At 34.5% G+C, this 72089-nt stretch overlaps 1 protein-coding gene across 3 annotated transcripts; it reads right to left on the bottom strand.

Annotated features, from left to right (window-relative positions):
- Positions 1-21901: 21901 nt before the first annotated feature.
- On the bottom strand, positions 21902-56732 carry LOC143231542 (bcl-2-related ovarian killer protein homolog B-like). 3 transcript variants are annotated; one of them, XM_076466061.1, is made up of 2 exons: positions 55510-56729; positions 21902-22264 (listed from the first exon to the last, which is right to left on the bottom strand). In XM_076466061.1, the coding sequence occupies exons 1-2, from the start codon at positions 56194-56196 to the stop codon at positions 22145-22147; spliced, it is 807 nt and encodes a 268-aa protein (XP_076322176.1). In that variant the 5' UTR covers positions 56197-56729; the 3' UTR covers positions 21902-22144. The 3 variants fall into 3 exon arrangements, with proteins under 3 accessions (XP_076322176.1, XP_076322177.1, XP_076322179.1); XM_076466062.1 differs by lacking the exon at positions 21902-22264 and adding an exon at positions 22800-22949 and having other exon boundaries at positions 55510-56732; XM_076466064.1 differs by lacking the exon at positions 21902-22264 and adding an exon at positions 51342-51569 and having other exon boundaries at positions 55510-56732.
- Positions 56733-72089: the final 15357 nt, after the last annotated feature.

Genomic DNA, 72089 nt, shown 5'->3' with positions numbered 1-72089 from the left:
CAAATGAATTGCACTTGTTTCAACCAGAATCTAATTCGCTCTTCTTAAACTGTCGATATGATATTCAGTTCCAGACCAGATAGAAAACTCAGTATTATATATAAATCATTATGGGCCCGGCATGGCCAAACGTGTTAAGGCGTGCGACTTGTAATCTGAGGGTCGCGAGTTCGCATCCCCGTTGCGCCAAACATGCTCGCCCTTTCAGCCGTAAGGGCATTATAATGTGACGGGCAATCCCATTATTTGCTGGTAAAAGAGTAGCCCAAGAGTTGGCGGTGGGTGGTGATGACTAGCTGCCGTCCCTCTAGTCTTACACTACTAAATTAGGGACGGCTAACACAGATAGCCCTCGAGGAGCTTTGTGCGAAATTAAAAAAAACAACAAAAAAAACAATAAATCATTATTTGTAATAACCGTTATAAATATATACTATTATTGTTTATACATTGAAATGTACTTGTGTGCATCTAACTTCTTGGCAAATATCATAAATATCACACATATTGACATTTAATTAATTCTAATGTCAAAATTACAATTTATCTTCGTTCAGGCTGCTTGAAATCTTAATAAGTAGCACTACTGGAGGCTCGTCGGAGATCAATTACATGTAACATACCACTGTGCCATTGGGAGACAAACACTAAAAAAATGCACATAATGACAAATTATTATAGATAATCATCATTATCCACCATTATTAAAGTTAACTTATATAACATAGCTGTCTCATCTTACCTTACTAACTGTCAGTAACTCTAGTTTATATTATGTAGCCGTTTCCTTATCCATTGCCACCAATGCATTGTATGCATTCTGAAGCTATCGACTCTACACATATTTTTTTAATTTGGTTGATCTATATAGCTTGTTTAAATACAATGAAAAATTTGTACGATCTAAATTAAATTATCATAATTAAAAAATGACAATCAGATGATGTTATCTGTGGCGTCAGTTGCTAAGATTATGACGTAATGATACGTAATGTGTTGGCACTATTTTATAAAATATTAATAATATCGTTAAGACAACCGTAAATCATCTTCAGCTCATCCAGGCGTGACGTTTTCCACGAGAAAACTTCTTGAGAGAGAAGACAAATGTTATTTTTAGTCTACGACAGCCTTAGAAACACTTCAGATCTAGCACGAAAATGAGTCTGACAGTCATCGAGTTGGATTAAACTCCAGGAAACTTGAACGTGTAGAAAACCTCCTTCATACCAGGCTCAGTTAGAAAAACTTAACACCAGAGTACTTTCGTTTTAATGATACACACGAGCCCTTAAGGCTTTTAGTCCCTTGTACACTAAGACATATACCTTAACCACCAGATATAAAAACTCGCGAGGAATTCTTAAAACTGAATATTTCAGTTCTAAAGTTCGCTTTTAATGATGACAGATAATATTAAGTCAGCACATTGCTCCATTATTATTATTTTTAATGTGCTTTTACTAGATCACATGATCAAACTCAACCATCCACAACCGAAATTGCATTGAGAATTTTAGTTAATTTCACACAAGACTACTCGAGGGCTTTCTACACTAGTCCTCCTTAATTCAGAAGTGTTAGAGTGAACAGGAGACAGTTAGTTGATCAACACCACCCACCGCTACTATTAGGCTACTCTTTTACCAAAGAAAAGTGGAATTGATCATCATATTATAATCCCCCATGGCTGAAAGAGCAAGTATGCTAGAAAAAAGTATTCGGTCGAAAAAGTCGATCAGATAAACTGCGAAAAATGAAATTTGTTATACAGGTGTTTGTTTTTCTGTTTTTGAATTTCGCGCAAAGCTACTCGAGGGATATCTGCGCTAGCCGTCTCTAAAGTAGCAGTGTAAGACTAGAGGGAAGGCAGGTAGTCATCACCACCCACCGCCAACTCTTGGGCTACTCTTTTACCAACGAATAGTGGGATTGACTCTCACATTATGATGCCTCCACGAGTGAAAGGACGGGAATGTTTGGTGCGACGGATATTCGAACCCGCGACCTTCAAATTAAGAGTCGAATGCCTTACCCATGTGGCCATGCCAGGCCATAGCTTTGTAATAAAAAGGTAACAATATTGTTTATAAGTGTGGATGTCACATTAAAAACTTGGACACTTTTACTTGCATCAGGGATATTAAAGTACTACAGGACCACTTGGATCGATTGGCAAGTTGGATAAATATTTGGCAAATGACATTTAATTACAGTATATATGATTGTAAGATTATTCATTTGTATTATCATAACTTGGATCATACGTTCAGTGTTCCCAGGTGGACCAGCGGTAAGTCTTGGCCTTACATCTCTGAAAATCGTAGTTAGATAGGCCACGGTATACAGAATACCGATAACCCATTTTTGGAATCTACTAAATAGAGTAGTTGAGGAAAACCATCTTGATATTGTGATGGATAAGTTATTAGAACACTGAGACGCTGCTGTGTTACTACTAGTAAAGTTAATATAATTGTTAGGATATATTTATCAACATATCGTTTCAAAGCGAAAAAATGTAATTATCTCTCTTTACAAAATACAAATTAAGCCTTGCAAGGAATATTTTGGAAAGTTTGGTCTCCTTATCAAAATATATACTGAAAAAGTTTATATGAAAGTTACTATGGTGTTTCTAAGGATGGAAGGGTTATGTAGATTGTTGTTTTGAATTAAGCAAAAAGCTACCACCACGGGTATCGAAATCCGGATTTTAGCGTTGTAAGTCCGCAGACATACCGCTGAGCCACATCTATGTAGAAGGTATAGGTTAAGATATCTTAAGTTCTCTTGAGAAAATAATGGTAAAAAATGATATGATTAACATTCACAGGGTTAAAGCCTATAGGATCTTTGTGATATATTCTGAAGACAATATCGCCATAAAATACAAGTGTAAGACTTGGTAAAAACCCAGAGTAGACTCTATACAATGGTAGTTTTATTTTTCTAACTGCCTTATGGAATGAATTGTCGTCGCCATTAATGTGAGGTAGCACGTTATGAGAGCTTACGAGAGAAATCGATGGATTCTTGAAATATAAAAAAATGGGTTTAAGGCACTGTGGGCTTGTTGATGCATTTATTCCATTAAATATTTTGAGGAAAATGCCACTTTTCAGAATTCTGTGTGGAGTTTTATATACCTTAAAAAGAAGTTTTGAAAGGTTTAAATTTTGCTATTTTATTATCGGATTGAGTTACTGTCTACTAACTGTAGGAGTGGGTGAAAGCTGTTTATTCTCAGTGGTTGGTGTGCAAGAACAGCCTCGAATAACCAAATGGTCCCTTGTTGCTTTTATTAATAAGAAATTCTGAAAGTAAAAAAACAACAACAACAAAGTGCATAACAATTGGTCAAACACATTATATGTAGTGCCGACAAGGCCTTTCATGTAATGTCAGAACTCTGTAGGCTGGCTAGAATATGATAAACATTATATTGGTAAATATATATATGTATATATAAACAGATGGATGTTAATATTAAAAACACTACTTTGAAGGGAAAAGCAGCAAACCTTAAATAAAGGTGATTAGTTGGAAAGCTTACATAACGTCATAAACTTTATCAAGAAGGTAACTAGACAAGTATGTTCTCAGCAATATAAGCATTTCCTGGTTTATTTTAGAAGTACATGGTACATACTGTAAAAAACAATAACTGTGTAAAACATAAACTACAAACTGTCATACACTTAACTCTAAGATTAACTATAGTCTTATCCAACATCTAAGCACGCCCTCTACATTCCTACACTCAATCACACAACCGCCTTTAAACACGTGGTCAGCTATTGGTCAGTTACCTCTTTCTTTCTTATAGTCTTATCAGTTTTATAAGTATATTTTAAACTATTTACACATCAAATCGCTTGTGAGTTCAGGAGGTTTTCGGTTGCAGTATCTTTAATAATATATGAATGATTAAAAAAACGTAAAATACTGTCAACATTGTAATTAATTTCATTAGTTGATGCTGTGAGTTTCGTAGTAAATGAGTAATTTCAACCAGTTTTTGTTCCATACAAAAGTTCGTATTAACGACAATTTTCAATATGATGCATTATGTGGAACCCACTGTTAGTGAGCGATGTCAGATAATTCGAGGGTTAGAAAGGTGGCGAGCACTCTCTCTTATAAAGTTGACGTTCTTAGATTAGTAGAAATAATATAAACTAATTTACAAAAGTTATTTTAGTGACAAAAAATTGAAAAACGAAAGTGTTCTCGTGCTGTTTGTATATCAGTTTTATATATGTTTTAAACAATGTTCGATCCTCTCAGTAATTACGGCAGTGAACATGACTAGGATGTTTGATTGAATACAGATAGCATGTAATAACAACTTACTTCATGGTTATAATAACATGAAGTACAACATAATACAACTTGCTCTTTATATAATTTTTTTCTGTAGTGTGCGTAAAAACACATATTGGCCAAGCGTATCATTGTGGTTAGCTCATGCATTTGTTTGTTTGAGAATTTCGCTCAAACCTACACGAGGAATATCTGTGCTAACCTTCCCTAGCTTAGTGGTGTAAAACTAGAAGGAAGGCAGCCAGTTATTACCACTTACCGCCAACTTTTGGGCTACTGTTTTGTTTGTTTGTTTTGGAATTTCGCACTATTTTATTGCTTTGTATTGCTTTGTTTATGTACTAAGATCATTTCAAACTAATGTTCTTTGAAACAGTAGGCTGAGAAACTGTAATGAAAGGCATTACGTTTTAGATAACCACCAGGGGATTAAACTTAAATGTTTTAAAGCCATCTCACCACTGTCGGCGACTGTTAGTATATCTAATCTGAGGTAGATACTTAAATAATTTGTCTAACAGAAAGTTCAGAGTTCATATTTGTGATGTTTAACGTGAGTTGCTTAATGGCAGCTACAGCTCTTGAAGTGACAGTTGACTTTTGGAATAACTTCTGTTTTATAGATGAAAATATGAAACTTTAGGATCTGTCAACCACCAGGCTGCTGCTGCTAAGTAAATATATTTCGTCCCATTTTTATAAAAAGGTGTTGTTAAGATAAACCTAGTTAAGAACTTTTCACTCCTGTTGGGGCCTGTCTCCGATTTTATCATGTTATGTATTACGATTTCAAATTAGTGGTTTGTTTGTTTGTTTTTGAACTTCGCACAAACCTACTCGAGGGCTATCTGTGCTAGCCGTCCCTAATTTAGCAGTGTAAGACTAGAGGGAAGGTAGCTAATCATCACCACCCACCGCCAACTCTTGGGCTACTCTTTTACCAACGAATAGTGGGATTGACAGTCACGTTATAACGCCCCCACGGCTGAAAGGGCGAGCATGTTTGGCGCGACGGGGATGCGAACCCGCGACCCTCAGATTACGAGTCGCACGCCTTAACACGCTTAGCCATGCCAGGCCTCAAATTAGCGGAAATTTTAATTTTAATTTAGAAGTTAATTGAATGTCAATACGTGTCAGATTTGTGATATTTTGAAATAGATTGATATTCATAGTTTTCTTTCTCAACAAAATATATTTTAATGTACAAACAAAATAGAAGTTATAATAATAGTTATTTCAAATAGTATTTTAAATATAAAAGTTTTACAAACTTACCAACAATACTTAGTCTTCTATCTGGTCTGGAACAGAACCTTTCATCGATAGTTCACGATGAGCGAAATAACTCTATTCTGATACACAGGGGTACACTTCTCTAGACTGAAATGCTAGCTCGCTCTATTCTTGGCTGGTCTCACGCGGTTTTCGAGCTGACTTTTCAACGAGGAAGATATGTAATGTCGTCGTAGAAATACTAATTTCCGAAGTTAATTCTCTGAATTTAAACGGTTTGTAATGTTCGAAATCTATAAGTGTTCCTGATCAAATATCTGTAGTTTTCTGATTAATAAGTCTTCAACGTAATTATAGCTTCTGAGGCTTATAGTATACTGACTGAAGCAAACCAAAAAAATACATAAAACTGTCTCTCCTTGTTGCGTAGATTATATATTAAAAGCTCTAAGGCGAGGTTCTCAAAAGTTCAGTTGATAACAGTGCAAAACATAAATTGTTGATTCTCACATTCGAAAATCTTTTTCAAATTTAGAGAACAGGCGGGACTTCGCAGTACACATTTAACAATATAACTTACACGCATTTCTAAACATATATATTAAACTGAAACAAACATAAATATTAAAATACATATATAATGCTCAGTTCTTTTCCATATGTTTTCATTTCTCTGACTAATAATTTGAGATCTTATTGACTACTAGCTGGAGAACCCGTCCGTTGGTCGGATGAAATAAAAACGTGTTCGTAATAAAAGATAATAAATTGTGCTTCTATTTTTTCTTAACATTACAAACATCAATAGCACAATAAAAATACATAAACGTACTAATACTGAAGAGAAAGACGCACCGTTTTTAAGAATTTTATTAATAAGAAATTAGATGGGAGTCAGCCCCCTATGACTTTTCTCATGTCTACCTGCGTCACTGTGACAAGTTTGGTGCTGAATGATAAAAAAATGTGAAAACGTATAAGAAACAGATACACACACATACTGACGTTTGTTTACGTAGGTTACTCCAAACTAGCGGATGGATTCGTATTGTTTATTTCATAGAACTTTATCAGACAAGTTCATAAACAATGATATACGTTTTTTGTCTCTTATTATTCAACATAATTTTGTTTTATTTTGTTTGTACCATTAAAGCGAATAGTTTTTAAACTTGAAATGGGATAACAAAACAAGCATTGTATAGATAACAATCACAACAATAAAACATTTGGTTTTCTCTCCCTTTCTTGATATATATATATATATATATCATCCTGTCAGATGAAAAATCGTAAAATCTAATTATGTTTCTAAAAACGTCTATACAATCTTTTTCTTGCTACGTACGATGGGGAATATGGAATCTTGTTGTACGTTTTCAGTGTTAGTTTTAACATTTCTTCTTTCCACATGAAACTGTTCAAGGCTATAAAACATTCTATAGCAACTTTTACAAATTCCAGCGAACTTCTTCCTAATAACTGATCTTTCTTTTCTCTTGCAAAAAAACAACGTTTTGACACCAAATATATGACTGTGTAACAGTTACTGTCACATTCAAAGTGATATATAGAAACTTTTCTTTCATTCCTTTCTTCATTATTCATGTAGTAGAAACGATTTAACTCTCTCTCTCTTACTCGTGATTTGGGTAATCGTATGTACCCTGGAGGGTCAGGTGCACTTTGACCTCTTCCTTCCTTCCTTTACTTATATGGTCATGCAGTATTCGTTGGTGTGGTTACTGCTTCAGGGTCAGAGTGGGCTGAATTTCTCCGACCCTTTTCAGGGCAATGTCCATGTACTGGTTTCATACATTTATATATATTCTTTTGCCCTATCAGTAAGAAGTCTAGTTTGATGGTGGCCTTTCCCCTCTCTCTCTCTCTCTCTATATATATATATATTATTTCATTAATTTTTTTTCCATTTATTTATTTTTGTGTTTAAAATATATGTTGATCGGGGAGAGGTGTTTAGAACTATCTTTATCATGTATGAGGTACCTGTCTAGTTCGCATAATAATTCATTTTTCATCTAATTTTTATCAAAATGCGTTATTGTACAATGTAGGAGTCTATCTGGTATGTTTGAATATTTGTGTATGAATTTAGATGTTATTGTTCTGGGAACTCGGTATGCTGTTGTGAGGAGTGTGTTTTGTGTTGCTTGTAGCTTGGTTTTAATTGTTTTGTCATTTTCAGTTATCCATGCTGGAGCTACATAGTCTATTACTGGTCTAATGTATATTTTGTAAATTTTTAGTATATTGTCTGTTGATGCTTCACTGTTCTTACCAGTTAGACTCCTAGCATAGTTGGTTCTTCGCCAGACTTCACTTTTAATTCCATTTAAATGGTTAATCTATGTTAATTTTGAGTCATAGGTTAGACCTAAAAATTTTGCCGACGTGTCAGTCTGAAGTAATGTTTCATTCATATATATTTCAGGCTGTAGTTTTTTGTGTTTTGTCAGCTTCGTAAAGACGGCAAGTTGTGTTTTTGCTGTATTTCTTTTTATTTTTTACAGTATTCGTTTATTCTATTTAATTGTGATTGTATGTTTGTGGCTGCTATTGTTGTTGTTGTAGCACTTTTACAGACTGCCACATCATCAGTGCACTGTGAGGAGATTTCATGATTAGGATCCTTCAATAGCATATTGTTTACCTTCATGATGAAGAATATAGAGACGTCAGCTTCTGGAGTAAAGTACTCAGAAAAGGTTCGCTCTGCATTTACTCTACATTTTCTGTTTTCCAAAAAGTTAGGTGATCAACGAATAATTCCACGCGGTAGTCCCATTTCATTCATACGGAACCATAGACCATTGTGCCATACAGTGTCGAATGCTTTCTTAACGTTAAGAAAGCAAACGACAGTGCATTGGTTTTTTTAAAGCTATCTATTATCTCTTCAGTTAGTCTGACTTAGTGGTCAGTTGTTTGTCTAAATTTTCTGAAGCCAATTTGTTCTTCAAGCAATTTAGAAGTTATTTTCAAGTATGTGGAGAGTCTATTACTAATTATGCGTTCTAAAATTTTGCCTACACAGCTGGTCAGGCTGATTGGTCGATAGCTATTAGGTTTACTGGCTGTTTTTCCTTTCTTATAAAACATTAATATATTAACATGCTTCCAAGAAACTCGTATGTATCCTGAAGATAGTAATAAGTTGAAAGGTGCTTTTAGATGGTGAAACAATTTCGGAGTGCCCTTTTTTTAGGAGGATGGCTTGTATCTCGTCTTCACCGGGAGATTTGTTTTTTGTGTCTTTAATTGCTTCATGAAGTTCATATGTGGATATTTCTTTCGTTAGAATCGTGTCTTCGTAGTTTGTTACGTGTCTTGTATTTGTCTCAGATATACCTGTGGGAAATTGGTTCAAATTGTTCTTTATTATTTAATATATAATTTGTGACTTTGTTGTGAAAATAAGCATTCATATTTGGATCAGTTTGTGTTTTAAATGTATTTTGTACTTGGTGTTTGAAAGCTTCGGCTTTTTCTATATTTGTGTATATTATTGTATTCAAGTTTAGGATATTTCTTTGCTGCTGAATTGTCGAGGGTCAGTCGTCTTAGGTGTGTCCAGAATTTTCTCGGGTCAGTTTTATCGTTTAATTTTGAACAGAAATAACGATTTAACCAAACTTTGGATTTGGTTTGTTTGAACTTCGCACGAAGCTACACGAAGACTGTCTACGCTAACTATCCCTAGTTTAGCAGTGGGAACGCAGCTAGTCAACACCACCCACCGCCAATTCTTGGACTACTCTTTTACCAATAAACAGTGGAGTGGAATTGACCGTAATTTTATAACGTCTCCACGGCTAAAAGGGCGAGCACGTTTGATGTGACGGGGATTTGAACTCATGACCTACAGAATGTGAGTGGAGCGTACTAATCTCTTGACCCATCACCAAATGAATGAGAAGAGCACATCATTGTTCATGTTACATTCACAAAAAATTAGAATAAAATATAAATTAACAACGCAATGAAAATCACAATACAAACTACGTTTTTGGAACGTAATGCGCCATTAATATAATAAAAGACTATTCATCTATTGCTTTTGAAAACACTTAGGTCAGACGCAACATACGGACAGTGGTGAAATCTATAACGTTAATTTAAAACAAAACAACAACATACAAATAAAACACAGTCAGAATGCAGGTGTTTTTAATATTGTTGTAAGATATTAAAAATTAGGCCATCCATTCCATCAAATAGTGAAAAAAATATTGGGAAGTATATTTATATGCACATCAAATATAGAAACACAAACAATACCATTTTTCTTCACATGAGATATGTTGGTCATCATATCGATCAGAAATCAACAAACATTATGTATCACATGAATAACCATATAAAAAGGTTTGTTCGAATTTCTCGTGAAGCTACACGAGGACTATCTGTGCTAGCCGTCTCTAATTTAGCAGTGTAAGGCTAGAGGGAAGGCAGCGAGTCATCACCACCCACCACCAACTCTTGGGCTACTCTTTTACAAACGAATAGTAAGATTGACCGTAACATTATAATGTCCCCACGCCTAAAAAGGCGAGCATGTTTGGCGTGACGGGGATTCGAACCCACAAATTACAAACCAAGAGCCTTAATCACCTGGCCATGCCGGGCTATAAAATAAAAGGAATACGACCTTTATCTAACGCCTATTTAATTTCAACACCTTCAAAGGTCATCTTTAGCTAAACAATTTCCAGACGTCTTCTGTCCTTAAGATATTTCCAACTTCCAAGATGTATGTATTGTTGAGTAGTTTCTTATGTCAGAATAATAACTGAAGACCAAAGACAACACAGAAATATATCGAAACTCCTTACTGCTAACACTTTTCAGAAATTGTATTACTTACTGTATTTTTTCTTACCATTCTACTCTTCGAACCACATGACCATACTACGTAGAGTATTACGCCAATTCACATAACTTGTTGGGATCTCGACGATATAACAGCTGTCTGTTACTGCGTGTCTATACTGTAAGATTTATTTTTGCTCTAATGAATTAATATTCTTAGGTCAAATGTACCCTTGACTCTACTAGTTAGGTGTTTACGTTTCTTTCACTGATGTTTTAAATAACTGCTAAAATAGAAATCTTTAGTTATTTTAATACAAAATATAACTTACTTAGTCTATACATTGTCATAACAAGATGTTCTTCGAAACGTTATTTTCCCTGTAATCACCCACTGCGTATTGTAACATGCAGGTGGCAGATCTATTTTCGTTGCTGAATGCACCTGTCACGCAGTCGCTCAGTAGCCAGTCTGAATGAAGGCTTATAGCGTTAAAGAGAGGATTTCAATACTTCTGGTATGGTACAGCATATATAGTTCACTGTGTAACTTTATTTTGAAAAAACAAACAAATTAATATCCATACAAATGTTTGAATATTATGATTCAATGCTCTTACCTCCAGGTAATGGTATGATTAAACAATGTAATATTTTTACTTCCTTAATTGAACAATGTTAGTTTCGTCAAGTTACTATTTTATAACTTACCAAACAAATTTCACAAAAACATTTTTTGCCAAATACGGAACCATTTAAGTAAGAAACTCAACTAAATTTTTTTTCAACCGCATTTTCATAATGTGTGCAACAGAGTTAAGCGGTGTTCGTAACTTCTTCCATATTATAAAAAATCACATATTTTTTTATAATCAGTTAAACAGTGCTTTCAAAATTCTATGCAAGGTTTCGTGAAGTAAAAATAATTTATAGAATTTTCAGCTTGTGTGTCATTTTGTAATAAATGTCACCCGCTGGGACAGCGGTAATGTTTTTGGTTTTGTTTGAATTTCGCGCAAAGCTCCACGAAGCCCCTAATTCTGCCAACTCTTGGGCTACTCTTTTACCAACGAATAGTGGGATTGACCGTCACATTATAACGCCCCCACGGCTGAAAGGGCGAGCACGTTCTTTTCTTTATAGATGTTAATTTTAAAGTTTCATAGACATAACTCTCTTTCTCTCTATAGGTGTTTGGGTGTATAAATTTGGTATATCCGGGAGTGTCAGGTACACTATACCTCTTCCTCCTTCCTTTTCATTGTGAGAGTGGACTTACTAACATATTTAAAGTAAATACATGAGGGCCAGAGTGATGAGCATAACTCAGGCCCTTTTTAGGGCAATGTCAATGTATATTGTACCTTCATATTTTCTAAGTCTAGAACACAGGTGGCCTGTTTTATTTAAGCAGTAGTGTATATATATATATATATAACTTATTTATATTTATTATTATTTTTATTGCTTTATTATTATTATTTATTTATTTGCTTTTTATTGTTTTTTAATACTTAATTTTAACTTAATGATCTAATGTATAAATTAATCAGGGAGAGGTGTTCAAGACTCTCTTCATCATATATGCAATACCTGTCTAGTTTGCATAACAGCTCATTTTTTCTCCAATTTCTATCGAAATATTTTATTGTACCATGTAGAAGTCTATCTGGTATTGTTTGTGTATTAAAGCATTTGTGCATGAACTTTGAGGAAGTAGTTTTGGGTACTTTATATGCTTTTGTAATTAATGTATTCTGTAATGATTGTAGTTTGGTTTGCAGTTGTTTTTTACCTACGTTAATCCATGCAGGAGCTGCATAGTCTACTATTGGTCTTATATATGTTTTGTATATTTTAAGGATGTTTTCAGGTGTTGTTCCATAATTTTTACCAGTTAGACTCCTAGCAGAGTTTATTCTTCGCCAAATTTTAGTTTTTATGTTATTTACATGTGTTATTGAGGTAAGTTTAGAATCATATGTAACTCCTAAAAATTTGCAGATATAGCAGTCTGGAGAAGTGCTCCGTTCATGTAAATCTGGGGTTGTACATTTTGATGTTTCGTTGATTTTGAAAATATCACTAATTGTGTCTTTGCTGTGTTCATTTTAATTCTATATTTTTGGCAGTGTTTACTTATTCTGTTCAGTTGTGGTTGTAAGTTACCAGCTGCAATTTCTGGTGTTGGGGCACTTTTCGAAATTGCTACATCATCAGCGAACTGTGACGAGTATCCATGCTTTGGGTTTTTAAGTGGCATGTTATTCACATATATGATGAAGAGAATAGGACTAACCACCCCTCCTTGAGGGACGCCAGCTTCTGGAGTGAAGAACTCCGAGAAAGTTTCCTCTACGTTTACTCTGCATTTTCTATTTTACAAAAAGTTAGATAACCAGCAAATAATTCCACGCGGTAGTCCCATTTTATTCATACGGAACCAAAGACTATTGTGCTATAAATTGTCGAATGCTTTCTCGATATCGATGTTTTTTATTAAAGCTATTTATTATCGTTTATGATCTGTTGTTTGTTTAAATTTTCTAAATCCGTTTTGTTCCTCTGGTAATTTTGAAGTAATCTCCAAAAATGTGGAGAGTCTATTACTTATTATTCGTGCAAGAATTTTGCCTAGACAGCTAGTCAGGCTTATTGGTCGATAACTATTTGGCTTATGAACTGGTTTTCCTTCTTTGTGGAACATTAATATATTAGCTTGCTTCCAAGAAACTGAGATGTATCCAGAGTAGAAAGATAAATTAAAGATAGCTAACAGAGAGTCAAATAATTTTTGAGTGCCTTTTTTGAGGAGAATTGTTTGTATGCCATCATTTCCTGGTGATTTGGTTTTGAAATTCTTTATTGCTTGTTTGAGTTCAGTTAGTGTGATTTTTTTTGTGAGCAATAGAGTATTATAGTCATAAGTTTATTAGTGTTATTGTTAATAATATTGATTGGAAAGTATGATTTGTATAATTCCATGTTATTTGTTACATTATTGTTTACCTTGTTGCAGAAATAGTTGTTCATGTCTGGGTCATTATGTGTTTTGAAAGTGTTTTGTAGTTCATGTCTAAAGGCTTCTGCTTTTCCTTTATTGGTGCTCGCTAAGGTGTTGTTATGCTCTAGTTTTGGATCTTTTCTTGAAGTGACTTCATTGGTGAATCTTTTTAGGTGCGACCAAAACTTTCTAGGGTCCGTTTGTTCACTTAGTTGGCAGCACAAATTATCACATTTTTTGTTTTAACAGTTTAATTTCTGTTATGATTTTATTTCTGATACTTTTAATTTGTGTTTTTATTTCTTGTTCTCTTGTTGCCATGAAATGTCTTCTTAATTGTCTTCGTTGTTTTATCAGTGTTAATAGTTGTTTGGTTGGTTTCCATGCATTGTTTATGGTTGTCTGTTTTGTTTTGGTACAGTGTCCGTAGCTGCTTTTAGTAGGCACCCCATGATTATTTGACTATAATTATCAATTTCTCATTCGTTGTTGGCCATATGCTTAATTTTTTCAGGTAGTATGTTGTTTAATACGTTTTGAAATTCCTGCCAATTTGCTTTTTTGTAGTCAAATTTGTTTTGTCTTCAGATTTTATTTTTATGGGGGTAAGATCGAAGACACACCATATTGGAAGATGATCGCTATCAATCAACATTTTCTCTCACATTAAAATTTATTAGCTTTTGACTAACATTGAATGAGGTGAGGCAAATGTCCAAGATATCATTTGAATTTGTCGCATAGGTAGTATGCTTGGGTGTACTATCGTTGATAAGGGTTATGTTATTGTCATCGATGAATTGTAATAGGTGTTTGCCATTTGTATTAGTGGGTTTGCATCCAAAGTTCTTATGTTTACTATTCAGATCACCTATTACAATTGTATTTTGGTTGTGGGAAGAGATGTTATGGATTAGGTTTATGTCAATGCTTTTAGTTGGTGAACAATAAATGCCTGCTACTGTTCTTATTGAGTGGTTTTCTAGGAGGATATCAACCATTATATTTTCTTTATTACCGTTCATTTAGATTTCGATTACGGAAAGGTTGTTTTTGTATAGTAGCATAATACCTCTGTTGGAGACATAACATATTAAGGACATGTTCAAATGAAGCATTAATTGAAGCAAACATTGTTATTGGTCAAAATAGGGAGACGGAAATTAGTAAATGGTCTTAGACTGACGAGTTATAGTGAAAGACCATTATTCCAAATGACTTACGCAATCACTAGAACTTTACTAATATAATCGCGGAACTGTTAGGTAATTGTTATATAATTCTGTTATGTCCGTTAAGGTGTAGATGCCTCATTTTAAGCTGAGTAAACATGGCTATGATTATCTCTTCAAGTGGGTTTCTCGTCATCAAGAAGGACTATGATTAATTTTACTTACAACAGGACAACAATAAGGCCAACTGTATCTTCTGTTTGAAAAACACTAAAGAACTGAATAAAGAAAGTAATGTTAGAAATAAGAATAAATGAGTGATGCCTTAAGAGTGCTCAAACCCTAACAAAATGTATACCAGTCATTACTTAGTTGTGCCCCAACTAGTCATAAGAATTAAATTATACTATTAATGATATATCTTTTGACAAACAGCAAGATGGAAGTTAGAAAAACATCCTTAACTTAATCACTTTGAAGAAACTTTTACTTGCTTATTCTTTGACTTACTTGTAGCAAGAACAGAATGAATGATTTAGTTTTGACTTGCTTTCACAGTTTTATTGGATTATGGTAAATAAACTCATATTCACAAAACCCTTTGATTTCGCATTGCATTCCCATAAAATTATATGAAATTTCTTGGACTCTTCTGTTAACAGCTAATGTTTTCATCAGTTTTTATATAATAAAACTATCAGATCATAGCATTTGATAATTGTAATTCACAAAACATAAAATGTTGAACTTATTTCAATCTTCACATAATATTGCAAGAATCTTTTAGTCTCTTCTTATTACAGAGGGTTGAGTACTTTATATTAATACGATTTTTAATATGCAAATCAACAAGTCATTTGACAATTACGGCCAACATAAAGTTACAGTACAACGGAATGTAGCAGAACTATATTTGTACATTATATGGCTTTACGTAGGTAGTGTGATGTACTTGAAGAAAAATGTTCCTAGACTACGATCATAAAAATACGATCATATCAGAGATTTAGAATTTATAAGACTGGGATATTGCTTGTAATTAATGGCATTAGGAATCATGGAGATTTCAAGAAGTTGAACACGCCCAGTTGTGTAATGTGTTTCTGATACGTGTTAATTAATGGCATTAGGAATCATGGAGATTTCAAGAAGTTGAACACGCCCAGTTGTGTAATGTCTTTCTGATACGTGTTAATTCCACATCTTTCTTTTAAAAGAAACGTTTACAGCAGATCATGAAAGGTCAAAAGGTATAAGGAAAATGGAAGAAACCATATTTTTAGGTGAGTATTTTTGTAGAAAATATTGTGACCGCAGGGTAAGGAGGAGAAATCCATATTTCCTTCACACAGTAAGTGTTTAATTAATTAAGATAACACTATGTAACAAAATTTTTACTTTTCCTTGTTCCTGGGCAGAACATGTTATTTCTCAATTGCTTATGCCCAAAGTAAATCGAAAAGACCTATTTTTTCTCTTCAAACGTTGCTTTTGTGGCGTGGGTAATGAAATTTTCAAATTTACCTTTTTCCAGAACATTCCAGGTAGATTCAGTGTTGAGTAGTTGATAGAGAATTTTCTCGAACTCATAAAAATTTTCAAGAACTTTCTACAATGTTGTAGAACTTACGAGAATTTTCAAAAACATTTAAGAATTTTCTAGAACTTTTCATAGTAATATATATATACAGTGACTCACCATTCATTACTTCAGTTTAGTTCTAGCTGCCTAACTGAACACGTAGACCTATCTGGTATCAGAGATGGCATCAAGAAGCTGCAGGCATTTCTCAGACGCATTCTGCTACGTATGTGGCCAATTTATCAAGACACGAGCGAAAAAGTACTCTGTAACAGCATCAGCTAAAATGTGTGAAGCCTACAAGGCATATTTCGGCATGCCTGTCAGGGGATCAAGACAAACCCTGGGCACCTCATTTTATCTGCGAGCATTGCAAAAAAAAAAAAAAAACTCTGGAAGGTTTGTTTTTGAATAAAAAATAACCTTTTGCTCAGTTATAACATAGCATAATGTTTAGGGACAGCAAGGGACCTGTTGGCTATAAAATATATAAATATATTTATCAAGCATTATTTTAAACTCGCTCAAATTTACTGCCTCCACAACATCTGAAGGCAACTCATTCCACAGGCTAACCACCCTATTTTAACAATAATATTGTCTTAGCTGAAGACTGCTTTTTCCTTGCCTACCTGTATAATTGTGTTCTCTAGTTCTGTTTGTTTTAAATTTCGCACAAAGCTACTCGAGGGCTATCTGTGCTAGCTGTCCCTAATTTAGCAGTGTAAGACTAGAGGGAAGACAGCTAGTCATTTGACCGTCACATTATAACGCCCCCACGGCTGAAAGGGCGAGCATGTTTGGCACGATGGGGATGCAAACCCGCGACCCTCAGATTAAGAGTTGCACGCCTTAACACGCTTGGCCATGCCGGGTCAACTCTAGAAGGAAAGAAGGAAAATTGTTGCTTGTTTGATTAGTAAGATTTTATATTATACAAATTTTAGACCTTTAAAAATTTAAATATCTTTCGGTGCACCTAAAAAAGGAATACAACAGCGTCAAGACCTTGTTAGAAGCCTTGAATTATGGTGATATGGCTGGGAGGTTATTGGAGTCTTCAAAATTGTGGCATTCCTGATGGGTCTCCAAGGAGGCTTTACCAAGCTTCCCTGTTATCTTTGTCTTTGAAACAGCATGGGCACCACAGCACACTAAAACAGGAAGTACTAGTCACAACAGACCAAGTTCTCTATGGGGAGGCACAATGTCAAGTGTGAGCCACTAGTAAACCTCCAGAAGATGTTGTTTCTACCATTGCACATAAAATTGGGTCTTACGAAATAATTTGTCACAACTCTTGATAAGGAGTCTGCAGCCTTCAAATACCTTTGAGACTTCTTCCCTGAGCTGTCTGAGTTAAAAGTCAAAGTATTCGTTGGACCACAAATAAAAAGGATCCTGAAGTGCACAGAATTTCCCAAGAAGTTCAGTAGGAAGGAATAAAAAGCTTGGGGCAGCTTTGTCGCAGTGGTTCGGGGCTTCTTGAGTAATCAAAAGGCCGAAAATTGTATGGAACTGGATGAGGCTCCAGCGAAGAATTATGGCAAAATGGACTGCAGGATGCCTCTGAAAGTCCATATCCTTGACGCTCATTTTGATAAATTCAAGGAGAACATGAGAGCATACTCAGAGGAGCAAGGCGAGCGTTTCCACCAAGATATACTGGAGTGTATAACGAAAACATGATGGAAGACTATATTTGGGGGCTGATACGTGAAATTGATTTACGTAACAGTTTCAAATCTGGAAAAACTACTCACTTCTAAACATTTTTGAATAACTTTAGTATAAATACATGTAAATCTTGATTCATATGTTGTTTTATTCAGACTCTATGTAAATGAAAATGTGCAAATTTGCCCGTTTCTACATAGAAAATAGGTTAATTTCTAAATTTCATTATCCAGGTCACAAAAGCAAAGTTTGAAGAGAATATTGGCCATTTTCTGTACTTTTACAACATAAGCAATTAAGAAATAACACATACTATCCAAGAACAAAATTTGTGTTACATAGTGTTATTAGTATGTGAATTAAGTTGAAAGACTGGTAACTGATGGAGCGCGGAGTCTTGGAATTCAAGGAGAAATCCTCGACAGTTACTATGCGGGAGATTATATCTCGAAAGAATTTGCGGGGTTAAAATTTCTAATATGGTTAATTATTCGGTTGAGAGTTTTCTTTGTCTTTGAGATACGAGGGGCGTGCTTTTGATGATTGGCTGGGCGGGGTGGAGGGTGGGAGCTTCTAGAGACAAGAAGGTATTAAATACTTGCATGTCTCTGAGCACGTATTGTAGCTGAGGCTTTAACCAGACTCGAAGTATTTATTCTCTGTGTGGTTGTCTGTTAAATTGAAACATAGCTGTGTCTTTTTGTTTGTTTATTTTTAATTTCGTGTATTACACGAGGGCTATCTGCACTAGCTATCCCCAATTTAGCAGTGTAAGGCTAGAGGGAAGGCACCCAGTCATCACCACCCATAGCCAGTTCTTGGACTACTATTTTACCAACAAATAGTAAGATTGACCGTCACTTATAACGCATCATGGCTAAAAGAACGAGCATGTTTGGTGTAACGGGGATTTGAACCCGCAACCCTCACATTACAAGTCGAGTGCCCTAACCACATGACCATGCCGGGCCAGCTGTGTCTTCTGAAGCTGTGAGTGAGTGCAACGATGAGTCCACGATGTTTAACTATTGCAAAGAGGTCAGCTATAAGTTGAAGGGAAGATCTTCTTTAAGTTCAAGAGAAAACCTTCAGTGCTCGCATGTCTTTTTTTAATTATAGGGACACTCGAAAAATACATGTTGAGAGTGAGGCCTGTACCTGACTTTGAGTACTACAATCTGACATAGTTATCGGCCGGGATCAATGATCCATGGTTGTTCAGTACGGGTAATGTTTTAAATTTTGGATATAAACTAAGAGTGGTTAGTTCCTGTGTACAAAATGTAAACCAACACTTAAAGCGAAAATGCTATGTTATTTGCATATGCTTTAGTATATAAAGTAAAATAACTAGTAATCACAGCATAAAGTACTGGAAGGTAACAAAGTCATGCTACACGACCAGTAACTAAAGCGCTTAGAGTAAAATATGGTGCTCACGGAAGTACGAAGAGAAATCTCAAATATCGTTCACGAGTCTCAAGCAATATAAACGAGAAGGATCTTTGTCTGGAAAAGAAGGCGTGAATTGTTTTCACATCATATTTCGTTCAATCATCATATATCTCAGGAGAATGAAATAGGTATTTATGATATTCTATACAAAGATATACCGGTAAGCTATTTTTCTGCGATTGAGTGTTAAAACGGACACTGTAAACAATTGTTCTCGTACGTACAGTAGATGGATTATGGAGAGTAAAAAGGAAGTAGAGCTATGCTGTGAACATGACAGCTTTATGGCAGAGCCTTTTGTGCTGCACAACTATAATCAAAATTCAAGTCGCCAGACAGAGCGTGAACGGACGTGGCCACATGGACTGCAACCACGAAGTGAGGCCCCAAAATGGTTTTAATGAAATCTACTCAAACTCTGTATTACAAATGAAAATACAAACATTTAAATCTAATAGTATCCATTATGTAACACAAAGTATCTATTATGTAACACAACCACCATCTCTCGAAACTTTCTTTCTCCTCTTAGTATTAAGATTTCATCTCAAAGTTAACAAAAAATAACACTGGTCACGAAAAATAATGTCATATTTTCTTTTTAATTCTATATCATAAGAAAAGAACAGTTTTATATCACTGTCTTTACAGCGTGCTTAGAATGTAGCTTTAGTGATCACCGTTATTTAATATTGAGGAAATCGATAGATGTTGTGGACATTAAACGATATAGTGCTCGAAAAATCACGTGACATCACAGTTCTGAGTTCAAACAACTAAACATTTGGGCTGGTCCAGTATCTGCCAGGCTGTATGTAATAGCGTTTACTATAATTTTGAAATCTGGCAAGCTTTTAAGAAGCATTAAAAGTCTTTTGTGTACAAAAATATTAAAACTATTAATAAAGTATTTATACCAAAGATTTGTTTGTGGATTTTCGAGGCCTTTACTGATTATCGTTTGCTTGTTTCTTGAGTTTCGTGAAAAGTTACGTAAGGACTATCTGTATTAGTCGTGCCTAATTTAGTAGTGATAATAGAGAAAAGGTAGATAGTCAGCATTACCTACCGCCACTTTTGAACCCTTTAATGACTAAAATTGGAATTACATTTCAATGCCTCTACATTTTAAAGAGCGAACATTTTTGGTGAAGCGGTATTCGAATCCAGGACTCGCAGATTGATAAAGATAGCTGTTCCATCTGATACGTTTCATATTTCATGTGAGGAAAATCTAAATCATCTTAACTGAATGTCGTCAGTTTGTTTTTGGTCAGACTTTCTATTTTATCTCTTATTTTCTCTACCATAACATTAATCGTAACAAAATCATCATTGATTGTTTGTTTGTTGAAAATTAAGCACAAAACCATACAATGGACTATCCATGATTTGTACACCACGGGTATCGAACCCAGGTTTCTTGCGGTGTAAGTCCGCAGACGTGCCACTGGTGGCATAATTATCGAATAGTGATGATGAGAAATTGGAAAATATGAAATAAAACAACCAATACACTTTTTTGTCCTCTTTGAATGGTAATTCTGAAAGCTCAAAACACTAAAATCTGGGTTTCGATACCAGTGATGAGCTTAGCACAGAACAGATAGCCTTTTGTATAGCATTGTGCTTGATAACAAAACAAACAAACAAGTTAAATGGTAATTTATTATAGCAGTTAACATTAAGGTTTTTAACAGTTTTATCAGCTAACCTTTATACAAATATATATATTTTTTTAATTTTAGGGTTTATTCCTTGTACTTCTCACAAGAACGGTTTTCTTCTCTATAAAAGTAACGAATTATAGCTGGAGTCCATAAACTGTTTTATATACACGTGATCTTTGCATAAGCGTAAGGGTACTTCGTTTTTTCTCATAAATTTAGATCTCTATAAAAATATTCACGTAACTCTGAAATACGCATTTTTGGAACAAAAAGCGTATCAGTTACTAGAATAAAATATCCTGATAGTACTGCAATTTATGTGCCATTCTATCTATAAATACGTTAAAACTTCTTTTAGATATTCAAATTGGATTATGAAGTCCACACACAAAAAATACTTTGGTTTGAATTTCGCGCAAATCTACACGAGGGCTATCTGCACTAGCCGTTCTTAATTTAGCAGTGTAAGACTAGAGAGAAGGCAGCTAGTCAGCAGTACCCACCGCCAACTCTTGGGCTACTCTTTTACCAACGAATAGTGGGATTGACCGACACATATAACGCCCCCACGGCTGAACGTGAGAGCGTGTTTGGTGTGACGGAGGTTCGAACCCGGGAACATTTTACTTATTTTTACATGTTTGGAATCACTGTTGTAAGCCACAATTCTAATTCGTAAATAATTATTAAATTTAGTTATTGTACGTACCACTTACGCCTTCTCTTCGAATGTTGTAGTAGACTGAATAGCTGTCAGTACTTTGACGTAATAGCCTCGTTTTGGAGCTATAAATATGCATACGAGTGCAAACAAAACCATTTGTGTTTACCTAGATATTAATAAGATTCATTGATATTTTTCACGTGGTACAGAGTCATAAAAGGAATTTCATTTGTGATATACGTAATAAATTAACAAATATTAAATCATGTTTTAGTGACCAGTGACTTTTGAAATGACTTTACTTTATTTGAAGTATAATCGAATATTTTATTTTAATATTTACACAACACGTCTCGGATTTTTTAATATTTAACAAGAAACAAAACAAAAATCTTCAGTGCATTTAACTCTTTCTCAGTTGGTGAGGTCATGAAAACAAAATTTATCTGAGAGGCATTTTTTCATAAAATAGTTCAAGTGTAGATCTTTCTGTTTTCCTTGTACTTTTCTTCTCCACAAGTTGCAAGTTCAACAGTAAGTGATCCAGTAAATTGGGAACATCAGAAACAAAATAATGAATACTCCACTCATTATGATATGAGAAATGTTTACTTTAGTAGTGGCTCTGAATCGGGTCGGCAAAGCTCCCTGTAAAGAACAAAGAAAAAAGAATTTCAACAACACTGGACAACAGAAACTGATATTAGGACAAGGAAATCTAATTTACACATAATTATACTATTCAGATATAAAGAAGTTATTTAAAGTAAAATGCTGGAATTAACTGTATTGTAATTTTTCTTGGAATTTCTAGGGAATGCGTAAAAACCTTTGGAATTTGATCATGAAAAGAAGTGAGTTTGAAAGTAAGGGAATAAGTTATTTACCAATCTATTCTTTGTTTTTTGAATTTCGCACAACGCTACTCAACATATATTTGTGCTAGCCGTCCCTAATTTAGTAGTGTAAGACCAGAGGGAAGACAACTAGTCATCACCACCCACCGCCAACTCTTGGGCTACTCTTTTACCAACGAATAGTGGGATTGACCGTCACATTATAACGCCCTCACAGCTGAAAAGGCGGTCATGTTTGGCGCGACAGGGATGCGAACCCGCGACCCTCAGATTACGTGTCGCACTCCTTAACCCACCTGGCCATGCCGGGCCTTCTAAAAATGTCGTCATCATCCGGTATTCCCAGGTGGTCACCATCCCAAGTACTAACCGGGCCCGACGTAGCTTAGCTTCGGGGGATCGGACGAGAACCGGCGCTTTTCCATGTGGTATGAACGATAACATCCATTCTTTCTAAGGCAGTTGCGGTTAAATATCTGAGGAGACCAGTTAACAGTCAAGAATAAATAATGATTCGTTTCGAATAGTTTAATTGAAATCGAAATTATCAAGACTAGAAATTATACATGTTAGAAAGAGAAAAACAGCTTGACGTAATTCGTATACATGCAGTTACATAATACATATAAGCAACTTATGTGATTATATACGTATAATAGCCTATGTACAGGTGTGAAATACTTAAACACATACTATATCTATCTATGTCTGTGTACGTGTGTGTGTGTGTGTGTGTACATTAATCTACATGATTTACAAAACTTTGATCGACGGAGTATGAATCGTGTTACGGTAAAAACTATGTATCGAAACACGTGTTGTAACTCGTTGTATCGTTATGTGAATTAGTTTGAATTACTAAATTAAAATAATGTTATGGCCAGTTCATGTTATGATCATAAATTATTTTATTTCTTCCTTAATATTTGCTACAGATTTTCGTTATTTTTATACAGTTGGAGACCTAAATTCACAAATAACATGTTTACTTTCAACAGAAACTTACTAGCTAATGGTAAAACGACTTATTTGTATGGTTTTACAACTAAATAATCGATCAACTGAATATATACAATAATTAACACTAATCTGGACTCAACTCTTCACTGATTCTCGTATTTATAATGTATCCTTGCTTCTGGATATTTCAAAAAGTCTCCTGATCATTAACGTTGATTAATGTTCTAGATATTCTTTAACTGATTTTATAAACTTTCTAAATGTAGAATTATCACAAAGTTAGCAGCGCCATCTAACAAAAATTAAATTAAAACATTGAAAAAACAATTTAAAATACATACTTTAAACATCTAAGTGTAGCTGGAATGCTGCTATTACAATTTTCTTATCAGAAGCCAGTATTATTTAATTGAATATAAACTATTAATAAGATGTTCCTTTTTTTTTTTTTAAATTCGCACAAAGCTACTCGAGGGCTATCTGTGCTAGCCGTCCCTAATTTAGCAGTGTAAGACTAGAGGGAAGGCAGCTAGTCATCACCACCCACCGCCAACTCTTGGGCTACTCTTTTACCAACGAATAGTGGGATTGACCGTCGCCCCCACGGCTGAAAGGGCGAGCATGTTTGGCGCGAAGGTGATGCGAACCCGCGACCCTCACATTACGAGTCACACGCCTTAACACGCTTGGCCATGCCGGGCCCAAGATGTTCCTACCCATTTTAAAATCCATATATCATATGAAGTCAAATCTGATCTTAGATATTTATTTCTCTTATAAATTACATCTAGTGTAGTGTGAACTATTAAAGGCATGTGAATTTCTTCTATACGATAGATCTGGGTATGTAGGTATAACATAATAAAATAAACAGACGTTGTTTATATAAACAATTTTCAGGTTCACCTCTTGTTGTGAGTAGAAGTATGGTCCAGATGCTTATTTTATCCAATTTGATGTAATTTTTAATACACACATTCATATATTGCAGTGTTTCCAGACTAACAATGATAAAACATTGTAGCTTGTGTGATAACTACCTGTAATTTTTATACCTCCTTACTTTTGTTTGTTTCTATTCATCGTCGGCCATTCATAAAATTTAACATTTCTTCGTTGTTTCCAAGGTAACATTTTCTTATTCGTGTTTTTTGTCGTGATTGTTTATATATACAGTAATGAAAATACTTATGAAAACAGTAAATAATATTGTCATAAAACACGTGAACATAAGCTGCACCAATCATAAAGTGTGACACCATTAAAACACATACAATTAAATATAATCATAGTTTTGTCCGCTAAAGTAGTATGATTAATGCACTCATAGAAATACCAGACGATAAACCAACTTTGTCTAATGAATCTTACATGTTACGAAGCTTCATTTTTATATTAGAAGATGTATTTGAAGTTACATGAAACTAAAACTGTTGATAATAGAAGTGGTCGAATTAGAAAACCAAATTATTCAAATTTGATGTTAGATAATGTACTCCCTTTGCGACAGTCTAGCAAAGTTCTTGTTAATGATCTGGTTGTAGGTGCAAATGTCAATGTTACCTTCAAAACATTAAGATACTACATTATTTAAAGGAATGTGTAACTTCTCAAAAACAAATGTTTAGGAGACATAATTGAATCAAACATTGAAACTGGTATCAGATATCAAGCAATGGAATGAACTAAGTATATCTTTAGAGATAGTTTAAAATACAGATTGATAACAATCAATGACAGTTTGGTTGACAGCAGAGGAGAAAGGAAATCTTTGTCAAAGTACATTTACTGTAACACATGCTGGAGAACTGATACAAATGTGGAAGATGTATCAGTCATTGATATTGGAAATGATCAGGAAAATGATGTTACCCAGACTGTAAAATCAGATTGCCATTTCCATAGGGACAAGATCTGTTGGAAAACGATTTCAAGCATGTGGCAACTATGGTAAAACGATAGTCTGAGAAAAACGAGAAGTCAATGGAACATTAACAACCAAGATCGAATAAAGTTGCGATATGAATACTATTAACATCATATAGGCTAATATGGAAACTGATAAGGTTAAATGGTTCTCAAATAACTTGGCTAAATTGTGGAAAATAATACAGAACAGCTAGAACAATGCTTCGCAATCATACATTGATAAAGTTAAAGTAGAATAAAAACGGGTTGCACTTCCTCAGTTTAAGTAAATATAAAATACAGAAATTATACGTATGTGTGTATGTATGAGTCATTAAGTTACATGGTATATAACTCTTATGTCATCACGTAATGAAATACAATACTATGATGTATATAAAATGTATATATGGTTCAAATATAAAAATGACAAATTATTATAATTGGTTTCTTATTTCTGCATCCGATGTATCACGTATGTGTGTTCATAATTATCTCCAATATTGTATACAATACAAAATGACTATAGAAAAAACACACTAATACTTTTTTTTTTGTATTATATAGGCTTGTATGTGAAAAACATTTCTCAAATACAACAGTTCTTAATATACAAACTAGTTAGCCTAGAATTTATATTCAGCTGATCAGGTGTGTAGCTTTGAGGTAGTAAGTGTAAAATGCGATATTCTTATAAATGACTAGAAACACAAAAATAACCTTTAGTGTGCAGGGGTAAACAAAATGTGCCCTTCCCCCAAATATTGTTAATTTGTTATATCTTTTATTCGATAACAGAAGAATACGTAAAACTATATGTTTTTAGAACGCACTCGACGAGATCTGTTCAAATATGATCTCGAAATCCTAATTTTAACACTGAGTTTTGTAAATACTTGAACTTTTCATGATTTTACTTAGATTTTCTTATAAGATGTGTTGTGTTCCTGCTGTAGGTTCTTAGATCTTATTACAGATTTTTTGTGTCCACTCCTTGTATATCTGGTAAATGATCTGCTTCTTTTCAAAACACTTTTGTAATCAGGGAGAGATTTGTTTACCTCGTTTCAAAATCCGTTATTAGCTTGGTTAGGAATGTGTGTGTATGTTTTGTATATCAAAACCACATTCGGCTATTTGCTGAGTCCACCGAGGGGAATCGAACCCCTGATTTTGGCATTGTAAGTCTGTATACTTACCGCTCTACTAGAGGGATACGTTTAAGAATGACAACTTAAAATTACAACGAGATCTTAAACTGCGATCATTTATTATTGAATGAAGTTGTATGAAGTTATCAACAAGATAAAACTACACTCAACAAGTTATGGTTCCTCATTTCCTGAAAGATACTCGTTTAAGTCACAAGTATAAGAGCTAGATAAAATAATAAGTTTACAGTACAGCGCCTGTGGTGCTACATGAAGGTATAACTATGAAATATTAACAAATATCTAAAAGCTTTGATATAAATACCACCATCATAAGCTTAGTAAACGTTTTGTATTAAGTTAATCTGTCTCGTATAGCGATGTCACGTTCTGAACATGATTCATTGTGTTAGTGAAGGACATTCACTTCTTTCTTGACATTGTACAAAGTGTTTAAAACTTTGGATATTCCAAGCACTTAAGTACAATTACTTACTATAACTGCTTTAAAATCACTAAATGTTATACAAATTGAAGTATAATACAGTATAGAAATTGTATTATGTTAATATTGTATGTAGTATTATGTACCTTACTTCTAGGTAAAAGCTGCAAAGCGTGTACTTATTATATAAACTAGAATGATTTAAAACATCATGTAAATTCAGATGAGTTATTTACATGTTTGGTTTATAATCAGTTTAGGTAGATAACCATGTTTTAATATTCTGGCTTTATCAAAGCCACTTCATATGGTCGATAATACGTAATAGCTACACATTTATATCAGAAGGATATATTAGTGTGTACTCTAAACTTGAAGTATGAGTTTTACAAGAACCCGCCTTTTATTTTACTTTAAATCAACGTCAATTCAACAATCGTAAAGGTGACAAAAATTCTTAAAAGAATATCAGATACGTTTATCAAAATTGTGTCTATCGTTTTGCCACATTTACAAATTTAAGCAGTAGTATTTTAAAGTGATGATATATACATATATATATCTCCAATTCCAATGTTTAGTTTTACATTAGAAAACACAAAATTATAAATATATGCTACCATTCATATGAATAGTTAGCCCAACTATACGTTTCAACAGATGAAAGGTTTTTGAAACAGATTTAAACTCATCACATACTAATAGTTTTATACAAATATTGTAAACACAGAGGTGTCTATTAATAGTAATGTCGTTCATACCAGTCCTACTTATTACCAAACATTGTTAAGTGAAACCATTCAGAATATGGATTTGATTTAATATCATAGTTTTTGCAGATACACCCTACAGGCCCGGCATGGCCAGGTGGTCGCGGGTTCGAATCCCCGTCACACCAAACATGCTCGCTCTCCCAGCCATGGGGACGCTATAATGTGGCGGTCAAGCCCACTATTCCTTGGTAAAAAAGTAGCCTAAGAGCTGACAGTGATGACTAGTTACTTTCCCTCTAGTCTTACACTGCTAAATTAGGGACGGCTAGCACGGAAAGTCCTAGAGTAGCTTTGCGCAAAATTCAAAACAAACAAATACTCCATATATACACGGTAATTCAAAATATTGATTTGATTTAATATCATCGTTCTTGCAGTATTCAATATTATGATGATGATATTTTCTTTAGACTTACTTTGTAAATTAAAAGTTTGTGTAGTATTTATATCTTTAGTTACAGTTTGTTTGTTTGTTTGTTTGTTTTCCAATTTCGCGCAAAGCTACACGAGGGCTGTCTGCGCTAGCTGTCCCTAATGTATATGCATCTGAATATCCCTAATTTACTAGTGTAAGACAAGAGGGAAGGTGGCTAGCCATCACCACCCACCGTCAAGAAATAGTGGGATTAACCGTAACATTATATCGCTCCCAAGGCTGAAATGGCGAGCATCTTTCATGCGACGGGAATTCGAACCCACGACCCTCAGATTACTAGTCGAGTCGAGAGTCTTAACTACCTGGCCATGCCGGGCTTCGTTTGGTGATAAAGCCAAAATTACATAAGTATAATGATATATTTCTCCAGTATTTTTCGGGTTTGAGTTTTAAATTTAAAAAAATGTTAAATATACTGGATATTTATATAAGTTAATAAAAGCGAATTTATCTTTTATTCCATTTATCATATAATATATTCATACTAAAAAAAACTAATTTGGAGGATAGTGTATAGAGTAAATTTTAGAATATAATTATATTTTTCTGTATTGAATTTAGAATACCAGTTTTTAATGTTCTGTAATTAGCCTATATTTAGCAGCTTCTTCAGTCATTTTTTATTATATTAAAATTTTCAGTAATACTAAGTCTGTGAAAACAACCTGTCAAAGAATTAGAGTAGCAATCATATTCTATATTTATATATATTTTATGTCTGAATTATTTTTTAAAAAATTTTATAAATACATACAAGCGGTCCTATTAAAATTTCATATTTAAAACTGGTTAAAGGTTTTATATATTTGAAAGGAAAAATGTTTTGCATTACAAGATCATGCAAATATTTAGAATTTGCGTATCATTACTGATTTTATGTTTCAGATCAGTTACAGTGTGTAATGATTTTCATATTGGGACTTTTTTAAGTATTTTATTTAAATTATTTATCTTAAGCCTAAATTTTATAATATCGAAAAGTAAATGTTTAGAATAAATATTTTCATAATTAAATGCCTTTCCAGTTTTTAAAATATTTTTAACCTTGAATTGTTTAGTTTATACAAATATATATATTTAGAAATAATTACGAGTGTTCGCAAGTATATAATAAGTTATTGTATAAATCAGAACGAAAATCTATAAACTTGACAAACGTTATTCTGTTCTTACCTTTGGCTCTTGTTTTTGTTTCGTATATTTTTTTGTTAATACTCTCTAAACAAACGAGATTGTCAACACAACTGTCATTACGTAAACAGATGGCGCAGGAACCATTACAATATTTATTCAAACTATGAGGATATCAGGTTTTATATTTCGCAAAGTAAATATTCTCTCTTTTTGTAATTTATTTGTTGCTGCATTAACGAGTTATAAAAATTTTATCACTATTGAAGCAAAGGGATGAATTCTGAAGTGTTCTAATTCAACAAAATTTATCATATTTTGTTTAGAGACCTATGCACGTTTATGCGAATGCGTAGAAAATTAAAAAGTTTGTCTCCCATATTGGATATCACACATACTACATACGTTTTTAATTTTAAAAGAGGAGTAATTATACATATGTATAATCATATAAAAAGAATTAAGAAAAGGTCCGTGTGAAGTACCACTATCACATTTTATTACATTTGCATTGAGAAGAAAAACTAATAAAAACAGCTAGTTAGGCTTAATATAATTGACACATGATGGATAATTTGTGTCCATAAATTAAATAGAAATAAAGACTAGAATTAAATGGGAACGTGCGTAAACGAGTACAGTTGTTGTTAAGCATAAAGCTACACAATGGGCTTCCTGTGCCTTGTCCACTACGGGTATCGAAACTCAATTTCTAGCAGTACAAGTTCTCAGATATACCGCAGTGCCACTAGGGGAGTAATTAATACACACCGTTCATTAATACTAATTATTTAAGTAAGCTACAAATATTTTTTGAAAAATATATTAAAAGAATAGCATGAATTTTACATATGTAAGCCTTAGCAGTAATATAATTAAATCTGATTTTGTAGAGAAAAGTAAAATAAAAAAGCAAATAAACGAAGAAATATACTTCAAGAAATAAAAATGCAGTCACAAAACAAATATATTTAAAAGAAGTAAGGTTATAAGTTAATAAATCTGAGTCGAAGAGTATTAAATTGTCTTTGACTTATTTAAGAAGTCCAATTTTGAGTTACCCCCACACACAAAATTTTTTCCTGTTCTCCAATTCTTTCGGCCCGGCATGGCCATGTGGTTAAGGCCTTCGATTCGTAACCCGAGGGTCGCGGGTTCGAATCTCCATCGCACCAAACGTGTTCGCCCTTTCAGCCGTGGGGGCGTTATAATGTTACGGTCAATCCCACTATTTTCTATTGGGCTACTCTTTTACCAACGAATAATGGGCTTGACCCTCACTATATGACTCCCCCACGGCTGAAAGGTCGAGCATATTTGGTGGAATGGGGATTCGAACCCGTGCCCCTCAGATTACGAGTCGAGTGCCTTAACCACCTGGTCTTGCTTGGCCTTCGCTTTTGGAGAGACAGATTGTGGTCCTAAGGTTCTATCTAAATTTGTAATTCATAAACTTAATCTTCATTCCACTGATACAAATAATCATAATAAAAGATGTATGTCGAGGATTCCAAGTCTTGCTGCCTCCCCACTTTCTTCTTGACTAAGGATCTCTACCTTACGATTTAGTATAAATTTAAAATAATAACCACTCTGAGGTATTTTGCTCTTCATAAAAACAAAAACTACACACACGCACACGAAAAAGCCTCTCAAACCCAAGTAACCTTCTTTAGTGATATTTATTGCAACACATAAAAGTATCGACGGATATATAACTATGACTGGTGCCAGTGAAGTGACTACAGTTTAAGAACATCTCGCACATTACATGATATACGTCCAAGCATGAAAGTGAAAATTCACCGAGTTAATTCATAGTTGATGGCATCACTGTGTTAACAATGATTATTTAGGTACAGCAATAACAAGGCTACATCAGAGTTGCGTTTAGCCTCTTTAACCCAGTATAACATCGTGGTTATAGTTAGTGGAATTTTTTTGTTTGATTGTTTGTTTTCGAATTTCACACAAAGCTACTCGAGGGCTATCTGTGCTAGCCGTCCCTAATTTAGCAGTGTAAGACTAGAGGGAAGGCAGCTAGTCATCACCACCCACCGCCAACTCTTGGGCTACTCTTTTACCAACGAATAGTGGGATTGACCGTAACATTATAACGCCCCCACGGTTGAAAGGGCGAGCATGTTTGGCGCGACCGGGATGTGAACCCGCGACCCTCAGATTACGAGTCGCACGTCTTAACACACTTGGCCATGCCGAGCCTTTTTGTTTGATAAATAAGATTTTATGATTTAAATTCAGTTGTACAGAAAATGTACACCTAATAAATGTTAAGGAATGTTTCGATTATTCAACATCATGACTGGTTCGAATTGCCGTAATAAAACAATTTAAAAGTATTACAAAGGTGTACCTTTTTTTTTCAAACAGTCGGAAGTGATATGATATGACCTAGCTCACGCTTTGAAACAAACATAAAGCATTCATCTAACTTAGGTTAGATCCATCTAATGGTTAGGACGTTCGCGTCGTAATCTGTGGGTTGCGGGTTCAAACCTCAGTCACAATCAACATGCTCGCCCTTTCAGGGGTTGTAATGGTAAAATAGTAGCCTAAAAGTTGGCGATAGTTGGTGATGACTAGCTATCTTTCTTCTAGTCTTACACTCCTACAATAGAGACCGCTAGCGAAGATAGTCCTCGTGTAGCTTTGCGCGAAATTCAAAACAAGCAAAATGAATAAAACTTTGAATTAAACATGATGCCCTCTGACCCATAGCGATAGGGCCCATTAAAGTAATTTATAGAAACAAATATATTATATTACTAGCGAGCAATTAAAATATATCCCAGTAACAAATATACTTTATTACTAGCGTTCCATTAAAGTAACTCCAAGCAGCATATATACTTTATTACTTTATCAATAGTAGACTATTAAGATAGCGTCTAGTAACGTAGACATCTTATCAACCACACTTTATCAAAGTAGACCACAGCAGCAAGTTTTATTACTTATGGTAGATAACGTCCTATAGACTGGTGAAGTTAGATCTGTTAATTGGCAGTATGTGTGATGTTAGAGCCTAATAGCATTGATAATGTTTCAGTTACATAAACTATAAAAGTTGATGTCTCACAAAAGACTGATTTAAATAGCGTTTCGACTGACGATTTGCATGTTGAAGTACACGTTCTAATACTACGTTTCGTTATCATTGGCGTAAATTGGGTGGTTGATTTTTTATTTATTTTTCTTACTTGAAACATGTAAAGGTCCAGTAAAAACAACAACTATTATTAGTCTCGTTGTTATACAACATCACACAAACCATGCACTGATGAAGTTTTATTTTTATATAGCGTTTTATTTCAACGTCTCTAAGCAACAATTTTTAAAATCAATAATGAAATAAAATCATATTTTCTTTCCCAGTGGTTCAGCAGTATGTCTGTGGGCTTACAAAGTCAGAAACTGAATTTCGATTTAGACGGTGGATGAAACATGGATAGCTCTTTGTGAAGCTTTTTTGCTTTACTACAAACAAACAAACATCAAATTTTATCATTTCATCATACTAACGTATATCAGCAAGTTGTTTTTATCAGTAATACAGAGTAGCGCATAGAAGCAAGATATTGTTTATCAGCAGTATCTAATTTATGAAAGTAGCGCCTAGCAGTAAATTATATTTGTAATCAGTAATACGGTTCATAGCAACAAATAATTGTTATTACTAAGTTTGTAAATTTAATTTTTAAACTGCTTTATTTGTACTGATCTAGTTGTTCTTACTCAATCTTTAGGAGGAAAACAAAATAATTAGGAAAATTTAAAACATCATTAAGAACTGGACTATGAGATAAAAACATTTAACGTATCATATGCAACTCAATTTTAAAACTTTATATTTACTTACTGTTCTTTTATTAACATTTCATTCTCGTTACGAAGCATCTTCTGAGTGTATGAGGAATATTTTCAACTCATTACAAAGCAACTGACTCGTTATGTCGTTATATGTTTAAAATCTGCTGAGATTATTAAGCCTATAAAACCTGCAAAGTCTGTATTGATTTTCATATGCTTTAATCATCAGAAGTAGCTTAGAGTAATTAGAATCACGCTACGCTAGAGAAATCGTGTTAGAAGGTAATGTTCGATAGAACAGAGGCGAGGCGTTCTATTATGCATTGGACGTGTGTGTTTGATGTAGAACTTTCAAGCGAAATATTGATCATATTAAAATAAAATAACTACTTAGTGCTCTATCCTAGATACGTTAAACTTAGCCAATTTTAAAATGTAGCCAGGTATGACGAAGTGTTTGATGTACAACGTGCATATACAGTGTTGAAATATATAGTTACTGTTCCCCCTCTTCAAAAAGATACCGTATTTTACGCCTTGTAAGACGCACTTTTTTCTTTAAAATTACGTTGAAAAATCCCCATGCGTCTTCCAAGACAAAAATGATGGGTTAGGGCAAGAAGTTGGCTTAGGGTCTACTGAAAACGGCCTCTCATACAGATTGTGATCTCATTAGTTACCAGTTACAAATATTTTCAATAGCATAAAACATTCAGTTTAACTAATACTGTCTATATGCTGTGAAGAATATGATGTATTTGACTGCATTTACTCAGTAGGTTGAAAAAACGTCAAGGTTACATCAAGGTGTTGGTTGCTGAGTCAAAATATGATTTTCTTACAATTGTCTTTCCCAAGTTAGGGCGCGTCTTCCATGATATAGCGTCCTACAAGGCGTAAAATCCAGTACTTGTTTCTCACTTTAGAGATACTTTATTCGTAAGAAACGGTTGTCAAGACACTATACTAAGTAAACTTGCTTGTTGTTTTATCATATCTAAACACTGGTTAATTCTTTCGCAGGCCAATATGACTAATAAAAAGTTTACGTGATTTGTTAACTTAAGAAACAGTAAAATAAAACGTCGTATGTTGTAATATAGTAAAGTTTGACAGTTATTTTACACTATATAATTATCAAAACTATAAAAAAAATGGTTTAAAATTGTTGACGCTGTTCGTATCATTGGAAATGAATATTGGACGTTACAAAACAGTGTTTTCTTCTATTACTGATATTCTGGGTACAGTATCATAATGATCAATGTCCAACCTAGAAAAGCTATTGATTTTTTTTATTAATAACGTGCTATTGCTCACCCATTCTAACAGAGAGCCCAGAATAAAAAACAACAGATGAGATTTGTTTTGTTACCAAGAGGTGAACCAAATTGTATAATAATCTATGGTGCAGTTTGGATTCTTTTAGAAGATATTGCCTTATTAGGATCCGTATTATATGTTTTATTTGGACTATCTGTGGTAAAGAGTCCAAACTGGCACTATCGCTTCAACTTAAAAGTAAGACCATCCAGAGTAAAGTTTAAATGTATACGTTACATCTCTGTACAAAATAAATCAGATCAACGTATGCTGGACCAAAAATATCGTATTTTGAAACCAATCTGTGTTTGAAATTAAGTACAAAGCTACATAATGGGCTATCTGTACTTTGCCCACCACGGGTTTCTAAACTCCATTTCTAGCGTTTTAAGTTCGCAGACGTACTGCTGAGTCAGAAAGAAATGGTTGTATCTCTGCAGTTTCAATAGAAAAGCTAATTTATATACATATCGTGAGCAACTCGATTAGTGAGCCTAAACTGAAGGGAAATTTATGTAGAATTGATTAATTTATTTTGAGTATCGGAAGTCACTTCAACCTGAAGATGTAAACCAGTTCATCTTCTTTCGCTTTTAATTACGAGTAAAATTTAATAAACCAGGTAACAAGCGAGATCGAGACATGATGTAAAGTTGCAGGATTCTTCTTACCCTGAACAACTGCCATGAAAACAATAAAAATAAGAATACCAACTACGTATGACGTGTATGTATGAAGATCATCATATCACATAGTTATAAAATAACATTGTGAACGTTGGTTTAAATGGAGCTTTCTTAACTAACAACTATATACATACTGAAGAACAAGCAATAAGCTGACTGCAAGTAGCTGTTTACGTAATTAAATGAAGTAACTTTTCATCTAATAAAGGTAGAAGTAGGGCCAATTAGAGAATAGACCAGAAGGACCACTAGGCCTGTGCCTCGAGTTCAAAGGACCCTCAAATCTCGGCACTTGTTATTCTTTTGCATTTCTTAAGTTTCGTGATTTCCTTTTATGCACATAAAAATCTAGAAAAGCATTTGTTAAATGTTAAATAAAGTTAATAAAAATAAGCTAAATAAAAAAATTTCGAATCATATTTCACCTCTCTTTTAGGATAACAATTGTGTTATTTCATTTTCATGTATCATCTTTTTATATTTCTAAAGCCAGGGACCTCAAAAGATAGAAGTGGCCCAGGCCTTTCTGGACCTCTGAGAAGTCCTGAGTAAAAGTATGCTGGTCTTCGTAATTCCAGTTTTGTAAACTACTTTCTGTGACTTCTATCGATCTCCGTTCACGTTTGCAGGTATCTTCACCACTTGGGAAAAAACACTAGCATGCATGCGTTCTGGAAGTTCGGATATTGCTATCATTGTATATGCTCCTTGAATATTAGCATCTGTAGCTGGAAGTGGGCTTGAATCGTAGATCGACATGTTACAACCAAAGGTACAGCGGTTTCAGGTTTGGAGATTGCTAGTCGTAGAGAAACGTCCTGCAAGGGGCCAATCCAGCAGTTAAATAAAATACTAACCAGTGACTCGTGACTACAAACAAAAAACGTCTCTTGTCTTACTGTAAAAAAACGCGTGTCAATAATGCCATCATCTTTCAATAGTAGGAATGAAACATTTTTAACACATTCAGTGAGTCCACTCACTCAGCTACATTAGTATGCACTGGGGTTGTTTGACTCAGGTTTTAATTTTAAGTGGAAGTAACTGTGAACTTCAAGATAAGCAATTTCGATACCGACATAAACTAGACTCCCTTCTGTATAACATAGCAAAAACAAATCGTTTACTTATTTGTTTATGTTCTCAGAAATGAACATAATAGAAGAGTACGCGCGGAGTGTCAAAGTACCCCGAATTCGGGGCAAGTTAACACACTCTCTGGAGGAAGTTAACACAGACGAAATTAAATCAAAAACACAGTTTATATCAATATATTTATTGCAATTTAAATTTTGCAATGGCATAAAAACTTTAACTGTTTCTCATCACAATGCCTACAAACGCAGTTCAAAATTCAAAGTTTAGAGAAAAAAAATTCTAGAGCATAATGTTAAGGAATTTCAATAGTTTTAATTAATGTTCGTTAACTTTTCAACGATTACACATAAATTAAAATTAGTCAAAATTATTTTAATATTTTTCGTTTTAAGAGTATAAAAAGTTCCTCATTGTGGGGCTAGCTGACACATATGTCTTCCTCATTGTGGGGTTGGCTGACACACGTGTCAATGCGCCCCAAACAAAATTTACTAGAAATTATTTGTGCGTGTTGTCTTAGTCACAGTTATCAAATATGCTATATAACCGAAAGAATGCACTTTCACTACTTTAACTTATTTTATCAAGGTACATAACGTTTAGTATAACAAAATCCTTGCAGTAGAGACTATTTACTTAATTATGTGAAAATATCAGTTGCTACTCCTGTACGACAGACGCAACTGATCACGGAAAGTCTACAACAGGAAGTGACATTGTGTTTGGACGAACTGGTGGTTATTGTATTAAAACTACTAACTTCAGCTTATGAAGGTTATCGTTATGTGATAACCTACCCCTGTAACCAACCAATCTTACCTACTTATGTTATTACTGAATTGCATTGTCCTGTAGTAATGTTTGTACCTGACAAACTTATCGGATATGGACTTGCCAGACGATAACAGACATGAATTCCCAGTCCCAGATGAGAAACTGTATTTTTTACTGCACAAACAGTATATGTTTAAAAGAATTAAATCTTTCTTTAGACCATGACTGACGAGATGTTTTAGATCAAAATTTAGTGGACAGTCTGACTTTATATTTTTTCTTGTTAGATTATTATGCCTTAAAAATTGTTTTTAGAAGTTGTATCAATGGATGGTTAGTTGTGTTGTCTACGATAATACGGTAGCATGATAAACCATTCCAAAAGTACATAGACTAAATGACCAGTTACACACAAACTTATCTTGTAAGAAACTGTTAAAATGTTACACACTTCCCAATAAACTGTACAGAAGATAGATCACAAATATATTGTATAAACTACGACTGTATTATATTGCAAACATTGGTAAGAGAATGATAAGCTACAAAAAAATCCTTCAGGTTAACCAGAAGTTGACCTAAGAAATGCTGTGTTGTACCTTATTTTAATTAAAGTTTTAATACCCATACCAGCCGTCCTGAAAATACATTTTTACGTCACGAAAAGACGACACTTGTATACTGAACCGCGATAAGGATATTTATTTTATAAAGTTACAATATTGTATTAATAATACAATTTATAAATTTACAAACTATTCTTTTATAAAATTGACTATTTCCCCGATTTTATTCTTTAATTGTTTTATATGATCCCTCATTAGAATACTATGAGATATTACTATTACAAGTGACATATAAATTATGAGAGATGTCCTTTACGAAGACAATACATTGCAGGACTCATTACAGATTCCAGAGTAACTCTCATTTAAAAGCGTAATATTCTGAAATTTGTTTACAATTGCTACTTCTGACATTAAGATACAAATAAATACATTTCAAAATACAAAGTTGACATTTAAAATAATGCAATTTAGATAGGGCGTGTGTGTGTTTTCTTATAGCAAAGCCACATCGGGCTATCTGCTAAGCCCACAGAGAGTTTAGATAGGAATCCTTCATGTTACAATTACAAGAAAGTGTTTCTGTCAACCTCACCTGTTTGTTCGTCCGCTTTTTTGAAATTCGTGCAAAGCTACACAAGAGCTATCTGCGCTAGCCGTCCCTAATTTAGCAGTGTAAGATTAGAGGGAAGGCAGCTAGTCATCACCACCCACCACCAAACTTGGGTTACTCTTTTATCAAGGAATAGTGGAATTGACAGTAACATTATAATGCTCTCACGGCTGAGAGGTCGAGCATGTTTGGTGCGACCGGGATTCGAACCCGCGACCCTCTGATTACGAGTCGAACACCTTAACACACTTGGCCATGCCGGGCCGCTCTGTCGTTTTTATCTTCCTTTCTTCTTGAATTATTACTTTAATTTCATTGGTAAGATTCTGGTTACTTCATCTTTTTTTATTTTATCGTAAGAACACTAACCTTTGCAGCAAGTCTGATAAGATTTAATAGATAGATGGCCCACCTGAAAATAATTAACTTTGCTATAGAATCCAGGATGTGAAATAGTTAAATAACCTACATCGCATTTCCTTTAACATCATTTATACAAATACAATTATTATAATTCACTAAGCCCCCCACTAGCTCAGCGGTATGTCTGCGGACTTACACCGCTAAAAACTGGGTTTCGATACCCAGGGTGGGCAGAGCACAAGATAGTCCATTGAGTAGCTTTGTGCTTCATTCAAAACAACAACAATTTACTAATACAAATTTAACTGATTTATAATAATGTAGTAATATTATATGAAATGACTCAGTTAGTGTACTCAGACTGTGAATTCTTGTCACATTTCTGCAAAAACGCACTCCGCACAATAGGATTATGGAATCACTGTAACAGTGACTGTCAAATTCCGCTATCCGGTTAGATATTAGTAGTAGTCGTTTTTTTTTTTAAATTTTATGTAAAGCTACATCATGGCTATCTGCGTTAGTCATCTCTAATTTAGCAGTGTAAAACTAGAATGAAGGCAGCTAGTCATCACCACCCACCGCCAACTTTTGTACAAACGAATAGTGAGACTGAACGTACATTGTAATGCCCCCATGGCTGTAAGAGCAAATGTTTGGTGTGATGGAGATTCAAACCCGCGACCCCCAAATGTTCGTCGACCACCCTAACCACCTGGTCATGCCGGGCCATATCATATTAACGTATAATGTGGTGGTGGATAAGGTTGACTAACTGTATTTACTCTGGTCTAACCATTCAAAAGTAGAAAAAATTAGGTACAAATAGCCCTTAAGAAACTTTGTGTGAAACTGTAAAACAAAATTTAAAAATTAAAGGCAGACACGTTGTTTCTGAAAAAAAGAGAAAAAATCCCACTGTCTTACGTCCAAACGAATAATTTTCACTGTTATATAAAATAATATCTTGTCTTTATCTTTTAAATTAGGTGTATCATGTCGTTTGCAGAAGTTTATTATAATGGATATTGAGTAATCACTAAACTCAGACTACGTATAATTGTTGATAGAGGCAGGAGCTCTGACATTCCTTAGCACAGATGTAATGTTAATAAAATATAGTGAGCCAGATTGTTAACCTGATGTCCTGTTTTTCGTGTTCCACGAAAAAAATTGAAAAATTGTGTTTTGCACTTTGGTGCTCCGAGTGCGTTATAAAAGTTAAGGTCAAGTCCCACTATTTGGTCTGACAAGAGTAATCTAATAGCTCGGATGAATGATATTGGCTAGCTGTCTTCTTTGTAATCTAGCATTTCGAAGTAAGGCATATGAAAAAACCTCGTATAGCTTTGCGTGAATTTCAACCAATTATCAAGTTAATAAAACACGTTTTAGTGTAAACATCACGTGGATTAATTATAATCCTTATGTAATGTTGAATCAACGTCTTTCGTCTCATATAAGCCTAAGATTATTTATAATGACATTTTTTGTATTTTAACCGGATCGAAAAAAATATAAAGCACATATAAAGAAAAAAAAACCTGTAATTTAATCTTAATATCAGGCCATTCGTTTAAACTTGAGGTCGATCAGAAACCTTATTTAAAAAAAAAAATCATTGAATTAGCTATTGTGTTTGGTGTATCAAATGTTTGAGATACGTGTTTGTGTGAGAAATAGTAATACATTGTGAGAATTTATAGACAAACTTTACTATATGTTATTGCGAATGTTTTCCTAACGTTCCCTTGACGATTTGAAATTGTATTACAGAGTTTGGCACTATAATTTTCCGGTATATCGAAGGTTTTTTGAATTTTCGGTTTATCGAGTGTGAATATTTGACAGAAATTTGTAAAACATTTGATTTTTTTTAACCCCAGAATTTTGAAAATTTATTACCTCATAGAACCGAAATCGATAAAAAAAAACTGGTAAGCAAACTAAATCTATGTTTGTTCGTAAAACGGTTTGGAAAAAGGGGTTTGTTTTATTAATGTTTTTGTTATTCCAGTGTTTAGACCAGTGAGACGGACGACATATTGTTTTAGCATTGCCTTCTTACTCGTTCAAAATAAAAATTATTTATAGTTTACAATTCTTACATTTTATGTATGTATGTATATGTTCCTTTTTTAAACCCTAAATTAAAATCGTGAGAAACTACAAAAGAGTTTTAAAATCATGTAAATCATGTTAATGCAAGGCCTTAGTTATTCAACATCACTTTCTATCCAGTATTTCATGTTTTATTCATTAATTTTAAACTGCGCGAGAACTTGAAATGCCAAATGTGACGTAGTAATTAATGTGTCCGCAAAAACAACCTCCGTATTTTAGGGCCATAAATGCGTTATAAGAGAGATCAGACAAATATAAGAACAGCGGAAGAGATGATGGTGGGTACTGTGAACTATCTACTTTTCTCTTGGTATATCAGCTCAAAATTAGGAAAAGCTATGTATCTTTCAATAACTCATCGATCACTCTGAGGGTTCACACTGCTAAAAACAGGTTTTAAGGTGGGCTCACCACAGTTTGTCCAGTGTGTAGATTTGCGCTTAAAAATCAACAAAAAGGTCTTCGTGCAAAATTCTAAATCAAAATAAATGGATGACATTAAATATACGACTTGGAAGGTGTGAATTAAAAATTAAAGAAATGAAATGTATTTAAAGATAAAAGACTGATTCATATCTACTATAATAATTTCTAAGAAGTGCTTTTGATAAGAAGAATATACTCGGAAAAATAACCAAAAAAACACGCCTTTTTTTCATTCTCTCTCTCTACTGACCCGGCATGGCCAGGTGGTTAAGGTACTTGACTCGTAATCTTAGAGTCGCGAGTTCGAATCCTCGCCATACCAAATACGCTCGCCCTTTCAGCCGTGGGGGTGTTATAAAGTGACGGTCAATCCCATTATTCGTTGGTAAAGGAGTAGCTCAAAACTCTAGTCTTTCAATACTAAATTAGGGACGACTAGCGCAGATAGCCCTCGTGTATCTTTGCGCGAAATTCAAAACAAACCAAATTCTTTGTAATAGCTTCACAGTGGCACAGAGATATCTCTGCGGATTTATTCCGATATAAACCAGGCTTCGCTACCCGAGAAATCAGCCTTTGTTAGGCTTTGAGCTTAACAATAAACATTGACACTGTACTAAGAATTTAATACAATACTTTAGATAATAACATTCTAGCCAAAATATTTACTTCTGGTAACAGTTTAAGAAGAGATTGCGTAGCACGGTTTACAAGTTAACTGTAAAATATATCGGGTACTGAAAGGCGAAGAAGGAAGATTTAGGGATAATGCAAAAATCGAAATATGTTTGTTTGTTTATTACAGAAAGAATTTAGATTATGCTTGTTTGTTTTCTCGTACACAACCCTTTCTCTCTCGTGTCTCCTGGTGAACAAGCGATACGTTTCTTAAGTTACAATGTTGAAATCGGGGACTCGATTCCATGTAGCGGATAGAGTACAGGTGGTCCATTGTGTAGCTTTTTGTATTGAAACAACAAAATAAACTGAAATTTGTTGTTTCCAGGAACTTCAAAAGGTCGTTGATAATCTGTTTTTTTTTCGATTACATTTTTTATTTTGCTGTTACTTGTTTTATGTTTATTAAAGATAAAACAAGCTGAGAGACAACTTACTTGTGAACTAATGAGTAACCTAATAGAGCCAAAAAATACATGTGTATAAATAGCAGAACTAAAAACTAACTAAGTTTTATCAATGTGATAAAACTACTGTTATTCCGAACGTCAAATTAGCACGGTATAACTATCGTGAAAGAACAAGCGGTAACTGTAGAAGAACGAAAACTAATTGAAAATTATGTTCTTAAATACAACTTTGGCTGGTTCTTCACATTTTTAATGTTAATACCTTATTTTACTTGGATTATTACGGAAAATTAGTTATTTTTATTTTACAAATGCTGTCTTCGATACCTCATGTCCAGTCCAATGGTTAAGGTTGCTGTTAATTACAGCATTGCATTTTTCATTGTGACAAGCTTCTGTGGACGACGGCGTGGTCAGTCTTAGGTCACACTTTTTGAACTTTAAGTTTTCAAAGACACTTCACTAATGAGGGCTTGAAAGGTACGTCATTGAATAGGACTGATGTGATTTCAGTTACTTCGACCATTTTTTATATATATATATATATATATATATATATATAAACAGTCTTTGTTTTTGAGATGTTCCTGGACGTTTGTGAGTTTTTGGCGTTTAAGCCTTTCTCAGTTTTAAATCATTATTTATCATCTTGTTGTCGATGCCAGGAGGTTTGACTAATTTCATTGTAATCGTTTTTTGGGGGATCGAAGTTCTTTTTCGTAACCGCAGCTTTCATTTCACGGACTGGTTTTAGAACTGTTAATACCCCAATTACTGTGTCATGTGAGATTTTCATTTTCTACAGAGAACAATAAAGACTCATCTTGAAATTCTCGTGTTCTGTAGCTTTAAATGTTTTACCAGTCTTCTATACGAACATCTTTTATCAGAATGGCTGTGACATAGACAGGAATTAGCTTTGTACCAAATAGTTAGATACTAAGAATGTCCCCATGACGACATGGTTTGCGTACGCGACGTTAACATGCAGTTTACATCAACATATGCGAACCTCTCTTATAAAGTACAGCTAACACTGATCCATTCTTATGTAACAGTAACTGGTTTCTTTTTCAAGGTTTGATGCAGAGTTGTCTAATCACCTAAAATGCTTAAAGTGTTTGAATAACATAAATATACTGTTACAATGAATTATTTGTAATTATTCAACAGATTTCTCAATCTAAAGAATAACAAAAGAGTGGACTAGGCCTCTTCACTGAAATGAGATATTTTAGTGAGAAAAGAAAATTCATAGTTAATTAAATGTTTCTCTTCTGTAGACATTGAACCAGGTGGGTCTGTTTCGCAACCTTACAATCAAATAATTTTTGTAACAATCTTGTCACCACAGGAACATTCTATAAATGATATCTTTTTGCAAGATTCAGCATATTGTACTGGGGTTCAAGTTGTATCAGATTCATTTATTTTTTTCAAAGTCATTAAGACATTTCACATAAAACATTTTTTGTGTATGAATATGATATTTTAAAAATTATAACCGTTGTTTTCCTAGCGTAAAAAGCTGTTTGATAATGTCAAAATATTTTTATTTCGCGAAAAAATCTGTCGTTTAATGGTAAGTCCTGTAACTGAAACCTTGCTGTTTTATTATTTCAGTTTGATATGCAAATATCACAGATAAACTTGTGCCTAGCTTGGGTATCGAAGCGTTACCCGATATTTAGCGTTAAAAATCTTCACAGGTACTGTTAAGCCACCGAAGGACTTACGAAGTTTGTTTGTTTTGTATTTCGCGCAAAACTACACGAGGACTATCTGCGCTAGCTGTCCCTAATTTAATAGTGTAAAACTGGAAGGAGTGTGTATGTGTTATCTTATAGCAAAGCCACATCGGGCTATCTGCTGAGCCCACCGAGGGGAATCGAACCCCTGATTTTAGCGTTGTAAATCCGTAGACTTACCGCTGTATTAGCGGGGGTAAAACTAGAAGGAAGGCAGCTAATCATCACTACCTACCGCCAATTCTTAGGTTACAATTTTACCAATGAATATTGGGATTGGCCGTCACATTATAACAACACCACGGTAGGTTTAGTGTGATGGGGATTCGAACCTACAACCCGAAGATTGCCAGTCGAGTGTCCTAACCACCGGGCCATGCTGAACCAACTTACCACTCTATTGACAGCCTACTGAAAATTAATCCAATTCCAACAAAACAAAGTAATAATAGTAATAACAATGTGTTCTTATGTATAGACTGACATACGACCATGTTCTCAACAATAAGAAGGTAACAATATCAAGTGTTTTACAATAATATACATACGGCGAAGAAAATATTAAATTCAAAGCGAAAACAATCATTTGAGACAAGCATACATTAAATTCTAATAAACAAATATAGGCAAATCACAAATATAGTTACAAACACAAATTATTAGAAAATAAATTAAGCAGAAGGTATTATAAACGTTTATATGGACACACATATATCCACCATTCAATGTGACAACACTCTAACGCTTGTTGTTGAAGACTTTTCAGGTCTGATAAGACAGGATTTGTTTTGCTTTCTGCCCAGGAAACTGTGGCTTTTTTCTATTTTAATACTAAAAAGATGATTGAATTTAGGCAAACCATGCTCATTAAAAAACAAGTGTTGAAACTGCACTCTTATGAACCTCACACAACATAATGCTCCACAAGACGTTCTTTTGTCGGTTTCTCAAGTTCGCCAGAATATCTTTTGTTAGAAATACGAAAAAGGGATAGTGTAAACTACATCCTTTTCAACGCATTTCTTAAAAAACCCAAGAGTACATGCTATACAGATGTTTTTCTGTATCTTTAGTTAAAAATACGAAAATAGATAGTGTAAATTACATCCTTCTTAACTATTTCTTGAGAAACCCTAGAGTACATGCAATACAGATGTTTTTTTGGCTGTGACTGGGCGTGTAAACGCCAAGTGCATTAATTGAAAGAATGTTCTGGTTCTTCTTTCATGAGTATAGATAAACCAGATTATTTCATTGCGTTGTTATGATATTATTAACTCTAGCACTAATAAAAAGGTATTTAGAACACAACGTGTTCTTGAATCTTATTATCTTGCCCTGAAATGGTGAAAATCAGATTTATTCACAACATTTCTAATGATATTATTAACTTCTTGTGATAAACCATTTTATTCCACCTGCAAGCTCCGAAAATGTTGAACATCTTATAATTTCTTAAAGACAAAATACTATAAGAGGTTTTACTTATTTTTTGGGTTATAGTAAATACCAAAGCTAATCTAACTCAAAAAGAGGTCAGAACATTCCAAAGTAAATAGGGTATGGATCTGGTAGTTAAAGTTTCTGATAGAAGTAACGGATTTGTTGTTAGGGATTAAAATGATAAAACTGTGATTTATCTTAATGCTCTAGTACGTATGATCATCTTAATGTTTGTCGTACGTATGAGTACTTGGATTCTAATCCTATAACCAAATTTGTAAGTACTGGTAATATTCTCGTCAGTGATACTAACAAGGTTCCTCCGGTTCCACAGCTATTTTCTGGTCTTAAAGCTCATCTTAGAATAGAACATCTGAGTTTCATGGATTATCAAAGAGCTATGCGTCTTGGCTCATCGGAATTGTAGTTGTTAGAAAATATTCTTCAGCCTCCATTGGAATTTGTTTTGCCTCACCACTTTTAATTTTCTTAAAACATAGCTCTTCGATCAATAAAACCACCGATAACAGTAGTTTTTTTTGTTTTTGCTTTTGATATATACTCTTCAAAAAAAGAAACGCAAAAGGCAAAATTTGAGACATATTGTTAACAAGTTTATTCCAGGTAGTTCTGTGTGACATGTGTGAAACTTTGCACATTCACTGCTGAACATTCAAAGTCTGCAAAGGCGAAGTCCACGCTCACTAGTTGACGTTTAACGTCACTCAACGTCAATTACGAGTATGCTCCCCGTGAGCATCAATAACTGCTTGGCATCTCCTGCCCATGGAAGCGATGAGATGACGAATCACATCCTGTGGAATGGCTGTCCACTCAGCCTGCAAAGCTGCTGCAAGCTGAGGTAGAGTCTGCGGTTGAGATTGTCGCCGTCGCAGACATCGGTCCAACTCGTCCCAAAGATGTTCGATGGGGTTTAAATCTGGTGATCTGAAGGGCTAGGGAAGAACGTTGATGTTGTGGTGTCTCAAGAAGACAGTGGTGAGTCGGGCTGTGTGAGGACGGGCGTTGCCATGTTGAAAAACGTCGTTGACGTTCACCATGATGGGTTGCACATGGGGCCTAAGAATCTCGTCGACGGTTGCGTACGGTCTGATAGGAAATCCTACGCAGCCCTGGTATGGTTGAGGCAGTAGACGTCGCAGTGGTGGTCCTATCCCGAAGGTGACGTAACCGGATGTAGCGATCTTGTGCGGGCGTGGTCACACGAGGTCTGCTAGATAGTGGACGGTCACAAGTTGATCCATGTTGTTGGTGATGATTCCATAGCCTTGTGATGGTGCTTGGGTGGACATTCACAGCTCTGGGAAAATCTGATCGAGATTCGCCTGCTTCCAAGCGACCAATGGCGTGGTTGCGTTGTGCTTCAGTCAGTCTTGGCGTAACTGATTGTTACACTGCGTGTCGGTGGCTTAACACTGAGCTATGGAAACCGAGAACCCGTCACTTTTATAGGGATTTTGCACATGTTGCACTTGCAGAACATGCAGATTTCTCAAACAAATTTATTGGACACGAATGTGATTTGGCGAAAAATCCGATGTTTTCCTCCGTTTCCAATGTGCACAACTTTTATTGTCATTTTGGTCTGACAATCAGTGCCTTAACACGTGTAACATCACATTCTCTGAGCTTGTAACGTTATTACATATATTTTTACCTTTAAAATAACAAAAATATCCCTTTTGCGTTTCTTTTTTTGAAGAGTATATATTGGTCAATACCAAAAAGGATATTGCCTTTATTATGCACTTTATGCATAGACATAAGATTGGTATATATATATATCTCAGCGGTAGACATAAGATATCTATATACATCACCTCGGAGTTTCCCTGCCTGGTGGGGGAAATAAGTATTACGTAATAATATTTTAAGGTTCGATTGTAAAATTTACAGTCAGATTCGACAAATAACCATGTGTAATAGGATTGCTGCAGGTTCTAATAAGCTTCAGTGGCGAAACGGTGGCTGAAATGAGTTTTTGTCATAATCTGGAGAGTTAAAGTCGTTTTATTCTCTAAAGTTATTGTCAAAATTTAAATTCAGAAAGAACGGGTTTAAACGGTAACAGTATAACGGAATGCACGATAAGTCATTCGGCATACATATGTTTAATAACATTATTGAGAAAAACGTAATGAAGAAAACATTTGGTTATTATAAGTGACAGCTTTTACACTGAGGAAGAATATATCAAAAAAGGTTCAACGTTTTGATCTCAAGTACAGAAGTTTTAATAGTTGTTAACTATTACAATTCCAAATAGCCTAAAACTGAGTTATATTGTAATTTAGATTTAGAAGATAAATAAGTGTCTATATGTATTCAACTTATGATACTTGCTAATAAGACTGATACACCTATAGTTTCTTATTGATACAAATATATCTTAATATCCAAACAATAATATAATTTACAATAGCTTTTATTCCAAGTAATGATCTGCGTACGAATGTTTACAAAATTACAAACAATATCGAGTCTTTATCGTTTGAAAGTTCCTTGATGTTTTATCGAGGGCTCACGATGAGTGAGTTAATTTCGAGTTGATGTTGGTACAAATCACTTAACAGGGAGCTATCTAACTCATCTATAATCACACGTCGAGTTTTTCACAGCTGAAAATGTATAATGTCGTCGAAAAAAACGTTAAATTGTCTTTTCACCAACGATGATAATTAATACCCTAATAGAAATACTAACGTTCAATGTTAATTATCTGAAGTTAAACGGTTTGTAATGTTCGAAATCTACAAAACTTATTGGTTAAATATCTGAAGTGCCTGATTAATAAGCGTTAACCACAGTTATATTATTCATAGTTTATAGTATACTAACTGTAACAAACCAACAACTGTTCTTAATTCGTCGCGTTGATTATATTTATAGGTTGGAGGAGAGTTTCTAGAAATTTCAGCTTGCATAACAATATAAACGATGCACATATAATATTGATTCTTACTCTCGAGAATCTTCTATAATTTTAGTGAATAGGCAAGAGTTTCGTAATACAGATTTAACTTAAGCGAACATCGATATTAAAATATATATATACAGCAGTAAATTAGTCACACGGTAAGGAAAACTTTTGTATATAAATCAATATTCAACAATATAACAACGTATTTAAGTTGTTATATTATTTAAATAAAAAATTATACTTGAGAATGATCGCACCTGTGACCGTGATTGAAACGCTGAACCTTCTTAAAAAGATAATTTCTTTGTGTTTTCGTTTGTTTGTTTTGAAGTTCGCGCAAAGCTACTCGAGGTCTATCTGCGCTAGCCGTCCCTAATTTCCCAGTGTAAGACTAGAGGGAAGGTAGCTAGTCATCACTAACCACCGACAACACTTTGGCTACTCTTTTACCAACAAATAGTGGGATTGCCCGTAATTTTAAAACGCCTCCACGGCTGAAAGGACGAGCACGTTTGGTGCGAAAGGGAAATTATTTCTCACTGAAAAAAACTGTAACTTGTAATAATGCAAAATGCTTATAATCAGAAAGTAAATTTGAAACAAAATTATAAATAAAAAAGGCTTAAATATAAGTATAAACACTGCATCTTTAAAACAGTTAAATCAGTTCAAAAACTTTTATATCAAATATTTTGTTTTGTTTTTGACATTACAGTGTTTTCAATATTCATTATATAATTTTAGTTTGTTTTGAATTTTGCGCAAACCTCCTCGAGGGCTATCTGCCTTTAATTTAGCAGTGTAAGACTGAAGGGAAGGCGTAAAAAGTTGTTAAAGTGTGTGTGTTTTCTTATCGCAAAGCCACATCGGGCTATCTGCTGAGCTCACCAAGGGGAATCGAACCCCTGATTCTGGCGTTATAAATCCGTAGACTTACCACTGCAATAGCGGAGGGAGCTTGTTAAAGTAAAATTCAATATATTAGTTCTTTAACACCCAAAGCCTGCCTTAGTTATAAAATAAGATAATACAATCCAAATATTTATTGTAATCACACACGTGGTTTATAACTAATAAAATAATATAACACATTGAAGCATCTGTTTCGAAAATAAATTGATGCTGTAATAAGATAAGAAAACTAAGAAACTTTAGTTTTAAAAAATGTGCTCAAGAAAATAAAAACAAGAATAACATTTCCCAAACAAAGTTAAGGAAAACGCACGAGGAAGAAAGATAGTAAAAGCAGAGTTTGACGTTTTGGTAGACTATTTACTCAGAACACGTCTCACCTAGAGTAATGGATGACCTAAGCCGGAGTACCGACACATTTCACGAGGTTTTATGTGCTTTCACTTATGTTGCTTGGCAACGAGAAGGCCATACTGTTCTCGTGCGGTAACTGATCTGAGGAGGAAAGATCTTAACATTCTACTGCAATTTTCATTGTGCATTCGTCTCAGATCAGGCTGTAAAACTACAAAATGAAACAAAATGCTGTGAAAGTATTGTTTATGACGTAACACATAATAAGCTTGTTCTATTTCGCGTGCAAATCATGGATTATGAGTAATGAGATAACAAATTGAAAGTGACACCACAAAATAACTGCAGAACAAAAAGTTAATTTTCTCTAAACGTTTGGGATTACTTTTTGCCAAAATAAAATGAAACAATAGGCTAAAATAGTTAATAGTCTCTTTAATACGTTGTAAAACTCGTAAATCGATAAATATGTTGAATATGAACAAATTGAACTCCTAAAGTGGTCGGCCCGGCATGGCTAATGATTAAGGCACTCGGCTCGTAATCTGAGGGTCGATAGTTCCAATCCCTGTTACACCAAATACGCTCGCCCTTTTAGCCGCCAGGGCGTTATAATGTGACTATCAATCCTATTATTCGTTGGTAAAAGAATAGCCCAAGAGTTGGCGGTGGATGTTGATGATTATCTGCCTTCCTTATAGTCTTACATTACTAAATGAGGAAGACTAGAGCAGGTAGTCTTTGTATAGCTTTTAGCGAAATTCAAAAACAAACAAATATAATCAAATAGCTCAAAGAGCAAATGTACCTGATGTGGAAAAATAATTCCATTTTTTTCCAAACAACAATAAAAAATTATAATACAAAAACTACTTCTCACTAAAGCAAACAAACCTGCCATGTAACACTGATCACTCTGTAGTGTACAACAGTGTCAAAGTTGGAGAACATGGCGCAACATTAAGCTTTTGGGCTGCAAACGTCAGGTCCAAGGTTCGCGTCTCGATGCTACTGAACACATTTCACACTTTCAGCTGTGGATGTTTTGAAGGATAGACTACCAATCTCTTTGTTCGTTTCGAAGTCGAACAAGTTCCTTGTGTTGCTGGCGAATAGTTATTATTCCCCTTTGGTCAATAGTTCAAAACGGGGAATGGACATATGTCAATCATCGACATATATGACCTGGCAGCTTATTCCAAAAGTGCATAAAGTGGCATCCATGTTGAAAATACAGTAGAAAATGCAAAAGTGATTATTTTGCGTAGTCACTTGAGTGAATAATATTTCGGTACAAATGTTTAAATGCATTAAAAAGCTCCCAATAAAATATTTTCTTAAGTGTGTTTAGTCAAATTATGTTTATATTTGTTAGGGAGCGCACACTGTGATTCAGCTGTGATGAATCTGAACTTTCAAACCAGGTTTCAATATACTAATGTTTTGTTCTTCATTTTCTATGTTAAAATTATAACATTTGCTACGTTGTCGAGTTATAATTCTCCTAAGATTTATGTACTAGACCTATTATATTTTAGAAATTCCATATTTAAAAGATATAATAGGCCTAATACTAATGTTTTATGACAGTTATAATGATTTATAATCATATTTTGCTAGCTTGAAAAATGAATTCACACCATAACATTTGTTGTAAAATAACTTTTATAAATACTATTAGACCATTACCGTGTTTCTTGCGTTCCAGCCGCCCTGGTTAACTCCAGATTGAACGAAACGCTTTGCTATCAATGGGGCCCGGCATGGCCAGGCATGTTAAGGCGTGCGACTCGTACTCTGAGGGTCGCAGGTTCGCATCCCCGTCGCACCAAACATGCTCGCCCTTTCAGCCGTGGGGGCGTTATAATGTGACGGTCAATCCCACTATTCGTTGGTAAAAGAGTAGCCCAAGAGTTGGCGGTGGGTGGTGATGACTAGCTGCCTTTCCTCTAGTCTTACACTGCTAAATTAGGGACGGCTAGCACAGGTAGCTCTCGAGTAGCTTTGTGCGAAATTCAAAAAACAAACAAAAAAAACAAGCTATCAATGGATAGGACGATACTAGTGTGGTTGAAATATTATTGTTATACACTCTTGTAATTCTTGAAAATTTTTAAGAATTTGATAAAGAATACAGTATTAAGATATAATAGATCTGATACAAACGTCTTATGACAAATTATAATTGATTACAACCGTATGTTGCCAGCTTATTAAAAGTGTTCACATCATAACAATTACAGGATTTTATTTGGTGGGATAGAACTTTCACACTTATATGAAGTCGTTTGCTGGATTCCTTTCAAATTTATCTTGAGTGTGGTGTGTGAAGCACATATTTATACACGTATTTACAGTAAATATATTTAAAAGGCAGCTGATGTATTCCATGGTTAGATCTAAATCTATTTTATTTCTTTTGAAGCTAATACCAAATAACAAAGCTTGATAAACTCTTTAATAAAACCAAATTACTTAAGCTAGTACCTCTGGTATCAAGAATTATAAAACAAATTAATTTAATATACTTATTGGACTTGAAACTTTAAAATGACAGGTGACACATACTATTAGTTTCACTGTATCTCTCTATGAGTATATAGGAGTGGATCCAGGAAGTAATGCTAGTTTATTTCTCATATACTAAGTACAAGTAAATAACAGCTGAAGAATAAGCCTGATACTGATATCATATATTTATATGATAGACGTCATACAATCCATTTATAGAATTAGTAATGGAAGAGATATTGGTTTTAGCAATGGGTGTCGCATTCGCTGTGTGATTGTTTAGATTGCAAGAATGGTTGTTTGAACAACACGTGTTGTACTGTATGTATGATGTTTGAGAACTACAACAGGTGTTGGTCTGGGGTTTGTACTCGCTGCATGATTGCCACTAATGAGGAACGTTACATTATGACGTTGATGCAACTTGCATGCGCTCATGCACTTACAGTTGGAAGATATTCTTCATCATAACAATCAAAGCCTCGCATTCCTCCTGATGTCACAACTGTAACTGAGAAGCTCGGAGGGAAGGCAGTCTTCTCCTATCCTAGTCCTGACCTGATATTTCTTCTCCCATCCTACGTATAGTCCTGACCTGATATTTCTTCTCCCATCCTACGTATAGTCCTGACCTGATATTTCTTCTCCCATCCTACGTATAGTCCTGACCTGATATTTCTTCTCCCATCCTACGTATAGTCCTGACCTGATATTTCTTCTCCCATCCTACATATAGTCATGACCTGATATTTTTTCTCCCATCCTACATATAGTCATGACCTGATATTCCTTCTCCCACCCTACATATAATCCTGACCTGATATTCTGCGATCTTCATGAAGAGAAATACATTTTTCTGAGCAACACTGTTTGTCTTCAAACCGAAACACCTGTCACGCTCTGAGACTTCCTTCCTTTAAAGGACGTTCTGTATGAACAACAAATACTTCCAGACCAGCGTTTCGATACCAGGACCACTAATACACAAGTACAGCAAAAAGCCATCATGATTTACGCTTGAATTTTCTGTCAGTTTTCGTTTGTTTTTTACGAAGAATATCCCTCTTACGAACAGAGTGGTAGTGACAGGCTTGTGGTTGAGAAACGGCGTTCTAGACTGCTGACTTTCTTTAAGCAGCTTCAGTCAAACAGAATTGTAACTAATACGATATGCCACCAAACTTATGTGACGAAACTAACGAAACAATGACGAAAATGCATCAAGCTGAAAGAGGGTGTATGATGTGAAGTGAGGTTTAGTTTCACATGCCCCCCTCATCACCAATGGAGATCGTAATTGTTTAATTTTAATACCCCTAGTATAAGGTAATAACGAAGAAGATGATTATTTATATTGAGATTACAAGCGCGTAAGGTGTGCGGCTCGTATTCCGAGGGTCGCGGGTTCGCGCCCGCGTCGCGCTAAACATGCTCGCCCTCCCAGCCGTGGGGGCGTATAATGTGACGGTCAATCCCACTTTTCGTTGGTAAAAGAGTAGCCCAAGAGTTGGCGGTGGGTGGTGATGACTAGTTGCCTTCCCTCTAGTCTTACACTGCTAAATTAGGGACGGCTAGCACAGATAGCCCTCGAGTAGCTTTGTGCGAAATTCCAAACAAACAAATATATTGACATTAAAAAAATATATTTGAAAACTTTCGTGTTGGTCTTGCATATTTTTCATGGTAATTCGAAAATAGTTGTTCGATTTTTTCACAAATATTTTTTTAATATAACCTAATATATTTGAAAGTGAAACGGTTTGCTTCTTCCTGAGTTGTCGCCACAACCATTATCAATGTTTATATTTTGTTTGATATCACTGATGTTAAGTTAGCCCTCGTTGGTACAGCGGTAGTCTAAGGATTTACAACGCTAAAATCAGAGGTTCGATTCCTCTCGGTGGACTCAGCAAATAGCCCGATGTGGCTTTGCTATAAGAAAACACACACTAATGTTAAGTACTACACTTTAACGTTTTACGTAAAGTTGAGGACTTGTATACATCTACGATTAAAGAGAGTTTTATTAACATAATTACCGAAACATAAAACAGGTTTCATTTGACTCAAGTTAATGTGAAACTATTCGTACGCTTGTACTAGAGAGTAAAAGCTATTTTAATGTACAAATAAACGATGACGTGATTGTATGTGTAAAAGAAAGAACAGGTCACACGGATTATTGCACTAAATTTACAAGAGATGAAGACCTAATCTGTCAGGTTTTACTGTTAAACGATGTCTAAATGCCCACAAAAAAATTCCCAATTTACCTGGGTTTTTGAGAATTTTACACTTATAAAATACGACAGATTTTGATTAAATAGGGTTGTTGAAACGTGAGACGGATACTAAAAATTGTCTGCTTATTAACTTCTTGTGGTCTATGTGAACCCTGCTCGTTCGTTGTGACCAGCGTATTTTTTAAACCTGTTTGATACGTACTGCGTATACAGTATTAGTGTGATTATTTTAGAGATAAATGGACGTTATGAAAGAAATTAATAAATAACGATATCCACTGGTGTTCGAATGACATTGTGGTTAATCAGTATGACATGAAACCGAGGAGTATCAGACGAAAAAAATCCTCAGATTTTGAAGCTAATGATTCATCATCATGCACCCTCAGTGGCTGAGAGTTAATATTATTAGTATAAACAACATAAGAGAAGACTAAAGGAAGAATTTGTGTGAAAATTCTTCATATGCCACTTTATTTTCCACTACCATCTTCATATACGATTAATCTGATAAGAACCAATATTATTTATTTGTATTCATGATGTTAAAACTGACTTATCTGGCTTTTGAAGAAAGCTTAGTAGAATTCTATGTTAGAAATTATTTTAGTTACACATAAAACACTACCAATACATTCTGTTTATTTACAAAACAGCTTTTATATATATTACCTCCATGTACAAAATAATGGTAAGCATGGTTTCGCAACCAGTGTGTTTGTGTGTGTTTTTCTTATAGCAAAGCCACATTGGGCTATCTGCTCAGCCCACCGAGGAGAATCGAACCCCTGATTTTAGCCTTGTAAATCTGCAGACATACCGCTGTACTAGCGGGGGGCGTTTCGCAACCAAAAGAAATCTCGTGCAAAACAAAGCCCGCGCTATTAAATCCGCTTGTTTTTGTGTGAGTTGTGATGGTTTTTCAGGCTTAACTAAAATACATTCGTTTCGATTTTCGTAGAAAGCGATGAGTTCATTCATTATATATATATATATATATATATATGTAACATTTGATTTGCATATTTTATGTAAAAGGATTCATTTCTATTAGTATCAGTACGTAGTATTATACGTTGCTTGTGTTTGTTGTTGACGTTTTATGTACTTTATGAATGTTTGTAGTTTTGTATCAACACTTGATTATGCAGTATTTTTACATCTTTCTTCATAAGTCAAAAAACTTACCCATCCACCCTGATACACAATCCAGGCTGCCACATCACCCTCTATCACGGAGCCCATACCTTGCACCAGATTTAACACATACTCAGGATGTCCAAGTCGGACACAATCTAAGGCTAAACCTCCAGCTACGCAATACAAAGCAACAATCCGACCCCATGAAATGCCCTGCCGCAATATTTCGTCCGACACCGCTTGGAATAGGTTCAGCACGGATGTTTCAGAATCTAATGACTGCACCCCAACACAATCCATGACACTACGGAACAGATGCGGGTTTTGTCGCTCAAGAAAACCCGTCAGGTAGAGAAGTTGTTCACCCACGCCTGAGAGGACAAGGTCGTTGGAAATCTTGATGAGGCGCTGGAGACCAAGATTTCTATGAACTGGCCCACATGAACGAAGTTTGTATCGTAAGTAACGGCCACACAAATTTCGAGCCTGCGTTACCACGTCGTTATGCGAAACCTTCGCACGCCAGCCGATAGTCGTGGACAATTTATGAGTCACCTGGCTCAATTTTCGACGGCTCACACTTGCCAGTTGAGCCTCAAGTGAATTCTCTGTCGCTGCTGCATATCCAGAGAGCGAAGGTTTGGGAAACACCACTTGTAAACTTAGTTTTCTTGGTCGACTGATCGAGTCATTCCGTACAGAAACCCCATTAGACGACCCAGCATTAAAAACCATTGTAAGATTTACTGATCTCAGATTCAATCCCTGCTGACTCACAGATTACCAGTGTACCGCCCCTACAATCCAAAAAATCTTCTTGAACTTCTCCAGATGATTCATGACAATTATAACTATAGAAATTTTGTACACATCTCGTGAACTACCTGAATTAGTCATAGGTATACAGCCAAGAACGTGCAAGAAACGTTACCAAGTTGACAAGATCTTATTCGAACTGCTGGTTCGTTTGACGGCAACTCGTGCGATTGAACAAAGTTCTGTAGTTTGCCGCTAGGTGCCAGGCCAAATGTTATGTGGAGCGAAAGAAAGCTATAGAATCCGTTCAAACACAAGATCCTACCTCGTTAGCTTTGAGCAATACAGTTCGATGGAGCAGAAACTCGCAATGAAGCAGTTTGGCAGATATAGAAATCCAGGTTTATCAAGAAAGTTAGTTCGTTTGGTATCATTGCTAATGATGTGAGATTCCAGAAAAATATAACGATCTGACAGTTTAGTTTCACGAACAGGAAGACGACCTGCCAACAACATACAACCTACCAGTAAGAAATAATAAACAGATGTTATCCTGATTATTAATACGCTGTTGTTCTATATATCATCGCGTGCATACAAAATATTTAAACTTTACTATTCTAAACGTTAAATATTGTACAATTACACAAGTATACTACCACTGGGGTTATACCTAATAAAAAGTTCATATACATATTTTTTAAACACTTTAAAATCACTTATCTATCCTTTGTTACCCTAACTTTTACATGGATCAAAGTAAACCAATTAAAATTAGTTCCTTCTCCAAACTTGAAGCTTCCTACTGTTATTTTACAGAAAATAATACAAATCAACATCGTAACTGTGGCTTTTGTCTTTCTCTCTCTTGGCTTCTAGATCTATAATGGATGATATTTACTAGAGAGCGTGTAGTTTTTCCCGTCTACAGTAAACTGAGTTGTAGTAATAGCTAATCTCTACTGGACTGGTGTGGCATGATAAGCAGCTTATATTGTAGTTTTAAGACACTCCAACCGTCTTCTGTTGGGTGTAATTCAGAACTAAACCGAAAAGAGAGAGAGAGAAGCTATATGTACGAAATGATTAATGATAGAAACTCTGTACATTATTATCGTTGTTTTAGTGTAATAAAAGATGCCAAAAAGTTACACAGAAATTTAAAGTAATACAAACTCTTCGAATATCTTTGTGTGCGTGTGTGATGGAAAACCAAATGTAGAAAAGTCGGTTTGTATTGAAAAAAATGTTAAAGCTAAAATTCATCCTTTTGTGAACTTCATTAAGATGCAGTAATTATTTAGGCTTCATTCACTTCAATGCTTCAAATTTGGTTTTCTAGAGTCACGGTTGTGGAAGCTACCAGCTACTAAATATACGAGACTGACCACTCTCGAAAATGTACAAACCATAAGAAGCGTTAGCATCATGCATTGTAACCAAACGTGCAAGGCACAAAACATATGTGTATAATTAACTATTCGTAAAAAATGTGCCAATCATACGACAAAAGGTAGAAATCACCTTCATGAATCAGGTATAGGAAGAAAGGTTTGTTTGTTTGTGTGTCTTTTTATGGTAAGGTTACTGAGACTGTTAGCAGCCGTCCCTAGTTTTAAACTATGGAAGTTGATGGTTAATAACTAAAGGTACAGAAGAAACAACAAAGAACATTTCTTTCAATACAAGATCAAGCGATTTGTTACCATATGCAGACAGTAATGTGAATTGCTCACTAACTTACTTGGCGATGTGAAATGTTCACTAGTTTATTTGTTGATATGCATTGTTCACTTGTTTCTTCCACCACTGAAGGATACGTTTCTACCCCTGTTTGTGTCTACGTTTGTTATCAAGATTTCTCGAACATGTCTGAAAGGATTTTGGACTATAACTCAGCTTAGAAGAAATTAGTTCTTGGAGGGTCAAAGTCGCAAAAAAAATCTCTATCTCTTAACATTGAAACTGATTTTTCACGTTATTTCTATCCTCGGCTCGGAGATTCGTAGAATGACTCTGGTTTTTCTTGTTTGTTTCAGTTACAAACCTTCAGCTCGTAGCTCTCCCTCTTGACTGGTATAAGATCTAATTACTACCGCGGTTATTTATGATTCCCTTTTGTTGTTCTCTTGTTTAGGAAATAAATAATCGAACGTTGATGAAACTTGGTGGACCTATGTAGACTATTCTTTCACACTCTTCTGCCAAAAATGGTCCGATCCGTTACTAATGACGGACATAAGGACACATTTTCGTATTTTTGAGAACGAATATAATCAACGCTGCATGGCGGAGGTACGCATTCTACTGAGAGCTCTTCTACTTTACACTGTGATACATATTGTTCTGTACGTTAATTTAGACGAGATGTATATTGTTCACGTCTTTATACGGCAATGTACCTTGTTCACTAGTTTTACGAACACGTGATTTATTCAGTGTCTTTTCACTAGTTTATACATTTATTGTGTTGTTTAAATTTTTTTTTCGAAAAACTGTGCAATTGTTCATTGCTTTTATTACAAATATGTCCAACTGTTCCAGACGACAAATTATTTGATTCTTGCGAGTGTGTTCAAATAATTGTTATCAAATCAACTTAAAATCTAATCAAATAATATTAACTGTATGTGAGGAGTGACAATTATTTATTTCCTGTCGTGAATTCCTATGACGCGTTCACTTTGTCTGGAATATATTTATAAAAATATAAATGTAGACTTCATAAACGTGTCGAAACAGGTTTGAATTCGGATGTGGCTTTCATTCATGTCCCACTGTGTTACAGCGAAAGGTATATAGACTTACAACGCTAAAATTTGGGGTTCAGTTCCTCGCAGTGGACACAACAAGTAGCCGAAGTGGGTTTGCTCCATACCAGATAACCACAATAACAACCATCTTTCATTTCTCTTAGCTCATTGTGCGATTTAAAACAGGTGTGTATCATGTATTTTGACATATTTATTTCAATCTCTTGAATAAAGCTAATATATACGCGCTGTTCATTTTTGTGCTTAAATTACCAATAACTAGAAGTATACAGTACACATATAATATATCTATCTAAGCTGCAATCACCCCTCATTGGATGTAGCTTTTCATCAGACCAGTATAATATTTCTTATTTTTAGCATATCGTATCCATCTGATTTCTGCTTCCATCACTATATCGTCTCTCCCTCGTCTCTTTTGCCTTTCCATAGATCTTTTCCTATCCTAGGTTGCCATTTCATAGTTCCTAATGCCCACCGGATATCGGAATACCTTGCTACATGCCTAACCTGTTTCCATTTAGTTCTTAGTCTTAAAGTGAACCTTACTGCGTCTGTTATATTTGTTGTGTTTCTTATTCTGTCATTTCTCCATCTGTCTTGCGGTTTTATATGGGGTATTTTTTCTTTCCATAGCTCTTTGTGTGATTTCTATCTTTTTCCCTATCTATTTTGTTAGTGGCCATGTTTGGCCGTCATATGTTAAGGTTGGTAATTCGTGATCTTTTTCTTTAAGGTAATGAGGATATCTGGATCCTCTAGAACTTCTTTATACATTTCAAAACATCGCTATGTTACCTTTATTCTTACTAATTTCTTCCCTTGTTGTGTTTTCCACTTTGAGGATTTATTATAAATATTTGCACTCTAACAATTTTTCTATTTTTCATTCTCAACTTAGATGGTATTCGTATCATAATAGTTGGTCATATATTTGGTTTTCCCTTGTGTATTTTTTATTCTGCTTTCTTAATACTGGCATCCAAACTATTAAATAGGGCTTCCATTTCTTCTGTTGAATTTGTAAAGAGATCTACATCATCTACAAATATTAGATAAGGTTAGGACCCCGTACCAGGGAAACAGTGAAGTCAGTGGCAGCAGGCTGATGGTTGCTGTCTTGAGACGTTTAGGTAAGTTACGTCACTGACGGTTAGAGTCGGCATACTGGCAAGCAGAGGAATAATTCTGATGAATGGTCGGGGGTAACTATTGCAGTTAGTGAAATACTGATGGTGTGTATTAACAACAGATCCAACCAGCGCGTTAATTAAGAACCAAAATCTCGTCAGAGCATGAAAAGTGAAACAGTATATAACAGGCAACGTACGAAAATCAGAAGAAAAAATCACCACCGATAAGAGTAGAGAAATCTATTACAGTAATACTCTGGCCTGGCATGGCCAGGTGAGTTAAGGAGTTCAACTCGTAATCCGAAGGTCGCGGGCTCGAATCCCCATTACACCAAACATGCTCGACCTTTCAGCCGTGAGGGCGTTATAATGTGAGGTCAACCCCACTGTTCGTTGGTAAAATAGTAGCCCAAGAGTTGGAGGTGGGTAGTGATGACTAGCTGTCTTCCATCTAGTCTTACACTACTAAATTAGGGACGGCTAGCGCAGGTAGCCCTCGTGTAGCTTTGCGCGAAATTCCAAAAACAAACAGCAATACTCTACTGTCAGAAAACTCACAGAAATTGTAACAGAAAACCATATATAGACAAAGTACAACAGCGAACTCGAGGAATGATGAGTCCTCAACATGACAGTTTCAAATTAGTGCACTATTAGTTGCACAAATTATTTTCCAGTTAATGTGAATAATGTTTGGGCTGGCATGCTTACGTCTTCTATATTGGCGTACAAGCACTTCTGTCAGTTTTTCCTTTTTCCAACAATAGTAACAATATGTTACATTTCGCTGTTTTGAACTTTTCCAAAGTGATTGTGCTCTGAATGAATGTTAACTAGTGAAATGGTGGATATATGGATTTGTCTGTGGTTAAAGTTAGAGGGTATGAAGGAATCCAGCCCTTGCTAAGGAAACCATTAAGAAGACCCACCCTCTCCCCCTAATAGATATATGGAACAAGGTGTTCAGTTGAGCTGAAATATTATTATTATTATTATTATTATTATAAGATAGCCAAACATTTCTGGAAGAATTACAAGGGGAAGCATACTATCATTCACGAAAACTGGACTTCACCTGGCAAGGTTATAACTGTGGCTAACTACCCGCAATGAGGGAATGATGGGCGTAGCGAACTTTTTACTTTATCAAGCAAAGTCACACAAGATCGTACGATTTTGATTGTCATCAAGACTTATGACAACTTATTCTTCTCTAATTTATAGAACTAAAAATGTTTTACTGGATAGTTGTTGTTGTTGTTTTTCTGATAAGAATGGTTTAATGTAATAGGCAGTGAGCTTACCCATGTTCTGATATCCACAATAATACTTTACTTTAAATTTTTAGTCCTATAGTTAAGATTTAAAGGACCCACAATGTTAAGATTACAACGCCTATAAAAGTAGACTTAAAGCATTTTAAATTTGACGCCAAGAATCGAGTGTTTTTTGAAATAAAGAGATTCGAGACTAAACTATAAATATGAAAATCAATAAAGCATTGTGTCAGTATTTTTCTTTCAGTTAGTAGTGAACAGAGAATGAGTATTAAAATAAATTAGTCCTGAGAATATTGGCATCAGCGTTAGTTATTTCGTATTTTCAGTTGCATGATTCGATTGACAGTTAAATTGTACCTGTCAAATTCATTTTCATGTTAGTCGTAAATACAATTAGCGAGATATTTCTATTTGAACGTCATTTGTAAGTTTAAGCCTAAAAACTGTTACAGCGTACAAGCTTCTAGAAATGTTAAGGAACAAATAAACTACATTTGTTATCGTTACGCGGACTGAACTGCGAATTATTTTCACTAGATAATTTAAAATAACTCACCCGCCTGAATAACAACGTTACAACTGTATCATCATAAAATACTAAAATGCAAACACTGAAACAAATACACACTGAACGTTAACAGCAGTAGTAAACACATGACAGCGGTTCCTGGATATATAAGAATAACAATAAAACAACCATTTATAATTCTTACGCTAATATTCAGAGGCTTATTGAACAGCAACGAGTAATAAAACAAACATTCCAACATCTACTTGCTATGTTTCAGCAATTATTAACAGAAATAAACATATTCTTATATTTACCAGTTATAATTATAAAAATGAACACCAACAGTTACCAACAATAAAAGCCATATTTCGACAATTATGACTCACATACCACACATATTTAATTTGTACGATGAATTTAGATTAGAATATTATCTGATATATTCTTTAAAACATGAGAGCTAAACGACCTTTTTTATTATGTAGAAAAAACATAAACAGTCGTTACTTACTATTAGCTTTACGATATCCATTATTTAACTTTGTTTATCATACCGGTTTGTAGATGGCAGCATTATATACTCAGAAGCAGGTGATCGTACGGGAAGAAGCGTGACCGCAAATGCTAAAGTAATTTATAAACTTCGGATGCGTCAAATGGTGACTGAATGTAATAAGAGGGTTGACCAGTATGTGGTTAATGCTTTACTGATGGTCTAATAAGTAAAGGAACCGAAAGTTCCAATAAGACGTTATTAAGGTTGTATACAACGGTGTTATTTTTTTGTGACCAGTTGTGAATACTATTTGAAGAAAATGTTTAAAAATTAAGATATTTGTTAAATTAAAAGAAACAGTTCCATGGAAATCCTATAAGTATATACACAGTAACTTAATGTGTTGTTTTTCTCTATCTATTCGACTCGCAATCCGAGAGTCGCGGGTCCGAATCCCCGTTACACCAAAGATGCTTGACCTTTCAGCCGTGGGGACATTATAATGTGATGACCAAAAGTATTTCCAGAGTAAAAGGGTGGAATAGTGAACAAGTTATTTTTATTGATGTCCATTTAAAAGGACCAGCTTTAATGACATTAAACAACTATCGAGTTAAGTGTTGTAACAACTCTACAGAGTTGATAAGTATCAACAAGTTTGGAATGTCACACCAGAAGAGTATATCCAGAACAAAGCCCCAGAAAAGATTACAAACGATAGAAGAGACTTTATCCAAACTTGCGGAAGATTTGGAAAGGCCTGCAAAATTATCTTAAGATTCACGTGAAATATTTCATTTTTTGACACATTATTAATTTATTGATGTTATAACAGACAAAGATAGAAGAATTACGCTTAAGCAAATTAAGTATACATTTTCAAATGAAGCTCTCCAGTTGAAAATGGAACTTGAATCTATTAAAGTCGCATACAAACGACTAAAAAACCAAATCTATCTTAAAGCTGCAAAGTCATGAGATCAAGTTGTAATGAAACATCATAACGACAGTTTAGAATAACTGAAAGAATTAGTTAGATAACCAGTCACACAGAATCATAAAAAACAGGTGTTTCAAGAATGGCATATTGCCCAGAACAGCAGAAAGAACTCTGAATGGAATAATAATTACTCCCAAAGAATGCCAATAAAATATACTATTATAAAGTTAGAAAACATAGACATTGCAGCCGAGGTAATGAGGAATCGACAGTTTTTAATATACAAAAGAGACACCACTCTAAGGATGATTTTAAGAGCCCAACAAAGTCAAAAGAGTTAACCAGATATGAGAAAACGGAAATTAGACAGATACTAAGATGAAGTTCTGCTGAAATTACTCTTATTGATGAGAGGCCTTGCAGCATGTTGATCAACATTAGTCATACAAGTACAATAGTTTAACCCGACTGGATAATGAAAGACGGGAAACTGTTTCCAGAGATTAAGAAAGAATTAACCACTTCTCCTGTATGAGTACCTGCTCTGGAAAATTGACTTATTTTATATACAGATGCCAGTGATCTTGTGGCATGAGCAAATAAACACATGGAAAATAATACGTAACCGCTTCTGTAGCATGGCAGTAAACTGTAGGAAGGAAGCATTGGACCAATGGAAATAGAAAGTGAATGTGGCTCAGATCCTAAGTCAGTTCCTTTGTTACTTGTACGAACAAAAGTCTAGAGTTCTGACTGGTCATACAACATTGACGTGGTTGTAAATTTTCGCAATTCAGAAACACAAGTAGCAAGATGGGTCCAGAAATGTTAAGGGTACAAATTTAACGTTGTGTATCACCCTGAAAAGAACCAAGAAAATACTATCTGTTTGCTAACAAAAAATATAAACACTGAGAAATGATGAAAGCATAAGATTGTTAAGAGGATTCACTTAAAGTAAAACAGAGTATTAGCCTAGATGTGACTTCAGTAAGTTATGGCTAAGAACTAATGTGGTTCAACACTCTACTGAAAGAGGCTCAAGAGAAATCCGATTATTAGGTGGATCAAACGTGTTAGAAAAACCATCATGACAGATAGGCAATCCATACAGTTCGAAGATAAAGATGTAATGGGATTCATTGTGTCTAGAAGACTGCTTGTTATGAGGGAACTGGGAAGACAGCAGTAAACACAAACATTCGATACTTCCACAGTGGCGAGATTATGTTGCATTTCATCATCTATACAACATTCCAATTGCTGGATACTTAGATATTGGGAGACACTAGAGAAAGTATGAGTAAACGTCTGTTGATTTTGGTGCTGGAAGTTTATAGAGAATTGACGTAAATCGTGTGAACTATGGTTTAAAACTGTCCATGAAAGAAACGCCATGTAGAACTACAGCAGTATTATCATGGACTACGTGAAAGAAAGTTACTGCCAATGTGTTTCATCCTCTGCTACATAATAACAGTAGAGAATAAAAACCAATCATGGTTTTGATGGTCAGAATCGCAGTTGTTCCACATTGATATGTGGAGTATGTTAGACTTTTATTGATTTTGACTTTAAACAGTAAGTTAGTGCACATTTTAAAGCGCTGAACTTGTCAACTTATTATCTTATGAAAAGTTTATATTGCTTTAAAAATTCTAAAGAAAGAAACTTCTTATGAATGAATAAATACAGTTCTTTGTCACACTTCTAACAAAAATTTTAAAACAGTTCGTTGTCCACATACGTTTGTTACAGTCAATATAACCGGTTTATTTCTTGGAAACCCGAGGTAAGTTAGAATTTAAAATCTAAAATATCAATGTAAACAGACGATCTATCATGAAACAAATTCTGTGAAAACCATCAGTTTTTCAACTCACACGTTTCTTAACTTTCCCCATCCACAATTTCAAATTAACCATGTTCAGTTTTTCAAAACATTTACAACGACAGTTACAAGATGTAGTTAAGGCTACCTTATCTGAGAGTTATAATAAAACAAACAGTTGTTAGAATGCTCTTCAGACCTTAAACTACTGAATTCTGAAATCTGTAGATAATGAACTTTTACTGTGTGTGTGTTTTTTTTTTTTTTTGTCGCAAAAGTCCGGTTAATTAATTCTTGGAATATTTGAACAACATGCATCTGAGTATAAGTATAATATTTATAGTAAGTGTACGATTTGTTGACGAATGTGAATAAAAGTCCAGTTTTCTATCTTTGAATAGTCTGGTACCAAATGAACTTCGTAGTTCATAAACTAGCTTTCTCCAAACTTCAGGGGCTGCCAGGACACCGGACAAAATCCCGGGGGTGGATTTGATAACACCTGGAACAATGGGGTGATTACCTAGTTATACTGTCCCTGTGCTACTGATTCATCTACGGTACATCTATCTCTCTCTATGTGTGTGTGTGTGTGTGTGTGTGTGTGTGTATAATCCTGATTTTTAAGTATTTCCCGAAATGTTTTTGGATCCAAATTCGCCCTTGCAAGATTTCACGTATACTCTAAATTCCAAAGGCATTTAAAGTGAATTTATTTAATGTTGGCTTATTGTATTTACCGGACTTTAATAAATTATTCTATGTTATACAATTATATAGTTTGTATTAAACAGTTAATATTTCAGGTACTTGTAAACAGCTCAAACACACAGTGAAAAACAAACCAACAACAGCGCTACGTGTATTAATTACACTGTGACCTTAACCACAAGATACTAGAGTTTAGGCTGCATACAAAGCACTTCTTTTTACACGTGTATCTCAGCAGCTGCATGGTGTGGTTATGTTTGGAGAAAAACCCAAAAAACAGTCTTTGCCGAAAAAGAGGGAAGTTGCAGTTACATACAAAAATATTTTATTATTGGTTAATTTAAGGCTTGACAAAAAACAACCAAGATTAATATCTATTTGTCTTTAAGTTAAGCACAAAGATACACAATAGGCTATCTATATATGCTCTGTCCACCACAGTTATCAAAACCTGGTTTCTAGCGTTTTAAGTCCCTAGACATCCGCTGTGCCACTGTGGCACAAAAGTAATGTCACTAAGCTCACAGCTCAAATATTACTATATGTATTGTGTGTATGTGGTAAAAGAAGTGATGTCTCTAACGAAAAAGTTGCCAATGTGAAAAAATGCCAAGTTATAAAAGAGACTAGTCATATCACGTGGAGATATCAGGCACACACGAAATTAGAAAAGAAACAACTGAGGCAACTATTGACTACACCAAATAGATTACCATAATTATAAAAGTTGTTTGGGACGAGGTTGTCTCAATTGTTTTGTCTATCTTGGCGCCTTTTTGCATTAAGAATGTTTTATTACATATACCACATATAAAAGACTCAAAAACCGTCAGGTCTTAGAGACCATACTTGTAACATCAAAACTAATATTCCATTCCTTGAAGTTGTGGAAGTGAAATATATGAAATTTGATTAGGACTTCCCTTTCTATTATATACAACAGAAACCTTTTCTTCGTTATTTTGAAACGTAAAAGGCAGCTTCGTATAGGCTAAAGCTATTTTAACAGATCAAAACAGTAAGTCAACAATTTTGGTTGTTTTAACACACTTTAATGGAACTCCTGGGTTGACATTTTTATGACTGATAATTTCATGAGGTTGTATGCTACAATTCTGTTATTTTAGTTAATATAATTCCAGTTATTTTTCATTAGATATATCTCCCCAGTTTCTTCATAAACAATAGATAATAACTGTATGGTTAAATAATTGGGCTTTGGTTAGAACCGCAAAGAAGTTATGTGTGTGTGGGGTTAAGATGGTTGTAAGTTTTTATGGTTTATTTCAGTTTCTGATTTATAAAAGAAGATAAAGTGGTTCGTATCACATAAACGAGTATCTTAACCCTTCCCTTCAACCATGCAATGTAACTTTATGCTTGTTTTTTTTGTTGAATTTTGAGCAAAGCTACTCAAGGACTATCTGTGCTAGCCGTCCCTAATTTAGTAGTGTAAAACTAGAGGGAAGGCAGCTAGTCATCACCACTCATCTCATCGTCAACCTTTGGATTACTCTTTTACCAACGAATAGTAGGATTGACCGTCACATTATAACGCCCCCATGGCTGAAGGGGCGAGCGTGTTTGGTGCGAAGGGGATTCGAACCCGCAGATTACGAGTCGAGCGCCTTGACCCACCTGGCCATGCCGGCCTAATATACAAATGAGAGGCTGCCAGTCTATAATACATACCCTCAGTTCTTAGGCTACTATTTTACCAACGAAAAGTAGAATTGATCATCACATTATAACGTCTCGACTGAAAAAAAAAAAGACGAGTGTATTTGATGACTGGATTCGAACATTCAACTCTCAGATTACGTGTCGGGCCCCCTGACCACCAGGACGTGCCAGCCCTACTTCGTATTTATTAGTTGCTAGTAAAACGAAAGAAATAATTTCATCTAACAAAATATACAAACAAGTTAGCATAATTAGTCTTGAAACTGGTAAAACATGTCCATACACGTATTTCTGGATATTGGTTCGAACATGGATGAGCGTAATAATAAAGGTTACAGTATTATGTGGAGTTTTTCCAGGAAAACCATAAGATCAATGGTATTTTTATTAAGAAAGAGGATTTGAAGATTTTAACAAGCATGCGTGGAGAAAATAATATATAAATATTCTTTATTATTATTAATTTTACATGTGTTAAGTCTAAACATTCTTTTTAATTTCAGAAAACTATTTATATTTTAAATTGATAAATTGAAATTCAAAAACTTCAGAGAATAATTAAAAGTATTACTTTTAGAATTTTGCATCTTACTATTTCAATATTTAAAAGATACTTGATACTTTATACAACAGATGACAGCACTATGTGAATTGCCTTGTTCAATCTGCGTATAAGTAAGCAGTTATATTATTATTATTATTACTACACCTGAAGAGTATTGTTAGTAACGTGTAACAAGTTTTTTTAATGTAGAATACTAAAGTGCAAATCGAGAAATTTCAAACTATGTAGAATATTAAATGGCACCTACGATTGGACAGATAAAACTTCTCTACTCACTTGGTAAACATGGCCAAGCGTGTTAAGGCGTGCGACTCATAATCTCAGGGTCGCGGGTTCGCCAAACATGCTCGCCCTTTCAGCCGTGGGAGCGTTAGAATTTGCGATCAATCCCACTATTCATTGGAAAGAATAGACAGATATACTTTCTGGACTCTTTTTGTAGATTCTTCAGCTCCTACATATTTCACTTCTGGTTTCACCATACGTTTCGACTTTGACACGAGACCAACATATTATTGTCCTTTTCAAAGGTTAAGTAACGTACAAAATACAACTTATGCTATTATTACACCCGAACGAATAAAACTTCTGTTATTCATATAATTTAAAAAGTTGTGTTAACTCAGGTAAAATGTTAGATGGTTGTCGATTCACCTAAGACTTTTAAGGTGTTTTTTTTTCTTGAGTTGAATAGAACACAGTGAAATTTCCCTTTTCCCTTAAAAACGTCGAAAACATCTCTTCTTAGTAAATAAGCAGTCATAATCCTTTTCAAAAGCCGGGTTGATACACCCTAAATGCCTCCTGGCGACTCAGTAGCAAACCTGACGGTTTATAACAGTAAATATTGATCTTTGATATCTGCGGTATGTTTGTGTTTAATAACAAACAGTACTCTAACCTACATACGATCATATTGAGTTACAGGCTTCTAAAGCGAGCTGCACATTATTTTCGTGTTTTTTCAAAATAAATAATCCTCATTTCAGGACGGGTGTTTTTCATCTTATTGTCTCACTGTCTCAATCTGAAACATTTTCTTAGGTAACCAGGTGTTTGGACTGTGATGTATGGTTCGTTTTTAATAACCGAGAACACACTATATACAAAAAGTAAAACAAATATATCGATTTTAAAATCCAATCACTTACTGCAATTTATTGTGTGTTGATCAGCGTTCATAATTCTTATGCATTATGAAGGGTATAAGAGATTCTTTGCTTTTTTTAAGGTCAGGGTAACTTTCATATGTCCGAGAAAACCTCTTTCATTATTTACGTAAATAATAAAATCGAGTATTCATCAATAATCAAATGTACCAGTTTGATTGACTTGGATTGTTTTGAATTTCGCACAAAGCCACATTGGGTCTATTTGCATTTGCCATCCCTAATTCAACAGTGTAAGACTAGAGGAAAGGCAACTAGTCATCGCCACCCATCGCCAACTCTTAGGCTACTCTTTTACTAATGAATATTGGGATTGACCGTACAATTATAATGTTCTCACGGCTGAAAGGGCGAGCATGTTTGGTGTGACGGGGATTCGGGCCCGCGACTCTCGGATTACGAGTAGAACGCTTTAACCCACTGGGCCACGCCGGGTCTACTAGTTTTAAATAGATACTCTCTAAGTAAAAACTTTTTTATTTTATTCGATTTTTTATTCAACTACAAGGTTGTTTACGTGTTCATAATTTATATTTTGACGTTTACTTGACTAAAAATTTACATGCGAAAGTTACCAATAGTAATTGTAACACTAATATTTGTGATATTTGACAAACTTGGGATCTAAAAATTATATCTCTACTGTTTTTAGAACTTTACACTATCTTCATATATACAGAAAGCCGAGCCAAACATTACAGAGTACTTTGTTTATGGTAACCCTTAAGGAATTCGCGCGCATCAGCTTCTTAATAATACAAGTATATATTAGTTACAATCCTAAAAGGTTTTATTTATCTGTTTATATAGATTATGTACCTAAAGTTTATGCACCATATTACATTTTTTATTAAAATGAGTAAATTGTGGTACAGCGCCTTATAATAATAAATGAAGGTTATTTTTTTTATTGGGCTACTGTTTCTTGGATATGACAGATATAATAATTAAAACAATCAAGAGAGGCATACATAACTCATATTGGTCTGCTTGAATCATGGTAATAGGAGATTTTAATGACATCTAAGTGATTCACACTTTTGAGGAAAAGCGTATAAATATTATTCATAGTGAATTAAGTGATCTTCAAAGGATAAAATACACGAGTGGATAGAATGACTCAGGTCTGAAGATGTATGAAAGGATAAAATACACGAGTGGATAGAATGACTCAGGACTGAAGATGTATGAAAGGATAAAATACACGAGTGGACAGAATGACTCAGGTCTGAAGATGTATGAAAGGATAAAATACACGAGTGGATAGAATGACTCAGGTCTGAAGATGTAAGCCAGCGAATTAAGTGTCCACGATTAGCTCAAATTCAAAACTAAATATTGCTTACAGACTTATTTTGATGTAGAGAGCTCTGATTTTTAATTTATCCATTTATTTTCAGGAACCAAAGATAAGTCATGTAATCTTATCCTCTTTTCCAATTTGGTCATCAAAGGCTATCTAATATTTTTTACTTCTCTTGCTTCTAATTTTGTTTTCAAGCGTTTCACATCTGGTCTCACCATATGTTTCGAATCTGATTTTATTTATTATACTATTTCTAGAAACTTAGTTCCAGATTACAGTTTTCACGTGATTTCTTCTGTCATCTGTACAGCAGTAATTTCGCTTAAATCCTGGTTGACTATTTCTAGAAACTTAGTGAGACGTGATCTTTTCTGTCATTTCTCGATCAGCAGTTTTGACTTACACCTGGTTTTGTTTTGCTATATCTGATATTCCATATCATTTTTAGTGTAGTAGTAATGATATAAGTGTTTTAGGAGCTTCATTCCTGTATACAGCTCTCTTCATGATGGTCCAGAAGTAATTCTGACAGCTTATAACGCTAAAAATCAGTCTATAACTTTTGTCTCAGTATTGCAAAATAGAGAATTATGAAACTTTATATTTTACCACATAAATATTCGATGATTTACAAATGTAATATGAAACATCTTGGAATACAATAACTACTTTAAAGTCCATTGTAAAACATCTTCATGTCAGAGTGAAACTAAACAAGTATGAATAAAGAGGTGAAAAATAGAAGAAAATATTGCAGTTTATGGGTTTGTTGACTTTTGAAACAAAGGAAACGAAATATATCAGTAGTTGAAAAGAATAAGAAATATCTTACATTATATGTTTATACATCAAGACAAGGTCTTCATGAACAATAAGTAAAATGGAAAAAAATTAAAGTTAAACTAATTATGATTAGAAAACTCTTAACAGCTTATACATAACCGATGTTATATTGAAATTATTGACATATATATTGTAAGATTATCTAGAGTTAAAAAATAAAATATATGAAGAGTATTGCACATGCTAGACACACATAAAATTAAATAGAGTTTTCTAAGTTAGTTTAAATAACAACTTATTTAAACTAGGTCTATCAAACTGACTCTTATTTACAGAAGGTACCTATTTCAATGGTTCAATTTGTGTATGTAATGCACCCTGGTGAGTACAAGCTCAACACATAATGACACGTGTTACAAAGTAGATGTACCTATACGTGACATTCAGATAGTTGACAACTCAGGAGGTTCTTAGTGTATTTTTTAAACAATTTATGTCACTAGCACCGGACTGCAAAACTAATGTATCTGATTCTGATTTTAACGTACTTCGTGTCAAGTTAACAAACTCTAAAGGACAAGTATAACAATCTAAGTTATTGTCAAGGCCATATCCCACCATACCGAAATGACTCATTTGATCCGATGCTGCACACCACCTTAATTGATATAAACGGATGAAAATAACATC

The sequence above is a fragment of the Tachypleus tridentatus genome, chromosome 11 (assembly GCF_004210375.1).
Source record: "Tachypleus tridentatus isolate NWPU-2018 chromosome 11, ASM421037v1, whole genome shotgun sequence".
NCBI classification, from domain to species: Eukaryota; Metazoa; Arthropoda; class Merostomata; order Xiphosura; family Limulidae; genus Tachypleus; species Tachypleus tridentatus.
This window is presented reverse-complemented; position numbering and strand designations above follow the sequence as displayed.

Coding starts and splice junctions, on each gene's coding strand:
- LOC143231542 (XM_076466061.1), bottom strand. CDS start 56,196: ATGGTTTTTAATGCTGGGTCGTCTAATGGGGTTTCTGTACGGAATGAC. Junction 22,265..55,509: donor TTGTGTATCAGGGTGGATGG/GTAAGTTTTTTG, acceptor TGTTCTTTACAG/GGAGCTTTGCCGACCCGATT.